Source organism: Furipterus horrens, unplaced genomic scaffold (genome assembly GCF_987537825.1).
Source record: "Furipterus horrens unplaced genomic scaffold, mFurHor1.1.pri manual_scaffold_2, whole genome shotgun sequence".
Classification (NCBI taxonomy): domain Eukaryota; kingdom Metazoa; phylum Chordata; class Mammalia; order Chiroptera; family Furipteridae; genus Furipterus; species Furipterus horrens.
The window spans coordinates 71,117,429-71,173,592 of NW_028327172.1; the positions used below are offsets into that span (position 1 = coordinate 71,117,429).

Genomic DNA, 56,164 nt, shown 5'->3' on the forward strand with positions numbered 1-56,164 from the left:
TCTAGTGAAATGAGCATGTCAGCATGTGTGTGTTGGAGAAGGGAAAGTAGAGAAAATATTCAGTGTTTTTTTCCAGTTTCATATCTTCTCCTTTCAATAATTTGAGCACCAGCTGTTAAGAAAGATGCCTCTGCTAACAATTATGTTCCCAGACTTTATTCCACCTCTTTAAAATATGGCATTTTTTCAGGTAGTGGAAAGGAGCAGAGACAGTATGGAGAGGGTATCAGAGCACTTAGTAAATAAACTGGAACTAGAGAAAGGAGTATACAATTTATGCCCTTGGGGATGAGTCACCAACAAGAAAGACAAGAGGATGAGCCAAACAGGACCTGGGGCAACTCAGAAGAGGCAAAGCCACCACATTTCAGTTACCATCCTAGAACCAATGAACTTACAAAAACCCTTTGACCAAGAAAATCCCATGTGCCATGGTTAAACACATTAGTGCCTAGGTAAACACATTATAAACAAGGAGTCGTTTTCTATCTCATTACTTTATTTTGTCAAAATAACCTGAACATGTATACATAAATTATTGATTTGTTATAAGAATGTGTCGCATAAAAGTCCCTGAGATATAATCAAGAATGACTTGAAATGTATTCAGTACAAACATTCACTGCACTAATTACCAAGGACTTGGCTCCTTTCCCTGATATCTAAAGCATGTGACACTAAATCAGAATTCCCCCTCTCTGGTGCCTGGTTTTCTGCCAGTTTCCTGCTGCTGTGCAGTAAGTCACTTACAGACTGTAAGGAAGACACATCGGGAAGTGAATTAGTTCTAAGAGCCCTAGGGTGCCAGTTAGTAGAATGATAGCAAGGGGAACTGGAGGTCCCAAGAGAAGATCTCCTATAACCCACTCATTTTGCAGTTCAAGTGACAGAGGCTCAAAGCAGTTGTGACTTGCACAAGCATGGATGGTTCTGCCACTACTACTGTAACCTTAGGCAAGTCCTACAGTGGGTCTGGACCTTAGCTCCTTCCTCTGTAAAATAGGGACATCACAACTAACAAATTCTAGGTGCTTCCTATGTGCCAGACATGTACAGAATAAGTGTCTTATCTGATTCTCCCAACACCTCCATAAATTACATATGGTTACATTAAATTAGAGATGAATATCAAAACACAGAAAGCTTAAATAATTTGCCCAATATAAGACAATTAGGAGATCTTACAGAGCTGGTCTAGGAATCCAGGGGTATCTATCTGCCACTAAAATTTTAAAATTACAATTCTTAAATCCCTTCTAAGAAACCCCCATTGCATAGGTTCTCAAATTCCTTTTATCTCTAAAAGTCTAGAACAGAGTTGACAAACTATGACTCAGGCCAAATCCAGGCAGTGTATTTGCTTATATATTCTCAATGGCTGATTTTACACTACAACAGTTGAGGTGAGTAGTGGCAGCAGAGACTGCATGACCTGCAAAGCCTAAAATATTTACTCTCTGGCCCTTTACCAACCCCTGCTCCAGAGCCTTGAAAATATAGTGGATCCTGTAACTGTATAGCACTTTACAATGTACAAAGCACCCTGGTGTACATCATCACATTTAATTCTTGTTTTGTAGGGGCATTCATGCATTATAAAGGAAGAAGCTAAAATTCAGAGTTGAATTAGGCCCTGCCTAATAAGACCACAGGGGCAGAAAGTGGCAAAATCCCATATCCAGGTTCAGACTCCAAACTGCAAGCTCATTCCATGAAGACATCCTGTCTCCTCTAAGTTACTGCTGGGGATGGGCTTAGAAACTGGAAGGACCTGTGAATACTAAAAGTGAGTCAGACTGTCTTCCCAATGCAAATATCATTCTAGGGGCAAATAATTCCAGAGGCACTCATGTAATTAGTCATCAAGTGCTAAAAATATTAAATTTGTAATAAGTTGTAAAGAAAAGCTTATGTGTTAAAGGAAGGACATGACAATCCTAGGGAAGACATTTTGAAAGCTGTATGATGCACTTATATGCATTTTATATCAAAGTTGTGAAATTTTAACCTGCTCAATTTAGAATATGAAAAATAAAATAACATAAAATGAAAAACCGCCACATTTCTCTTGCCCTTTGATATTACCCTTAAAAAATAGTTTGTTCCATACCCACAATTTTCAAATAAATAAAAATACAATTATACCTTTATCTATTTTATTTCCTGAAAAGCCCACAATGAGCTGTTAAGTATTTTCCTCCCATTTCACAGATAGGGGAGCTGGAGTTCAGGGTTATTACTAATTTCCCTAACATCACACTGCTGGAATTCAAATCTAAGCCTTGATTACTTTCAAAACCCAAACTCTTTCCCACTGCGCCATGTAGATTCTCAATAAAACCAAGATCACTGGCCAGTATCTCATGAATACTCATTTTAGGAATAAAATTTTTCTTTTCTTTTTTCTTTGTTGGATGGCTAATACTCTATAATTGTAATTCTGCCCATGCTTTCATATTTTAATAAGGACACTTTATCCATGGATGTTAGTTCCTCCTTTTAAGGATAAAGACAATTAAAGCATTTTTTAGGTTTTAATGAGCTTTTGGTGAGTCTACAACAAATGCAGAAATAAAACTATGATTCAGCTGTAGTAGTCAAATGCAAAATTATTATTTATAGCAAAATCCTGTGTACACCTAATTAATCTTGGACTGTTCCCGCAAAAATCAGTCACAAAGGGTCTTTATTATAATAAATTAAAGAGAAATATCAACTATTATTTCAGGCTGTAAATCAACTGGCTTTCTAATAATTCATTTATGGCCTGTATCACTAAGAATGTTACTTTAAACAAATAGGTTCTGCCAGTTGATTTATCTAAGTTCACAGATTACTTGTTGGCAGTGGTAGATTTTATACGGGGGCCCTTGCCTTACATATTTTTGTCTTTTTTGTGGCACCCCGAGTCCAGCTGTTTGGCACAAAGTAGGCATGCGGTAACACCTACTGAATAGGCTGCTCAAAGAACTTTTAAAGTCAATGCATATATTTTCAAACATGGTCCCATGCAGTCTCAAGGACATTAGAAACGTGAGGATATATGTACTACTATGCGGACTAGGAGGGAAACCTTCTGGCCCTAGGGAGAATTGCAGGTTTACCCTTTAACAGAAGACAAAGTTCATCACAGACACTAATTTAGTTCCATTCCCCAGCAACTAAACATTTAACAAAAATCCTGACGGATAGAAACAAACACTGCCATTAACAGACACCATGTAACTTTTTCCCTTTTGCATGATCCCGTAATACAGTACAATCTCTTTTATTGCTCTGCAGACAGGTAATGCCAGCATACCTGGAGGACTGATATTCCAGTTTAAGTTTCAGGTCCAGTATAGACACAAAATAAGCAATTTTGTAGAAAGTGACACTGTGGCTTCCTTTTCTGTCTGTAAACTAAGTCTGGTTTTCTGGGAAGAGGGGAGAAGGTTGCTTCTGCTTTATTTTTACATCTGTAATTTTAATACGTGTTTTAAAAATCCAAGTTATAGAAAAAAGACACAGAAGAAATTAGTTAGGGTATGATTATTCACATTGTAAAGGGACTCTCCATAAGGTTTTGTTAAATACTAAACTACCCCCTGGGCAATGGATTTGGGATGTGATTGAAAAGCAGCTTCTCAGGAATACATTTGTGTAAAGAGGTACACATATATTCACCTTAATTCTTCTCCAAGGACAATTCAAGATCTTGTTTCCATTCATGGGGTATGAGAACAAACATTACTTGTTAAGGAACAGTTGAGGGATTCTTGGGTGACCCTCCTCACTTTTCTTAGGAGCTGAGGCTTTGAGGAATTCAACCAACAAGGAGAAAGACCCCCTGTGGCCACAGCCCTTCCACTACCCCACAAGAAGACTCTTTCTAAAACCTGGGGTTTGCTGCACATTGGCCCAGTGAAATGTGAAACGAGGAACAGTGTGTATGAAATTTGTACTCAGCACAGGCCACAAATATGACCTGTGGCAGATGAGGACACTCATAGCGGCCGACTCAACGGCTTCTTGTAGTCAAGCTATTTCTTCACCTCTGCATTGGTTAGTTACAAGGTGAGGAACGGGCTCCCTTCACTCCTGAACACTGATGCCCATCAACAGCAGAGGGAACCCAACTACTACTTGCCCCCAAAACATTAAGAACCGAACCGGGATCCTACCCACCCAGTCTTTGTGCTGAATAACATTGGCAAATCACCTTTTTTCCGTTAGTAAAACTGTAGTCCCATGATTCGGCATTCAAGGAGGTGCACAGCAGAGGATCAAAAAGCTGAGGACTTGACTTCCCTGGGTTACGCCCAGGGGAGGATGGCTTCAACGCTCAAACCAGCGAGCTAAGTTGCGTATACTCTGGGGCCTGTCCCCAGCCCTCTGCACAGCCTGGCAGGCCCGGCACCAAGGCTCGTCCCAGAAAGAGGTGATGTGCACGGCATAGCTTCGGCGCCAATTGAAGTAACGGCGGTAGACGGCTGGATTTCGGTCGAGGAAGAGCAGGTAGGCGGCCAGGGAGGAGGCATTAGGGAAGTCGTCCACGTGGATGAAGGCACCTCGGGGCACAAAGCGCTCATAATTGGCACGGTCAGGGCCCAGCACCACTGGTACGGTGCCAGCTAGCAACGCGTTGCGCCAGAGCTTCTCGGTGATATAATCCAGATGCTGCGAGTTCTCGAAAGCCAGGTAAAACTTGTAGCGGGCCACCGTGTGCAGAAGCCCAACGTCAGGCACCGGTCGCCGCGACCCGCCCTTGCCAAACACGTCCACGGACACGTGCTGCCTCAGCTCGTGGTAGTAGCGGACCCGCGCCTGGCGCTCATCCCAGTTGCTCACCACCCAAGCCACCAGACCACGTTTCCGAGCCAGCGAGGGGACCAGACCTTGTGGCTGGTCGCTGGGATGCGTCCTGGGGTAGAGGTAGCCATAAGGCACAAAGATGTCTGAGTCAGCCCGGTAGGAGAGCGTCCAGTTGAAGAGGTTACCTGCTAGGCTTCGCAGCCCCGGGGAGTGGGAGGGCGACTCAAAGTTCATCCACACCCAGCGCTGGCCCGGGGGCCTGGGGCCCAAGGCAGCCACAGCTTCGGCGGCATCGTGGTCCAACAGCCGCAGCTCCAGCTCCTCTGCCGAGCGCATCCGGGCGCCCCAGGGCGGGGGCCAGTCCAGGGGTCCCTTCACGAGGTCTCGGTGGTGGAAAAGCACAGCCCGAGCTTCCCCGTAGGCGTTACGGTCGGTGAGCAGGCGGCAGCCGCTGATGTTGAAACGCAGCCAGCAGTCAGGGGGCGGTCTTGTGGCGCTCCCGCGCCCAGCAAAGGGCTCCCACCACAGCAGGACGCCCACGGGCTGCAGTGGGCCGTCAGAGGTCCAGGGCAGCGGCGGGAGCTGCTGCCAGCAGGCGTAGGCGGCCAGGGCTGTGCACACCAGGCCAGCGGCCGTCAGTGCCGAAGCGGTCCGTGGCAGATCCCGCGCTCCGCGCCGCCGGCCAGCCGCGGGTCCGCACACTGCCCCCATGGCGCACACAGACAGAGCAGCCGGCGTCGGCCGCGCGTCCGCAAGCGTGGAGCAGCAGCGGCCGCTCTCATACTGCCACTGCGCTTCTAGCCGTCGTTGCCGCTCGCCGCCAACCCTGGACCCGGAGAGGGCGGTCCCGGAATCCCAGGGCTCGCGGATTCTGCTCCCCTCCCCGCAACTCCCCGCGGGGCACGCCGCCAGGGCTAGGTGAGCAAGCCCGGCATGGCAGCTGGGCGCCGCCCCGTCCCTCCCCTCCACTGCGCCCCCGGCCCAACCGGCCAGGCCAGGCCCCTGGCGTTTCCTGCTGCACCGCCGCCCACTCCCGTCCCCCTCCATTGCTCCCGGGCTGCCGGCTGCACCCCACAGGCTCATCACCCGTTACTCCGGATCTCGTCTCAGGGGATCCCAGGCCTTTTTGCGCGAGCCCACCGCTCTAGCCTAGCGCCCGGGCCCACCCCGACCTCCTTCCCAGATCCGCCCCGGTGCTCAATCGCTGTGGCCCGAACCTGCACCTTTGAATGAGGGCCAGGCTCACTTCCGGGTGTGCGCAGGGTACCCGAGACCCTCCAAAAGCCAGGGCGGCGCAAGAGCCAGCGCAGGCACCGAGGAAGGTGAGCCGGGGGCGTGGGGGGTGGGGGGCGGTGGCGAGCTTCCTGGCTGAACGGAAGATCAGAGTCCACTTCCTTCCTCACTGCCCTGCAATGGCCAGCGACGCCTGCAGGAGAGGGCGATCCTGAGAGTCGTCGTTGCCCTTGACCTTGTGACCCACCGAGACAGGCCAGCTGTGTAGCCAGCTTCCCTGGGTGCGGACCACAGAGGTTTTGCAATTTGTGGAACCAAGTTTTAAGGTGCATAGTTAAACCCTGCTGTCATCAGAACATTCCCTTTGCCTACTGTCCCAGCAGAGAAGAGTAAAAAGTTTTCTGAGCAACCGAAACGCGTTCTTTCTTTTGCTCCCCTACAGAACCCTTGTGATGATCTCAACTGACAGCATTCTTTGTACCGGGGCTAGGAGGACTCACTAAAGCAAAGATAAAGATAAGGCTCTTGAGACCTTTGTCCTCAGGGAGGTTCCTGCCTATTCAGTGAGGTGAGTGAATGAACATCACCATCAATTTTACTAAGCATTTAAGAAACAATTTCCGCATTTAAGATTATGCAAAATACCCTGGATTATAAACTGATGGGCCAAAAGAAATATAGCACCCAAATTTACAAATATAAAGGATAGGTATCACACTAGCCCCTCCAGGTTTACCAATGAGGAAACAATCCAGACATCTACTTCCACAGTCACTTGAGGAATTTTTCCCTCTATGGCTTGAATTTGAATTTCTGGGTTTTGGCCTTCATTTCTGTTATTAAACGTTTATTCAGTGAAATTCTAAATAGGCTGTGGATGGGCTGCTGACCTGAGGAGTCAGCTTTGAGAAAACTTTTAGTAGATCACAGCTGTGAATTGGTGGTTCCCCGGCCCAGTGCCATATAAGTTACAGTGTTAGGGGAGAAATAGACTTTCTGGGAATGGGGCCAACCTGTCAGATGTTTTTGATGCTGTGCATACAGAAAATATACTTGGGTTTGCCATTTGGATTTCTGTGAATTTTTCATTAAAAATCAAGTCCAGATTGTAAATGCTTCTACAAAAATGGTTTCAGGTGGCACTGTCTGCTGGCCCGCAGTAACAGTTTGGGAGCTGGATGGACAGACAGTGTGAGGTGCTCTGGCTATAGCTATCAGCCTAGTAGCACTTTCTCCTACACACTAACATCTTTTTGAATGTTTCTATTTCTTTAAATGTCATAGAATCATTTTCAAGCTAGTTAAGCAAATTGTTGTTGAAATCAGGAATTTCAGTGATTCTCTACTGTTATTTTTAATTAAAAAGAAAAACAATAAATGCCCAAGTAGCTTTCTTCAGCCAAATGAAGGAAAGGACATATTGGCTTTTCTTTTTATGCAACTCAAAAAAATCTACATTTATGCACATTTTACCCCCACTTTAGTTAAGTAAGACATTATAAATAGAGCCTAACATTGCATCCAGTGCATGGTAGGTAGGCATTTGATAAATGTGAACCTGCTTGTTTGCTTCCTCCCCCTCCTTCCAGTTTTCCCTTAAGTCCTCCAGGATATTCCAATGAAACCAACTTCTTACTGGTAGAATGACTCAAATCTTGTGAATATCAATTTTCATGTGTCCACTTACCTTGGTTGAGTGCAAGACCACAAACTGTCTTTACTTTGGTGTTACCTTAGTGTGTGTGTGTGGTGGTGGTGGTGGTGGGGGGGAGGGTTATACCTAGCAGGAAGGTATGACTGGATCAATGGGAACCAGTCATGACTTCTCTACAAACTATAGTCATGCACCACATAAGGACATTTCAGTCAATGACAGATTGCGTATACATATAGCGAATACAATTATGTACAGTACATAATGATAACAAACGACTATTACTGGTGTATGTATTTCCCAGATAATACTTTTTTTTCACTTCATAAGCATTTTATCGATCAGACAGCCATCAGCTCACTCAGCCCAGAGAAATAATTGCTGACAAGACCTTTCTGGAAGCCAGGGGCCTGCTTCCTGTGTCCCTTTCAGGAATCTAGGTCTTCAGGGCATTGGTTGAGTCCCTTCTGCATGAAGTACACATGAGAGGCAGACATAATCACAGCCACAAACATTACAAATTCATTGAAGTCCACCGTGGCATCTCCATTGGCATCCAGGTCCTTGAGCAGTTTGTCCAAGGCATCCTTGTCCCTTCTATTCCACAGGAAGCCCAGGAGCTCCTTCTCCAAGAGCACCTTTAGCTCCCTCTTGCTCAGGCTCTGCTTGTTGCTGTCTGTACCCAAGTACCAGGCAAAGACCTCAGTGGTCATGGCCATGGCCAACTCCAGTTGTGGGCCAGTGCTGGATGCAGGCCCACGTTCTTCCTGGCTGCTGGTGTGGCTGAGGGAATGCCGTATAGTACTTTTTATCATTATTTTATAGTGTACTATATGAATTTGCCCTGGCTGGTTTGGCTCAGTGGATTGAGCGTCGGCCTGCGAGCTAAGTGTCGCTGGTTCGATCTTCCAGTCAGGGCACATCAGAGAAGGAAAACTCTGACTCCAAAAAACCTCCGCTGCCTTGAGGCATACCTCTTCAGGGGAAAGGCTAAGGGAGTAAACCCCGACAGAAAATCCGGAGCCGGAGTCCCTAAGGCGGTTTGACGTTGTAGTCAACACCGGCAACTCCTGCGGCGCACCTGAAGCCAAGCTGTATTGACTCCGTCTTTCCCTTGGATCCTTCAGCTGCGAAGAGAGGGGGGTTCTGCTGCATGGGCAACAGCAGACCCTCCATATCACCCTGCCCAGGCTCTGTAGCTTCATCGAGGCTCTGTGGCTTCAGCTTCACTGGAGAGTGCAGATAGACTCTTAAGAAGCTACACCATCGTCTCTCGAGACGGATGGCTGCCGACGATATATGAATTTATTTTTTTTTAAGTTTATTGTAAAATAGCATGTCATGTCACACTGGCAGCAGTCTCATTCATCTTGTCTTTACCCTGTTTCTCGCGTGCATTTTTTCTCTCCTGGTTGATTTAATCTCGTGCTGTTCTGTACAGTAACATGTTGTACAGGCTTATAGGCTAGAACAATAGGCTATAGTGGCTAGGTTTGTGTAAATACATTCTTATTTAAAATTTTGTTTCATTGATTATGCTATTATAGTTGTCCTGATTTTTTCCCCCTTTGCCACCCTCCACCCAGCACCCCCCACTTCTTCAGGCAATCGCCACACCATTGTTCACGTCCATGGGTCATGTGTATAAGTTCTTTGGCTACTCCATTTCCTATCTGTACTTTAGTTCCCCATGACTATTCTGTAACTGCCTATTGTGCTTCTTAATCTGCTCACCTCTTTACCCATTCTGCCCCACCTCCTCCCATCTGGAAACCCTCAAAGCACTCCGTATCCATGGCTCTGTCTCTGTTCTTCTTGTTTGCTTAGTTTGTTTTTTAGATTCAGTTGTTGATAGATATGTATTTTTGTCACTCTATTGTTCATAGTTTTGATCTTCTTTTTCTTAAGTAAGTCCCTTTAACATTTCATATAATAATAGTTAGGTGATGATGAACTCCTTTAGTTTCTTGTCTGTGAAGCTCTTTATCTGCCCTTCAATTCTAAATGAAGCTTTGCTGGGTAAAGCAATCCGGTTGTAGGTTCCTGCTTTTCATGACTTCGAATATTTCTTTCTAGCCAGTTCTTGCCTGGAAAGTTTCTTTTGAGAAATCAGCTGACAGTCTTATTCGAACTCCCCTGTAGTTAACTAACTTCTTTTCTTTTGCTGCTTTTAAGATTCTCTCTTTCTCTTTAACCTTTGGCATTTTAATTATGACGTGTCTTGGAGTGGGTCACTTTGCATCCATCTTGTTCGGGACTCTCTGTGCTTCCTAAACTTGCATGTCTATTTCCTTCATCAAATTAGGGAAGTTTTCTTTCGTTATTTTTTCAAATAGATTTCCAATTTTTTGTTCTTTCTCTTCTCCTTCTGGAACCCCTATGATGCAAATGTTGGACCTCTTGAAGTTGTTCCACAGGCTGCTTATACTATATTTATTTTTTTGGATTATTTTTCTTTCTTTTTTTTTTAACTATATTTTATTGATTATGTTGTTACAGTAGTCCCAATTTTTTTCCCTTTGCTTCTCTCTGCCCAGTACCCGCCTCCCCTCCAGCAATACCACCCTCCTTAGTTCATGTCCATGGCTCATGCATATAAGTTCTTTGGCTTCACCCTTTCCTATATTATTCTTAACTTCCCCCTGTGTCTATTGTACCAGCCAATATGCTTCTTAATTCCTGCACCATTGCCCCATTTTTCGCCTTCCCCCTCCCAGCTGATAACCCTCCAAATGATCCCCATACCTATGATTCTATTCCTCTTCTAGTTTGCTTAGTTGGATTTTTTTTTTTTTAGATTCAGTTGTTGATAGGTGTGAGTTTGTTGTCATTTAAGTGTTCACAGTTTTGACCTTTTTCTTAAAAAAGTCCCTTTGACATTTCATATAATAATGGCTTGGTAATGATGAACTCTTTTAGCTTTACCTTGTCTGGGAAGCACTTGATCTGCCCTTCCATTCTAAATGATACCTTCATTGGATAGAGTAATATTGGTTGTAGGTTCTTGCTTTTCATCACTTTGAATACTTCTTGCCAGTGCCTTCTTGCCTACAAAGTTTTTTTGAGAAATCACCTGATAGTCTTGTAGGCACCCCTTTGTAGGTAACTCTCTGCTTTTCTCTTGCTACTTTTAAGATTCTCTCTTTCACCTTTGGCATTTTAATTATGATGTGTCTTGGTGTGGTCTTCTTTAGGTCTAGCTTGTTTGGGACTCCCTGTGCTTCCTGGACTTATATGTCTACTTCCTTCACCAAATTTGGGGAGTTTCCCTTCATTATTTTTTTACATAAGCTTTCAATTTCTTGCTCTTCCTCTTCTCCTTCTGGCACCCCTATTATTCAGATGTTGGCACGTTTAAAGTTGTCCCAGAGGTTCCTAAGCCTCTCCTCAATTTTTTGAATTCTTGTTTCCTTATTCTGTACTGGTTGACTGTTTTTTTCTTCCATATGTTCCAAATCTTTTATTTGAACCCCAGTTTCCTTCCCTTCACCATTGGTTTTGTGTGGATTTTCCTTTGTTTCATTTAGCATAGCTTTCCCTTCTTCCTTTATGCGTTTGCCATACTCAAGCTTATCTGTCAAGCCTGTGAACCTCTTTATCACCAGTGTTTTGAATTCCGTGTTTGTTAGTTTGGGTTATCTCCTCATTGCTTAGTTCTCCCACTGAAACCTTGATCTGTTCCCTCTTTTGAGTTATACTTCTCTCTCTCCTCATCTTAACAGGTCCTGTGTTTGTTTGCCTCTGTGTCTTAGGTAGAGCTGTCACTCCTATTATGTTATAAGGGGTGGAGCCTTAGGTATTCATCAGTATGAGTGACCGGTTTCACCACGTTGAGGTACTATATGTGGGGAAGGGGTCTGAGAGGGAACAATATGGCTTGCTCAACACTGCGAGGTTCCCCATTCCACAGCTCCCTCAGTGTGGATGAAAGAACTCACTGAGAAATGAATTGTCTGAGGAGAGAGAAGGGTGAGTGTCTCTTATAGGAGATCATCAGTCACTCTTTTCTCAGTCAGGATTTTTATTGAGTTTGCTACGTGCAGAAATACACGGGGTAAGCATGCAGACTTCCACCAAATGGTTGGGAGTAACAACAAAGGGAAGCATAAATCAGCATAGGGAGATAGGTAGCAAGACTGTGAGACATCAAGGCATATCATAGAAGTCCAAATGCCTCTTTTTACTTAGACATTTTGTTTTTACATTCTACTGATAAGATGTGGGGGCTACACAGAGCAAGAAGGCTTCAATCACCTTCAAAGAGTACATTGCATTTCTATTCTACTTCTAAAACCCCCCGGAGTGTGGAACCAGCAGTATGGTATGTAGGCACAGCAGCTACAGCCCTCTGTACCATACATACTGGTTTCCCACATAGCACTTGTCCCTTTTCCAGGCACTTCTCCCACTTCTGTGTGGGACTGGTGCCTCTCTAGCTGTTGCCCTGGCCGTCGTTCCCAGAGTGAGTGGGTCTGCAAATGTCCTAGGACTGTGGAACCCCTTTAAACAAGAAAACTCTGATGTTTAAGACTGGCAGTTTCTTCCTCTGCCCCCAACTCCCACTGGTTTGCACAGTCAAAAGCAACGAGGCTTTATTTTCCCTGGCGCTGGGACCGTGAGCTGCATGGTCTAGTCTGGGGCTGGGAATGCTCCCCAGGTGTCCCTCCCTACTTTTTAAAACATGTGGCTGTGCTTTCCGCTGGCCTGCCACTGCTGCCACTGCTACCACCACACCACCCCAGCTCCACCCCTCCTACCTGTGTGGAAGAACGTTTCTTCTTTATATCTTTATTTGTTGGACTTCCATGCAGCTCGATTTTCTGGAACTTCTGATTGTCTCTAGTTTTGAGGTAGTTTTATTCCTTCTTAGTTGTGGAGGGAAATGCAGCTTCTCTGTCTAGGCCTCCACCTCGGCCAGAAGTCATGGATTCTTTTTTCTTCTTCTTGTTCTGATTAGTTGTTTTTTGCTTCCTTATGTTCCATATCATTGATTTGATTCTCAGCTCCATCTACTCTACTGTTGTTTCCCTGTGAATTATTCTTTATTTCAATTAGTATATCTTTTGTTTCTGACTGGATTGTTTTTATGCTGTTGAGGTCCTCACAAAATTCCTTGAGCATCCTTATAACCAGTATTTTGAACTCCGCATCTGATAGATTGCTTATGTCCATTTCACTTAGCTCTTTTTCTGGAGTTCTGATCTATTCTTTCATTTGGGCCATATTTCTTTGTCTCCTTACTTTGGCAGCCTCCCGTGTTTGTTTCTATGTACTAGGTAGAGCTGCTTTGACTACGTGTCTTGGTAGCCTAATGTAGTAGGTATCCTATAAGGTCCAGTGGCACACCCTCCCCTATCACCCAAGCTGGGTCCTCGAGTTATACCCTTCATGTGGACTGTGTATACCTTCCTCTTGTAGTTGAGCTTTGGTTGCTATTGGCAGATCAAAGGGAAGGATTTACCCAGGCCAGTCAGCTGCAAGGATTGACTGTGACTACTTACCACCAATCTCCACCTTCCATAGAGGATCAGCTCTGCAGGGGCGGGGTGGTGGTACTCCAACGTGGTTTGTAGCTGTCCAGTGGGTGTGCTGGCCCAAGCGATGTAGGCCAAGGTCAGTCCCCACCTTTGTTTTGCCAGGGGCCACTGTGCCTGAGCTATAGAGCAATCTGAGATGGCTGCTACTTGTGCTGGGGTTGGAGGTTCCCAGGCGTAGTTAAGCTGTGAATCTAGGCTGGCTGCTGCTGGTGCCAGGTCTGGGGCTCCCTGAGGTCAGCTGTTGCTTGTTTGAGAAGATTTAGAAAGTTGTGCAGTATGAGCCAGAGACCAGCCATATATATGGAGAAGCAGCGAGGGTGGAATCTCTGGGGATCTTCAAGGTGGGTCAAAGAGTGTTAGCTAGATTGATGGAGTCTCGGATATGGCACCTGCTTGCCAGCTCTGTGGGTGGAAGGTTTAGAAAAGGTCCAATGGCCTCTGCTGGCCTTGATGCCAGACACTTCAGTTTTTCCCAGAGTGCTACTGGTGCTTTTCAAGCTGCTACCTCTGTGTTGGAGCTCAGAGGGAGTGAATCTGAGTGGGTAAGTTTGTGTATGAGTTCTTTAAGAGGAACTACTTGGGGCTCCAGCAATTTATTTCACTGACTCAATCCCCACTGGTTTTTGCACCCATAAGTTGTGGAAGCTTAGCTTTCTGGCACTGAAACCCTGGGCTGGGGAGACTGGTATGGGGCTGGGACTCCTCGCTCCCAAAATACCGCTCCCGAAATTTTATCTACCACATGTGGGTGTGGGACCAGCATATTCTGTGCCTGTGCCCCTGGTATCAGTCTGAAATTATGTGGTTTCTTTAGATCTGTAGGTGTTAGACTTCCATTCAACTCAATTTCTGAGTGATGGTTATTCTGTATTTTAGTTGTAATTTTGATGTGGTTGTGCAAAGAGGTGAGCCATGTCTGCCTGTACTTCCATCATGATCAGAAGTTCCTCAGTGTGCACTCTTATGATGCTTGCACAAGGATGGAATTGCTTAAGAACACGTTACTCGGAACACATCCTTATTGTCAAGCAGCACACATGACTGCACCAATTAAAGGTCGTAGGCATTGATTGAGTCACAGGGCAATGGTTTGTTCTTCCTAAAAAAGAATGAAGAGGAGGAGGATAAAGGAGGAAAGGCATTAAGGGAAAGTGATAATACCAGGTGTTCTCATGTATTCATTTAACCACCTGGGAAACAGAATGAAAAACACATTTCTACCTTTAAGAATCTATAAGAGGAACAGACAGGGAAGAGGGAAGGGATCATTGAAGGCTTTGAGAAGGTGGCTACTGGAATAATTAAAAACAATTGAAATGGGGGAGGAGAACAGCTAAGATGTGTTAGTCTTAACAAAAGGAGCAGCATACACAAAGGCCAGGCAGAGGACTGAGACAGTAGGTTAGGAATTACTAGGGTTTAGTTTGGTTATGGAGATGGAGTTTTATCCTGAAGGCTGTGGAGAATCCTTGAAAGGTTTTCATAAAGCAAGGGAGCAAGATAGAGATTTGAATTTTTAAAAATTTAATTGTCAGGGGAGCTGAGTATGTGGAAGGGGGCATGAGGTGGACTTCTGGTGTGCTGGCCATGTGTATTGATATAGGCCCTGGTTAATGGGTGTGTTTGCTTGGGGAAATACATCAAGCTGCATGCTTACGTATGCACGTTACTTCAGTAAAATGTTTTTAATAAAAATCATTCTGTCACTAATAAAGGATGAATTGGGTGTTAGGGACCAGGATAAGAGTAGAAATAAGTCCAGTTGGAAATCTATTGCTGTTACTCAGATGTGAAATAAAAAGGGCCTAAATTAAGATAGTAGCTGTGAGGATGAGAAAGAATAAAGGAGAATAGAATCACAGATATTAGGAAGCCAGTCCCTTCCTCTAGGAAGCCTTCCTGGACACCCATATCCATGTGCCCCTCCTGTATGGTCCCACATACATATATTTCTGTTTCATTCATAATTCCATCCCATGCACAAATGTAGGCATCTAGTAGTACTATTCATTATCTCAATGAATACTTGTTTAATTAATGAATAGTTTTTTAAAAAAATCTTCACTGGAGGGTATGTTTATTGATTTTAGAGAGAGAGGAAGGGAAAGAAACATCAACGTGAGAGAAAAATAATTGATTGCCTCTCATAAGTGCCCTGACCAGGCATCAAACCCGAAAGCTAGGCATGTGCCTTGCCCAGGGATTGAATTAGCAACTTTTTGGTGTATGGGATGATGCTCCAACCAACTAAGCCACCCGGCCAGCACATGAATGTATTACTTAAATGACCTGTCAGAATCTGTGTTCCCCACTAGAATGTGGGTAGGTATCAGGAGAAGTTGGCTATGTGAATGACCTGCTGGGACCTTAAAAAGCCCCTTAAGCCTTCAGTGTAAAATGGTATACATGTATTAATCCAAACCCTGGTGACAGGCATCACAAACTTGATCAAATTAAGCTGGCTCTCACTGGCCCAACCTGGAACAAGTACTCATTTGTGGTCAAGGGAAGTCTCTTTAGGCCTTCTTTTGGGGCTATGGGATAGAATCACCCCGATTTAAACCTCAAGGACTAACAGTGGGGGGAGGGTAGTTCTCCAGAGGAAAGGATGCTGTTACCTGTAGAAGAGATGGGCAGGCAAAAGCAATATAGCCAAATGTAAAGAATTGTTATTGTAAATGAACACTAAATACCTTAGAACTTTATAAACATTCTGTGATTCTTTTTAACTTAATAAGAGTAAACACATGATTCTTTGTGTGTTTAAGGCTTCTTCACTTGTACAAAATATTAAGACAGGATTGTAAGTAGGCAGGGAAATTCCTGAGCAAGTAAAATGGGGAAACTGAGACAAGAAAATTAAACAAAGCCAAACAGTATGAACCACTAACAACCAGCTGGTGAAAACTGGCTGGTGAATTGCCAAGACCTTATCTTCCCTAACCAAGGACACTTAAAAGCAAATGGTTTATACCTCTCCTCCTTAACCTTAGAGTACATAACCTCCTTGGCCATAAACCACAGGTGTCCCGCGAAGAGAGGAATACTAATGCTAATACTAATACTAATGCTAACAGGAGAGAAAACACCAGAACAAAGGGATCCAGCTTGGAAAGAAGCAGTGGGACTCCCATTTCAGTTCTGCCTCCCAAAAGAGACAGCAAGGTCTGTGCTCCCCCTAGAAATTCCCCCCTCCCAAATTTCCATATTTCCCCTATATAAACTTGCTTCTGAAAGTTCCAGGTAAGGTGGGTGTTAGGTTTTTAACCCTTCACCTTCTCAGATTGTTGGCCTCTGATATTAATAAAAATGCCTCTGACTTAATATTGGCCTACTGTGAGAAACGCTCACAATAAAAACGGGGGCACAGGACTTGAGCAGCAAAGCGAGGCATTTATTCACGAGTCTGCAGAGTCGGGCGCACCCTCAGCCAGGAGAATATGCACACAAAGTAGACAAAGAAAACTGGTTTTATAGTAATGCGTTTAGCTCCCCCTCCCTAACACAATTAGCTCCCCCACCCCTTTCCTTCTCCCCCATTTCTCCATTACTGGTTACTCCGGAGTTACAATCTAAGGAGATTATCTAAATGCCCCTATTGTGATTTGTAAATATGCTAGTGCTGTCAACTCCCTTCTCAGAGATCCTCTAATTACATTGGCCTTTGGGACCCTCTAATTACATTTGCCCTTAAACCCTTTAATTACATTTGCCCTTTGTTACTACTGATTTTCTACTGGTTTGGGAGTCACTTATTTCCTTGTTTCCTACACTACTAAGTATATTTTCAATTTTTTCTTTCTTCAAGGAAGAAAAGAGCAATTCAGAGTCCCTCCCAGTATTATCTACTTAACCAGGAAGTGGGGAGCGACCAGTGAACAGGTGTGGTCAGAAAGGTTAATCTGTACACAAATAGGTAGAGATTGTTTCCTTAGGCAAATGAGTATGAAAATGATTGCTAAAAATTAATAAGACTTGTATAAGATCAACAACAATCTACAATTTATTGTTATTGCCATATTAAATATTTGATAGAAAAATAAACTTAACACTAACTTATAAGGTCTATCTATCCAATTGCAAAAACTTATTGCCTGTGAAAGACATTGTTATGAATAGTCAATATGAGAACTTACTATGTTTATTTTAGGGTTTTACTCTTTTGTACATTCAAGTTTTTCCAAGAATTTTGGATGTTCAGAAAAATATACATAGTGAAATTTTGACTAAAGTCAGAAATATTTGTATGATATTTTAAATATTTAGAGGATTTACCTCTATATTCCTCTTGTTTATCTACTCTTTTTAAAAACAGATTATTTTCAGTCACACGTAAAAATTATGGAATACAAGACTCATGCAAAAGAAAATTATTTTGACAGTGAAATGAACATGTTAATATCACACAGTGCAATGCCTGGTACATATGAGATGTTTAATAAATATTAAATGAATACACAAATGAGTGAATGAATGAATGAATACCACTATTAATTATACATTTCATGAGGTACTTATGATATAATTCAATTTCTGCTCATGAAGATTTTGCAAAAGACTTGGGACTATAAAATGATGACTATGATGAATAAAACGGCACCTAAGTGTAGGGATTAAAATAGTAAGTATCATGCTGGCCTTCCCAAATCCTCCTCAGGTTCACCAGTACTAACCACTTACCCCCAGCCCAAGTCTACTTTACTTGGGTCCTCAGTCATGTGAGCTAGCACAAATCCTGTGAAGTTTCAGGAACTCCAGTTTATCTTATCTGGGTTTACTATGGCACCTGCCCTGTATCAGTACCTATGTGTGGCCACAACCAAGGCAGCCACACCCTAACTCCAGGAACAGCCCAACTCTCTGTAGATGGAGAAAGGCATCTTGATTTCACTGGTCTTGACCCATTTCTCACACAGATCCAGAGCCCAGTTCCCCAAAGAAAATGGAAGGAGGATGCATTTTCCCCAGAAGTCAGGTAATTCTACCTTGACTGGTAAATTCTCTCGAGCAGCCAATCAGACCACAATAGTGGTCAAACTTCATTCTGTCACACTCATTCCTGTGATTCTTCTTCTAAGGGAGGTTCTGAGGCACTTGAAATATTAGCAAAATACTTGTTGGGTAAAGTAAACAAAATTAGTGACCTATAAATAATTTTGGAAAAGTGTGAAAACAGAAAGGTAAATGCATGTTGCTCATATAGCAAGGGAAAAAAAGTTCCTGACGAAGTAGGACAGCCAGATTTTATAGGTCCAGGTTAAGCTTATGGTAGCCAAATATACCACAGTCCAGAAATCTTTCATGATGCATGAAAATGAAACCACATTGGAAATGTTGGTTATAATAGGATTATTTTCAAATGCTCCAAAAAGAGCCTTTGGTCTGTAATGTTTAGTGCAATTCAACAAACATTTGGTCTAGGGAGGAAGAGAAAGACAGGTGAATAAACACTGCCCCAGTCTAATTGCATAGTAGAAGCTCCTTCTGTCCTGGCAACACCACTGGGCTCAGTGTAAGAAGGAAAGTTCTCTCTTGAGTGAGCTCACTGTTCAAAGACTTCATTTCCTGGCTCATTCAAGACAGCAGGGAAACGGCAGCAACTCTTTAAGTCAGAGAAGTTAGGCGTCAGTGATAGAGGGAGATACTGTCTGACTACCCATTTACAGAGCACTCACACATCGCGTCTACCGCTGGTCAGTTCTTGGCTCTTCTGGCTCCCATGAAGCTCCCCTGGGCATATTTCCCAGTTCCCAGTTTAAGAAAGAAGCAATGAATATTGTTAGATTTTGATATGATGACCCCAGGATTTGCTATGTTCCTCTGAAAAATAAAATACTACAGTTTTGTCTTTACTTTGATATCTACGGCATGACTCTCTTGTCCTTATCAGCTGGTAGAGCTGTTTCTAAAGTGTTTACCAAGAAACACAGGACTGAGAATTGTTCTGTAATGACATTAGAGTCAGACCTTGCTTAAACTTATCCATCTGCACAAGTATAACTTCATGCAATAACATTTATTGAATGCCAGTTATGTGCCAGGCACATGAGGTACAGCTGAACAAACAGACTAACATTTCTGCCCTTGTGGGACAGCTAGCTATCATACTCAACCTACCCATTTAAATTACAGCTTTAGAGCAATTCCAGATCAAAAGAATCCAAAGGTTGACATGAGCAGCTGTGATGTGTTCGGCCTGTACACTCGTTTCCTGAAACACCATTTCCTTGATTGCCTTGTCACTTTGTCCTTTGTCACTTCTGTAACACTCCAGTGTCACTGTCAGAATAGAAAGTTCTTTCAGGCCTCTATATTTGTACCTTTCTCATCTCCACTTACAATTAATGGTAGTTTAAGCAAGGTTTGTCAGATTGTCAACGAAGTTTTTCAAGGTAAAGGGAAGCAAATTTCCATTGGGGGTGGAGGTATACATGAGTCTCTTCACCCTCTAGTTCCCGCTGTCTCCTTTAGCTAGAGAAATCTGGAATTATAAACCAGAACCAGTTAGCCTGCACATGGGCTCCAAGCAAGCACTATAATTAAGTTAGATGAAACTAAAGGCAGTTGTATTAGTAAGAATTCTTTTGGTTGCAATTACAGTGACTTACTGGAGGCAGTTTTAAACAAAGAAGTGGCAGGGGGAGGCAAAATTTGCTCCCTTTTTAAGTAGCATCATCTATTGTATAGGCACCAGGAAAAAATAAGGGTTTGTTACTTAACAGATGTCATTACTATTTACCGTGCAAAAGGCATCTGAAAGATAAGAAAATAAAGACCAAAAGTAACTGAGACATGGTAAGAGATAAAAAATATAAAAGTTCCTTGGTGTAGTCAGGGAAGATTTTTTCATAGCATTTATTGTGTTTATCTCATATTTATTATATGAAATTTTTAAATACAGAAAAATATGAAGAAGAAAATAAAATAGTGCCCCTCCTCCATCTCCACCTCAAGATAACCACTGTTTATATTTTGGTATTTGATGAATACACAGTATATATAAACTAGGGTCATATTATAATACTATTAGTATTCAACTTTCCTCCTTTAATATAAGATTTTCCCCATTGTTACAGAAACAGGGGTGTCCAAAAACAAACCCGAGTTTGCGGCTGGGGGATGGGGAAAAGGAAGCAGCTTTTAAGATGCCTTTGCATGCCTGGGGCTAGTTGCTAGTGTCTTTGCTATGCAAAATGGCTTTGATACTTCCAAGGCCCAAGAAGATGGGAGAAGTCTTGAACTGTGGGATGGTATGGAAGGAGCCTACAGAGCCTGCGTAGGGTTCTGTGAATGGTCAGAACTGGTTACAACACCCACTGCGTCAGAGGACGCAGTCAGGGATATATAAACAGCTGCGGACATTTTAGCTGGGTCTCGGGTCTCGCACTCTCCCTCTCTCTCTTGCACCCCCTCCATGCGGCTTGGTGAAGGAGCCTTCTCCATGCGGATTAAAGAAGCTGAGTTCTCCATGCGGTTTTGAGAAGGAGAGGAGATCCATGCAGTTTGCAGGAAGAAGGCAGTTTACAAGGAGACTGAGAATCCAGGTGGTCCTGCATTGAGAGCTGGAGGGCACCACGGCACAGAAAGGACCTCCCCAATCAGAACTGAGTGATTGGCAGCTACTGGTAAAGCTGAACTGTGCCTAGGAAGTAGGGAAACGGTGTTTCTGACTTTTCTAAGGCTGGCCTGGTTTGGTAGGGGGAGGCAGAACTATGTGCTTGTGGGTATTTTAAAGAACATAAGACTCAACAGCAGAAATCCACAAATAATCTATTTAACTGCTAAATAAACAGTTCTTTTTCTTTTCACCGAACTCTAGTACTGAGAGTTGTAATTCTGGCGGCGGGCAATCGGGCCCCTAACTAAACGGCCTGTGGGTTCTGTTTCAGTCGGAGCAGCCAGAGGTTCTGTCACACCATGCCTTTAAATGCATATCAAAAACATGACTTTATCACGATTTCATCACAACATACACACAAATCTGTAGTTAACTGGTGGCTGGAATTCTCTCTAAAAATATAGTCACATCCTGGACCTTTCCCTGTATAAGGAGTACCATGTCAACAAGCTTTGCTCATGCACACAGTTTTAGTGAGCATTTTAGCCCATTATTTATTTTTTTAAATTTTATACCTATTTATTAGCAACTCCCCCATTCTCCCTTACCCCAGCCCGTGGCAACCACCACCTCATTCTTTGCTTCTATGAATTTGACTATTTTAGATACCTCATATAGGTGGAATCATGCAGTATTTGTCCTCCTGTGACTGGCTTATTTCACTTAGCATAATGCCCAGGTCCAACCATGTTAACCTCTAATTTTCTGTCTTGTTTGTGTGTGTGTGTGTGTGTGTGTGTGTGTGTGTTGAGAGAGACTCTGGGTCCCTCGGAATAGATGAATAAACTAGTCAGACACTCTCCATCTGAGGAAAGAAGGGAGGGGGTTTTCTCTAGTGGAAAATCGCCCTCATTTCTTTATTAGCCAGGGTTTTTATCCACTTTCCACATGTGGAAGTACTTAAGGAAAGTATGCAACCCTTCCCCAAATGGTAGGGAGTGAAAGGGAAATGCAGATCAATACAGGGTTGAAACATCCAAGTATTTTACACAAGGTCAAAAGCATTTCCTCTTACTTAATCGTTCTGTTCTTCACATTTTACTGACAAGGATTTGAGGCTTTACAGAGAAAAACAGAGCAGGTTCCCTTTTCCTTAAAAGCCACTTTGTATTTCTATTCTATCTTTAAAATCCCCAGGAAGGTGGGATTCAGAGCAGGCCTGGAAGACAACCTGCTAAGGGCCCAGTCCTAGGTGGCTCCGCACAGTGGGCAGTCTTTTAAACCAAGCCTGTCTGCTTCCCACATCTCCCCATGCCTGTCTGTCCCCCACAGTGTGTGTGTGTGTGTATGTGTGGGAACTCAGGGGATTGGTGCTCTTGAAATGGATAATGCCAGCTCCCAACTTGATTGCCCTATTGTTATTCAAAGTTTTTCTGGCTTATTCCTTCTGGAGTATAAACCTCTGCAGATTTCTATCAGGATTAAGGAGAAAACCATCTGGGTTATGAGAAAAATCTAAGGGGTTTCCTATTTGTTGTTTGGGTAGGAGGTGGAAATATTTCTTAAAGTAGCAAGTTTAGAAAAATTGAATGCAAAACAAATGCCCATAAATAGGGACAAAGTTAAGAAAATTTTGGTACTGCCATACCATGATTTAGACAAAGATATATTACATAGGAAAATGGTCAGAATGTATGACTAAGTGAAAAAATGCAAACTATGCAGTATGAGTAATGTGATAGTATTTTTATTTTTAAAAACCTCCTCACATTGCCTTGACTGTTGTGGCTCAGTGGGCTGGGCACCATCCTGCGAACCAAAATGTCACCAGTTGAATTCCTGGTCAGGGCACATCCCTGAGTGGTGGGCCTGGTCCCCAGTTTGGGGCATGTGAGAGGCAACCAATCGACGTCTCTCTCTCTCTCTTTCTCTCTCCATTCCCCTCTTTCTAAAAGTAAATAAATAAAATCTTTAAAAAATGAAAATAAAATAAAAACATCCTGATTGTTTAATCTCTATTTCTATAAACATTTTAATTGTAAGATAACTAAAATTTCTTTAAAAGACTAAAAAGTTGTCTTTGCAGAAAAATTGTGTCCCACTTCATGCAGCTAAATAGTCTTCCCAATCATTTTGGCTTTTTATTTTCTACTTCTAATCTTTTAATCTGCATGACTCACAGATATTTTCCCATGACTACTTGGACAAATTAAGAAGTGGGGTGCAAGCCCTGACACCAAGTTATCCAGCACGCAGTAGCTGCTGTCTCTGGCACTAACTGAGGAAAGTCAAGGACTACTGGGGCCAGGAGCATATACAATAAAGATTGAAAGTGACCAAGTTGCAAACATCTTTAGGGGGAAAAAAAGCATTTTTCTTTTTATTCCTAACTCAGAAGGAATGTTCCTATTGCATATTATCAAGTATGAAAATGGCTGTTGGTTTAAGATCGCTGTAGATTTTTATCATTTTCAGAAAGTGTCCTTGTAATCCTGGTTTTCAAGGAGTTTTTATTTAAAAAATTTTTATTAAATTTAAAACACTTATTAAATTAAAAACTTTTAAAAATATGCATCATATGATATAGTAATTTTAAAAATAATTTTCTACATTTGGTGTTTAGGTGATTTTAGTTATTCATTGTTATAAATAATCCTGGCATGAAAAACCATGTACATGACTCCAGTTAGGAAGGTGGGCAATGGGGCAAGGAAGAACAGAATTTAACCCCAAAAGGAACCAGGGTCACAGAGTGGAATAAGGACAGATACCCTAGCAAGGAAACAGAGCATAAAATCAGTCCTCAGTGGAGTACCCAGCCCAGGCAGCAAGCCTGAGAACGAAAGGAAGTGAGGTGTGGGTGGATGTGGGGGGAACTTGTTTATTGGGCAGGAGAAAAGTTGAAGTGAAGAAGGAAATCCCTGAGCACATTCGTAAAGTCACACTGGGAGCTCAAGTGCAAACAGGATGCCATTTCTAAGGGATGAATAATACTTCCCACCCCCTGCACTTTTTCTTTTTTTAATTAATTTATTGTTCTATCACAATTGTCCCATTTTCCCCCCATTGCTCTCCCTCACCCCTTCCACCCCATCTCCTCCTCCATAGTCAATCCCCACCCTTTTGTCTCTGCCATGGGTCATTCATACTAGTTCCTGGACTAATCCTTTCCCTTCTTTCTCCCCTTCTCCCCCTCGGCCCTCTGCTCTGGTCACTGTCAGTCTGTTTTCTGTGTCATCTTAACATAAAAGCAAAAAAATTGATGGTAAGAATTCTTACAAGGTTAATATTTTAGATTAGTAATTAAATGTTTTACCCCAACTCCAGGTAGTTTTTGGTGTTATAGTCTCTGACTAATTTAAGATGTAATCTCTCCAATTTTAGCCACTGGCCCAAATTAGTGTTATTGAAATAGCCAGTGGTGAGAGAGTACCATAAACACAGTAGTGGCTGGAAATGGCTTACAGCCAGGATCTCTTCTAATGTGTGTTAACTAAATGGAAATTTTTATATTAAATCTGGAAAAGTTTGGACCTTGACTCAAGAGATTATTGACTGTTTCACAGTGTAAATATTTTTAAGTAGAGAAGGGACATAACCAGTCAACAAATCTTTGTTTACCTGACTTGATTTATTACATTAAAACTGAGAAGTAAACTGGAAGAAGTTTTAAGATGATCTTAGTCCACGGAGGAAGGGGAATGAAAGATGTGTTGTAACCAGAATAGTAGGGAAAAAAAATCTTTTAAAGGGGGCTGTGTGTGGTGATAAGTAAATGACAACAGTTTTATAAAAAATGAAAAGTCAAAATGTCCAAAAACAGATTAAAAAATGCAAAAATTTAGTACAAACATGTAAAGATTTTTAATGTAAAATTTTAATGAATAGGAGATTATATGGTGTTATGTTAAAAGGGATTATAAATATAGATATTATACATATGATTTCAAACATGTAAACTAAAACATGCATAGGAAAAAAGAATGAAAATATATCAACAAGTTATCAGTGGTTGTTTCTGGGAAGTGAATTACAGATGGTTTTTTTCCTTTATTTTCCATTTTTTGCATACTACATAGATATTATTTTTGACAACTGGGCAAGGGAAGAGGAAGAGGTTGGATCTTTCACTTCCTTTCACCATTTTTTAAAACCCAGTAGTATTAATAAAATTATTTTTTTTCCTGTTCTTTTACATCTCTCCATTAAATTCCTGGATGCTTACTATTTAGTGGACAAATTCTAGAAAAATGATGAGCTCTAACAAGGATGGCATTGAAATGGTTGTCTCTGAGTCAGAGACTTTTCATCCCTGTCATGCATTCACTCACCTGTACCTGTACCTGGATTGATGTCTGTCTTATTTTGTTTTTTTAATGGATGAACATAATGATACCCCAATGAAATGTTAAGGTTTATAGTGTTTACCCTGAAGTAAAGACAATAAATATGCCTTTGTTTTATCATGTTTTACATATTTAACAAAATAGTCTGAATTAGAAGTGCAATGTATTCCAACTGTGACAACTAAAAATAAGTATATTTTCCTTCATTGTTTTCAGGTGCTTAGAAAACTTTACCAATAGTCTGTCATTACTTTGGATTAATTGATAGATATGAATTAATACCGATAATAGAAGTCATAGACTAATGAACATTTCTTTTTAGACATCTTAAACTGTGAAACAAGCTTGGGTTTCTTCTCTGTTTTTCAGACATTAGGAGAAAGAGGTTTCTTCTCAATGGAAAAATGTATTCTTCTTACCCTAGAGTAAAGAAATATGTGAATTAAGTAAGTAAGTTTTACTCTGGGGAAATGCTCTTTAATTCCAATGCCATTTTAATTTAAATTTGATTTAACATTCCCACCAGTACTTCATTTGGTAGAGCAGAATGTAAAAGCCACAACCATGTGATCCAAGTAACTGAAAAACCACTTCTCAGCCTCCTAGACCCTCATTACTCAGAGTACAGTGTCCCTCAAGCAGCACTGGCGTCCCCCGGGACCTCCTTAGAAATGGAGAACCTCAGACCCCAAGCCAGACCTACTGCATCAGAATCTGAATTTTAATGAGAGACCGACGTGATCTGGAGAAACATTAAATCTTGAGAAGCACTGGGCTAGACAGCTTTTTGTTGTTTTTACATGCCACAGAAAAGGAGGAAATTGAAAAAAGTAAATGAACAAAACTTGTTAGGATGATGAAAGTGAAACTTCTGTTTGCAGTCTTCAATAGAAATGTGTTTTAGACCTACAATTGGGTGATCATAATTCTAAATTTTAAATGATGTGCATTCAATGTTGGAAAAGTCACAGAGATTGTGTTGTTTATGAGCAAGAGGAAAGAAGTACAAGTGAATAAAAAAAGATGACAAGTAAGGATTGACTGAACTAAATGAAGTACACTTTATAGGAGAAGTTTCTGGAAATATTGTAATCCATGAAAAATCTCTCTTTGGAAGTATCAGTTCCAAGGTATATATAAGAAACGTGAAACTTTTCATGATTCACAAACTAAAATCAATAGATTTCCTTGCTCTTCCCTCTGTTATCTGCATTCTGTTTAAGTTAGCAGTATCAAGTGGCAGAAAACCATGGACTTTTGTGGACGGGGAGACATATGTGAGTTAGCATGAGTATTCTGAACATGTAGTATGCATTCATTATACACATGCTGGTTCATCATTCATTGGTCAATCTCGTGACAAAAAGTGATTGAGCGTGTACTCTGCCAGGCCCAGGACTAAGTTCTAGATACAGAGTGGTGAGTAAAGAAACACAGTTCCTGCCTTCATGGTGCTTCTGACAGTGTATGAATTACTACTGATCAATTTTTGAAAACTATGTGTGAATTTTCTTCATCCATGATATTTCTGTGCCTTGCATCTACCTTTTTTCACTAATAATGAGAAATGTCTAATTTTTAGTTATCAGTTTGATTCATATAGACCAGTCATTTGTAGTTTGTACAGCAGAGTAGAAGTTCATAAGGTAAAGTGCGGCTGGCAACTTACTGATATGAAGCTAAGATATGTAACAATAAGTTACATAGGGTAACATGATCGCTGTAAGCGCTTGACATGGACTGGAGATAGAGGGCTGGGGACTGCTCGGAAGGCAGTGTGGATGAGTAATAATGAGCAAGAGTCATGAACAAGTCTCTCCTAAATTGTATGGATGGAAGTAATGCAATGATGGTCAAAATGAAACACACATTTTTAAATCATATGTCCCTAATTGAGGAATTGGGTAATATATTGGACTTTAATGTCTTCAAATGAAGGTAATTTGTTCTTCAAACCAGTCTTATAACATGGCATTTAGAAAGTTATTCACCTTCAAAATAAATTGCTTTATGAGTTTTCATGGAATGATGGATTTACCCACTGTAAGCAGGACCTGACAAATTGGGTGGAAAGTTGAAATAAACAGTTTGCAATGGGCAAGTGTCCCAGACATGGGTTGAATCAACCATTACTTCAGGACATTGATATCTTTGTAGATTTTGAGTGTAATTGCCTTCTAAATTCCTAACCCTGTAATCCCATAGTCCTGGCATTTGTGCCCGTTTAATCACCATGACTGGTTCCACCCTGGTTTTCCAGTGACTAGATTCTCTGCCATGATGGCCCGTGGTTAAGAGTATAGTCTCGGGAGTCAGACAGAGAAAAGTTTGTAGTTCTGACCTCACTGCCTCCTAGACATGGGATCTTGAGTAATGCACTGTCTGACTCCGTTTTCTCACCTAGACAATGGAGATTAAGCATTTCATCTCATGTGATCATGTGGGTTACAGAACTATACGAGACACTCTTTGCCATGCCTGGCACATGGTAAATGGTGACTACTCCTACTTACTAGTAAACCCAGGTCTCCATACGGGTTCCCTTCTGCTGCATGAATCTCCTTTATTAACAAGTGTTTCTGTGTATTTGTATTACCTTGTGTCTCAGCCTCTTTGTGACTGTATTTTCTCCCTACCAAATTCACATTCCAGAGGCTGTCTCCCAAAGGATCCTTCTCCTTTGTGGCACTTTTGCTGAGCTCTCACTGTCCTCCAGATTCAACAGACACCCAGAACTTGGGCACTGTTTGTCTCAGAGCCAATAGTGCCTCATGGTTAAAAGCCACTGGAGACTGACTGCCTGGGTTCAAATCTCAGTACTTCCTTACTTGTTGAGTGACTCTGAGTAAATTATTCAACCTTTCTGTGCCTCAGTTTCCTCATCTGTGAAATGAATTGTAACTGTTTCATGTGATTGTTATACAGATTAAATAGGTTTATATGTGAAGAATCTAGAATAACAAGTGCTACATAACATTTGCTATTATGAGTCAGACCTTGAGTAACCCCAAGTTTGCCAGTTAGCCACTCCTCTCTGCTCACCCTGGAGTAATATCTCAATTGTAGAGCTATATTTAGGACTTTTATACCCAATTTCATGTCCCTGGACTATCTGAACACTGCTTGTGCTTCCATGTCAAGATCGCTGCCTTCTCCACATCCTGCCACAAATGCTCCTGGCAGACATTGGCTGTGACAGTGAGGGATGACTTATATTCTATTCCAAACTCTGTGTCTATGAGGAACAGTACACTGTGCCCAGCGTGATGGCCTCTTACATAAAATGGGCTGAAACCAAGAGAACCAAGCAAAGCAGTTGCCTTATTCTTCCTTCTCTCATCGCCCTTTCCCCATTTCCAAAGGTTATTCATCCAGAATAAGGACCATGCAAGATTGCTCCCCACTGAGGCCGACTGTGTGCTAAAAAGTCTTACATGGATATACAAAGCAAAGGAAAGAGTCAGGGTATGAACTTCTATTGCATATATAGAGTAAAAAAATGGCTAGCTGAACTGTTAACTGTTTAAATTAGAAAATGAGGCAATGTTGCTAAACTAAAAGTAAACTTGAGAGAAGTGAGGCAAAAGAAGATTGAATTTTGACTGAGAACTTTGAATAAAGTATATACCGCTGCTTTGTAAACTGTTCAGCACCCTCAGGGTTTTGTTGGAAGTTGGGAGTGTCGGGGTCTTACTTTGCAGCCCTCCGTGCCTGGAATAGAACTTGGCTTGCGGCAGTGAGGTGTTTCTACTGGCCAGTCCTGGCTTCAAGCCTCCCACGGGGAGATTCCTTTTAATGCTCCAAATCCCTTCCAAGGCCACTGTTAATATTTTCAAAAGCAAGGTGATGATTATTAGCTTATTCTCTTTTTAGTATAAAGTATTTTTAAAGTATTTACTTGGTGATTATTTTTTCAGTTATTTGGGTGGTGGTTTATTTGATTTGATTAAACAAACCACCCAAGCTCTTTATTATTTGTTTAATTTTTTGTTCCAGTTCATTCATTCATTTAACCCTGATGTAATTAAACCTCTACAGTGCTTAATTAGATAATTTCATTTGCTACTTAAGAAGTAAATGAAAAGCCATTATAGAAATATAAATAACAAAACACAGAAAGACTAAGAATAAATAACAGTTAATATATAGACTTCATTCAGTCAACCTTGTCTGTTTCTGATTTAATTCTTAGAAGTGCAAAAATTTCCAAAATAATATAACCCAAAGTTACCACATTAATTCACCCAATAAATTCAACAATCTTCTAAAAGCCATAGACTAGATGCTGTTTAATCTCCTCCTCAAAGAAACATAAAACAGTATAGCAAAATAATTAGAATGTGATGTCTCTACATTGGTGCAAGGAAAATTATAGGCTTAAATCCTGATACCATTCAATAAGTATTGGTTTAGTAATAAATTGCACTGTGCTTTCCTCCACATCCTAAGGTCAATTATTTAGTTTTTTCAAAGTCAGTCATCACAAACTTGGTGAAAATCTACTCTGTAGAAATCTATGGCCCAAGTTAAGTAAGGTAGTGAATTCAGATTAGTGCCATAAGTTGTTTTTCCCATTTTGGAAGCTGCAACTTTCTATGACAAATATTTTCCACAGATCCTAGGTTGTCCACTGGCACCCACACTGACATCTGATCCCTTCCTAAAGGATTTTGTACCATGTAATGATTAGGGGTATGGCCTTTAAGTTCAGAGGAGATCTGGGTTTCAGTCTCTGTTCCACCACCCACCAGTTGTATGACTTTGGGCAAGTTATTCAGCCCAGTATGTCTTGGTTTCCTCATCTGTGAAATGGGAATTAATAATATCTACCTCGAAGGATGAAATGGATAAAAGTGCTCTGCACTTAATAAATAGCAGTTATTATTTGTAAAGGGACAATGATTTTCCTGTCAAAGCATGGACGTGGACTGCATTTCTAGAGACATGGTCACAGAGCTGATTCACTGAGCTGAACTTCAATACCTGCTTTTCCTTCCCTCTCCTGAATGGAGCAACTGAAGCTATCTGTCAAGATTAGTTTCTTCCTTCTTCTTCAAAAACCTTCAAGGAAAACTCCACAATCTCCTTCTGTCAAGACTTACAAGGTTTAAGCTGTTCCTTATATCTAACCTAAATCTTCCCCCACCATTCAAAGCAGGTTCCTCTTCTTCTGTCCCATTTCAGCTAGAAAAGGGCTGCTCCCCAGCCTCTGGGTAATGACCTCTCAGATTTAGAGTTCATAAACCCTTACTAGATACCCCCTGGCAATACACCCTGTAAGATTTATATTTGTTCTGCATTGTGGAAAGGTCTGGTAAATGGGAAGCAGTTTAAAATCAGGAGGCAGAACTATGTAGTAAAACCACATCAAATTACATAGAAGAACTGTACTGGTTTAATTTAGTTGTGGTCTTTCAGATGCTATCACAGGCATAGCTTCAAGTTTACAACTTAATAGGAAAAATACCTGAAATGTAAATTCAGATGCTTGGAATGCATTAAAAAAAAACCCTCAAAGCATAACTATGCATAAGTATTTACTGTACTCAGGAGTAGAGGCCACTGGAAAAAAATAGAACTACTTTGATCTGATATGATGTTTGGGTGAAGAAGTTACGAAAGATGATATCTTCAACTGGAGAAAAGGAGGTCTGGAAAGAAGCACGAATCCTCTTCAAAGCAGCTGCTTTAAAGAGAAATCCAACTCCCTCAGCTCTGGCCACTTGCGTTCCAGGAGGAGGAAGGAAGACAAAGGGGGAGCAGCGCAAGAAAGACCTGTGTTGGCAGCTGAAGCTGAAAAGGAAAAGGGCTGCAGGCACAATAGAAAAGCTAAAGAAAGTAATTAAATTATTTCTCAAAACTTAGGATCTTCTAACGAGTCTTCTTCTTTCTTCTCCTCTCATGCCCTGGCCCTTTCTACCCAGAGACCTTTTTAGGTGTGTTTTTATTCTGAATTTTAAGGTTACTAAACCATGCCTTTGCAGAGCAAGTTTAGCCAGTGGGGCCTGACTGGTCTTTCAGGGAAGGTAAGCTCGCCCTTTAAAAATATTTTGTTCCCTTAAGCTGTCTCTGGACTGTGCATAATGAACATTAGAGCTTGAAAAGCCAGTTTAGAGGCATTTCATCTATGTCTTCTTTGGGTAAACATGGTAGGATTTGACCAGAGGAAGACAAATTTAAGTGATTTAAACTGATGTTTGCTGGCTTCTAGGCTCTGTAATTATCTTGACATGCCTTTGGTGTCTAGTAAATTCCTTGCATACCGTAGGTACACAAAATATTTTTGTTGAATGAATTAATGAGTAACAAACACATCCACTCTCACTGAGCAACATTTTACATCTTCTGAGTTGGTACTAAACATAATGAATAAACCAAACTCAAATTTAAGTTTCCATGCATTAAGGCACGTGTAGAGACACATGAATGTATTTGGCAGGACACTATTGAAATTCATTAGGAAAAAAATGTTGTGGAAGAGAAAACTAGTAAGCTCCATTCATCAAATTTATCATGACTACTAAAGTTCTGCAGGTTTCGCCAGAAAAATACAAAAACCTTTGCAATTTGAAAACATTAAGTTAATTTATTTCTACAAAGTCCTCTATAGAAGTTCTTAGAAACATAGAAATCATGTCTCACAAGTTAGCTCTTCTTTCAAAAATGGTTGTAATGAGGGGGAAATCTTCAGGGAATCACTAAGAATATGTGAATGATGATGTTCAATAAATTCTTATTTATCCAAAAAGTTTCATAAGTAGCCCCAAATTTCATTTTCATCTGACAGAATATCTGATCAGAAAATTGCATTTCTTTTTATTCAGGATAATGAGAACCTTTCATGCACATCCTGGGCCATTTTTATCTGACAAGAATGTGTGTAATGCCTCTGAAACCTCGATTTTACCTCAAGTTTAAACCTAAACTAAGGCTGAAACTGGAGAAAATTGTCAACTTTTTTTTTTTTTTTTTTTTTTTTTAACTGAGGAGAGTACTACTTGCTCCCAATGCAATTTCAAATCTTTTTCCTCTCAGGAAACACAGTCCTATGTTTCAAAGAAAAACAGTCTGACCCAATGGCTAAGAGTAAGGATATCAGCTATTTCAGTGGATGACAATGGGCAAGCCCCAGCTTCCAGCTCTGCAAAGTGGGAATAATAAGAGCATGGGGCTGTTGTGGGAATTAAGAGAAATGATCATTTGTTAACACTCTCGTGCCCCAGAAGACACACTGTGAATGATAGCCATTATAATAACTATTATTATTACCATGATCACCATCATCATTTTATATATAGAAACACCCTTTACCCACCCCATCCCTCACCCCAGCATCCAATGCTTCTTACTGAGCCCACATATCCCTGCATCAAGGGCCTGGAAAAAATCAAAAGCCCTGTGGTCACTGATGCCATTCCCTAAGCCAAAGTGTGGGGTGCACAGTAACAACCACCTAGGACATCTTGGCCATTTCAGTGTCTTCACAGCTCTTATTTACTGTTATCACAACCCAACTGAAGAACAGATGGGCTAGCTTGTTCAGCTGAGGGCCCCAGAAGACTGAACAGGTCTTTATTCTGAGTCCCTGTTGCTGCCCAAACAATCTTACAAAAGAAACGTGATGTTCACTTTGTTGGACATCATAAAACCTAACTTCTGGACATTTTTATTCTTTTTCTTTACTCATTTAATTCAACCCAAGGAGAAGAAAACTTTGGTCTTTTACCAGTTTCATTCATCCAAAGGAAAAGAGAAAAAGCACAGAAATAATTTGTCTATTGCTTCTAGACACTTTCATAATTGTCATCATTAACTCAGTCACAAATAAAACATACTATAATTTAAGTTACTTAACTTCAAGACAAATCCCCCTCTTAACAAATGGTACAAGCTCTTCAGCAAGTTTACCTATATGTACATTGTTATGTGGTCATTTTTGGTGCTTTATCAATAGCTGAAGGGAAGTCCAGTTGGATACTTTTTGAAATCTCACCTTCACCAATCATAGTTACAAAAGTAGGTGAAATTTATTGTTCAAAAATTCAAACAAACTCAACCAATGCATACATAACTACACAAACATGCTTGGAAGCATGCATATACCTTGGAGTCCCTAGAATTTAGATAGACTTGGGCCTATCTAAAAAATAATATATATTAAGACAGAGACCAGGCATGTAATATAAGCAAGTAAGGCCAGGGGTAAGAAATCATTGGCTCTTTCAGTTTTATATTTTATTCCTACTTTTGTTGAGGGCATGGATGCCAGAGAAATCCTTTTTCCTATTTCTACCATGAGAAGAGAAAGTCTGCAGTGAATGTGTGAACATTAAGTGGCTTGTGATATACCCCACTTGCCTAAGGAATTGGTGAGCAATGGTTACCAGCAGGATGGGAAGGCCAGCAGGGACAGTGTAACACAGCTCCAGCCACTGCTGCCAAGCGTGAATGTCGACTCTGCTGTCACATCTGCTTTTCTCTTCCCTCTTTTCTCTTCATCCCAGATAATCTAGAAATCTAGATATGTATACAAAAGGTCCTGATTTTTAAAATGCTGGCAACTGGTTGATATGTTTAAAAATACAAGGCAGAACAAGTAAATATGTCTCTATGTTTGCAAGAGGAAGCTGGCATATGAGTCAACAGTTTGGATCCTTAGCCCAACTAAAGCACCTCTGACAGCTACTGAGCATGATGTGGGATGAGGTGACTGGGAGCGGGAATGGAGCATGGCTCTCTGGTTTTAGATGTGGACATCAGATCATGTCATGCATTGGGACAGGTGACACATAGGAAGGAGCAAGTTGGGGAGAGGTATGAGTTTCGTTTTGGACATTGATCCTAAGCACTCATGGGACAACTAGGAAGAGAGATTTAGCCTGGAGACACAGATTTCAGAGGCATGGCAGTGACGTAGTAAGGAGACCACGGGAATGGCTGAGACCATCCAGGAAGAGCTAATGAAACAAGATTAGGAGACTGTGGGTAACATCCTGGTAAACATTTGGAAATGGGGGTTAATTAAAAATGTTCATAAGGAAAAGTAAGAGAAAAATGGGGACATTTTAGTATCAAAGAATTAGAGGATGGAAGAAGGTTTAAGGAGAGAGCTATCGACTATGTTAAATGTTGTAGAAATCTTAAGCCAGCCAAGGGTGGAACAGTATCCACCAGATTTAGCTATAATATGTCACTAAGGCACTATAGTGAATGGGAAGTCAGTGGCACCCTGGTTGGGTGCTCCACTGGTTAGAAGCTCATCCTGATACTGACTGAGGTTGCAGGTTCAGTCCCTGGTCAGAGCACATACAAGAATCAACCAGTGTATGCATAAATAAGTGGGACAACAAATCAATGGTTCTCTCTCTCTCCAATCAATTTTTAAAAAGGATGTCAATGGCATTTGGGGTCAGACCTGAATTTGGAATTCAGTTTTGCCACTTAATGCATAACCTCAGACAGTAAAAAAAAAACAACTCTCAAAATCTCAGTTTACTCATCCATAAAATGGGAATCATAATACCTATATTACATGACTTTTGTGAAAATCTGTGGTAAGCAAAATAAAGCCTTTATCCTCAGGTAGTTTATGTTCTGGTGGGAAAGATAGCCAATAAAGAAGTATACAAATTAATGTATCACTTCAGGAAGTGATAGAAAAAAAGCAGAAAGAAGAAAGCAATGTAAAGGATTACAGAGTAACTTGGGTGGGTGGGTACTTTCTATTTTAACATGGTAGAGAGGATACCTCTGAGAAAATAACATTTGAACTGAAATTTGAATGGGGAAAGGAAGACTTTTGATGGTCTAGGTTTGTGGATTGTATCTAACCTTCAAGATCATTGGATTTGATCTTTAAGAGGAAAGCCAATTTCAAACTAGAAAAGAACAGCTTCCCTGGATTCATGGAAGCAAAAACCTAAATGGAATGGGTGAAGGAGCAAAGGATAGGTAAAGAAGTGGAGACCACGAGTCAAGTGTACTAACTTTTAACATCTATAGGAATCATCTAAAAGTTTTATGCATAATTCTGGAGGTATGTAACAAGCTGTGGTTCCCAGGAAGAGAAGCCATTATCTTTCATCATATATTTAAAGGACTGTGTCACTGACACCCAGCATTACAAGGTCAAGGGGCTGGCCCAGAGCTGCCAACACTCTCAGACTAAAGTGAAAGAGTGACATCTTCTCCAGGTTCTAGTTCCCTGCTGTGGCCAAGGACATGGGGCTTCCAGACATTTAAAATAGAAGGAAAAACCCTGGCTGGTGTGGCTCAGTGGGTTGGATGTCATCCTGCAAACCAAAAGGTCACAGGTTTGGTTCCCAGTCAGGACACATGCCTGTGTTGCGGGCGAAGTCCCTTGCTGAGAGTGCGCAAGAGGGAAATGATCGATGTTTCTCTCCCTCTCTTTCTCCTTCCCTTCTCCTCTCTCTAAAAATAAATTTTAAAAATCTTTTTAAAAAGAAGGGGGGAAAAATAGCAGTTTCTGTTTTCCTTAAGTAGGGTCCCTTTAAAACTTAACCTTAAACCCTGGCCAGGTGACTTAGCTAGTTGGAGCACTGCCCTGCATGCCAAAAGATTGTGGGTTTGATTCCCAGTCAGGGAACAAACCTAGGTTGTGGTTACACCCCTGGTCAGAGTGCCTATGGGAGGGAGGTAACCAGTTGATGTTTCTCTCTCACATCAATGTTTCACTCTGTCTCTCTCCCGTCCTCTCTTCTTCAAAATCAATAAACATATCCTTGGGTGAGGATAAATATATAAATGTCTGTTAAAAACAAAAACCAAAAGACTTAACCTTAAAAAATCTAGTCTTGCCCTGGCTGGTGTGGCTCAGTGAACTGAGTGCCAAGCCTGGGAACCAAAGGGTTGCCGGTTTGATTCTCAGTCAGGGCACGTGCCTGCGTTGTGGGCCAGGTCCCTGGTTGGTGGTGCGCACGCAAGGGCCAACCACACATTGATGTTTCTCTCCCTTTCTCCTTCCCTTTCCCTCTCTCTCTAAAAAAACAAAACGAAACAAAACAAAAAAAGCAAACTACTCTCAGCTTTGAAAGATTTTTCTAGACTAAAATAGTACCTCTGTGTGACCTCTAGTGGATATTATAAAAATGCAGCCCAAGCATTTTATTTTATATGAACATATGTGAAAACATTACTTAGAAAAATAAATTATTACAGACCAAATGATATTTCCTATTCACTTAGCCTGTCTTATAATCAAATGTACACAATAAGGATAATACAATATCTAAATTGTATATAAATTATAAATTTATAGTGTAGAAATAAATGAAGGTAAAACCCAAATATAATAGTATAGACTTAAAAAAAATGTTTTCTAACCACCAGGGAAATGGTACATGTAGGCTGGGTTTCAGAGGAACAGTTAAGTGATCATTCTCCATCCATTAATGGTGCTCAAACTAGACTTTAAACTGTCTTTCAAGAGAGGAGGGGGCGGGTGGAGGTGGAAGATGGTATGGGGGGGATAAACAGTAATGGAAAAATACAATTAAAATGTAAAATATGTTTTATTGGTTTCAAAATACAAAAAATGTAAAATATATGTATGTATAATTAAATGTTTATAAAACATAAAAAATATTTCAAGATACCATATGAACAAAATTGGCCCCATTGCTGGTTCTCTTTTTGTAAGAATTAGTGACACAGAAGACCTAAAATGCTGTTTCTATGGCTGCATTTGAAATATAAAGAGGGCAGATATGTCATGGAGTCTGAAATCATATCCCTCAGGGCCTGCAGCATCTGCTCTCAGGAATTTTTAGAGAATTTGGGCCTTACCTGTTGGGTGTTCAACAGTTCTTCTCAGAAAATGTCAAGTTCTCTGAGTATAGGAGTCATGTTTTACAACTCTTTTATTTCTTCTAGCAATGCTGCCACCCAAGAGAGTTGCAATAAAAACCTGATGATTTGAAGAGCATGAAGTACGCTCCTAGTCAACATTGAGAAAGAACTGTGAAAATGAGGGGCTCCAGCAGTTTCGAAATAACATCTGTGAGAAATTCTGAGGATTCTAGAGCATATCTTTTTCCAAGTAAGCCATCAGTGAAAGCTATCAATACCGTGCAACTCAGAGATTACCTGTATGTGCAATAAAATCCTTGGATGAGTTGATCTATTTAAATGAGTTACATTCTTCTGGGCCATGCATTTGCAAAGTGAGGTCCCTGGACTTGCAGGATCATCACCGTGGAACTAGATAGAAATGAAAATTCTTGAACCCCACCCCAGAACTACTGAGTCAATTCCAAGCAATCTGCTTTTAATAGGCTCCTCAGTAATTCTGATGAAATCTAAACTTTGGGAACTGCTATTATTGGTCATACCTATACTGTTAGACTGAAGATGCTGTTGTGTTTTTCAGGCACTTGGAGAAAAACTGTTTGTCATTAAACAGAAATAACTTCAAAAAATGTGGGACAGCAATGCAGATACTGATACCTAGTTCATTTTGTTTTTCTAAGTATAACAGCTTATTTGGATAAAGGCAAACAATTATAAAGTTAAGTCAACAATTTCCCAAAAGGCCCGTTTTTCCTTTGCTGGTCATGGTTTTGCAATAAATAATCATTCTGCCATCAAATAGGCAATTTCATATCCATTTCACAAGTACACTTCTTTTGTCACTGAGATTACCTGCAGGTGGAGTTTTAATGTGGCATTCATCTCTCTTAATATAAAATTCTTCTTCCAGTACTTCCTTAATTCTCTTATGTGGCTCACAATATAAAAATGTCTTCCCTATAGAGACAGTAACAAAATTGGTTATGTATCATAAATTCTTCCCAATCTTTTAGCCATTACACTTCCTAAATAACTTAAAAAAAATAAATAAAAAGACATATCTGTCTATACAAATGCAGATGATATACCCTGCAGACTCTATCTGGGGGAGATTTAATTCTGGCTTCTGGTTCTTTGAGACTTCACACTTTCATATCATTCCTCTTTTAGGTATTATGAAGAACCTAATGCCTTCATTAGCTTCAAGAAAACTTTCATTTATTCAATAAATTCTTATTAAAGACCTACTCTGTACAAGGTACTTGGCTAGGTAGGGGCAAAGGACAGAGCCATGAATAAGTCAGATGTGTGTATGGAGCTTACAATCCAGATATATAATAGAACAGCCTCATCATTATTTGACAATCATTTTTTAAAGACTGAACCTGAATTGTAGTAGTGAACTGCTTATGGACACATGACTTTGTGCTGGCCTCTAAACCTGGCCCACAGGATATCACTGCCATAGTGGAGAACTGTATCATTTGTTCTAAGCACTTTAGCTCTATTTCTTCTGCTCTGTGCTATCTGGCCCCGTCTGTCTCTCCAATCTCTCCTGTCAGCCTTTCTCTTATTCTCTGAGCTCCAACATGGCTCTTCTGCCCACTCCCACATTCTATTTTCTCTGCCTAAATTTTCTCCCTCCATCTACTCAAATTTCAGGTGTAGCCTTAAATTTCAGTCCTTTAGGAAAATATTCCGTCTCCACAATCTTGAAGTGCTCCTGGTTTCTTCTTCCCATACTACTCTCCTTTCTTTCACTTCATTTATTGCAATTTATCTATGGTATCATTTACTTTATATACAATTACTTGTGTAACTATTAGTTTAATGTCTTCCTTACCAGACAATAAATACGCTAAGGGCAGGGATGTCTGTACAGTCAGCAGAGTCCTAGAAAAGAGGTTGGTATAGTAATAGATACTCAGCAAATGTGTGCTCAAATAGAACTAAGCATTGTTAAATTAGATAGAGCTCAAGACCATTCTGTGTGCATGTCTGCCAATGTAGCCTTGTGAATGTCAGGAAACCAATACTTCTAGTCTCAGTACTCAAAAGCTCAATGGGAAGAACCATGGAAAACCTAAACAATCAAATACTTCAGCTATTCAAGATTTGATTTAAACTCACAAAGATATGACAGGTGTCTTATCTTTTCTGGACTAATCAATAAAGAACAAAAGTGAATAAATTTGGCTTATGTGCAGACTGGCCTCAATGGGCAGGAGACCTGCTGCTTCAGCCATGGCCCTGAGTCATTCCTGGTCATGAAGACCCATACACACCCTTGGACACAGACAAGGTAGAGATATTTTGTCTGTCTCATTTTGTTTCCCCAAAGTTAGGAGCCATATGAATGAGAGATGGGATCAGCATTACTCTAGTTTAATTTTAGGTTAAACTTTTTTGGTTAAAGTTTAGGCAGAAAAGGTTTTAAGAAATGTGGCTAAGAAAGAAGAAAAGCCTAAAACAGGTCACTAGAGAGGATGAGATCACCTGCCCTAAGTTCAAGTCTTTTGACACATTTCAGCCCTGCTGCTACAGGAATTTACAGAGGAAATCACTAAAGATTTGGAGGAGCTGTAAAAAATGAGAGTAGAAAAGAGCCAGTATAGGCAAAAACTCCTTGCTCAAAAAAGACGAAGGAAGGAAGGAGGAAATGAAGGAAGGAAGGAAGGGAAAAAAACTAGCAGCACCGTAATGTTGATCTTCACCAGCATTTTGAATGAATTGGTCAACAGCTTGATTGTGAGTACAATGAGGAGCTGTGATTACTAAGTGTTAAGGACTGCTGAAAACAGTATTATTCCAGACTAAACTATTTTGGTTTGTTTGTTTGTTTTGGTTAGGAGCTAGTAACAATTGCTACAATTTATTGAATACTACCATGTCCTAAGCATCTTACATATGTTATCTCTTTTTCTCACAATTACCCTATGGGTAGGTATAATTATTCCTATTTTATAGGTGAAAAAGTAACTCCCAGAAGTCACAAAACTCATCAAAAATTTAAAGCCTTGCCTACCTGACTCTTCCAAACCCAAATTACTAAACAAGCTAAATTAGCGAGATGTAGCCACAATGTATTGCATTTCAGCAAGGCATTTGGTAAAGTGTATTTGTAGAGACAGAATGCCCATGCTAAAGATGCCGATTGACATGTTGGGGGCTTCTAGAGACTCCTCTTGGAATTGGTGAGATCATCTAATTTGCCAATTTGGATGTAGGAACTGCCAGCGAACTCACCAAATGTGAAAATGGCACAAACTTGGTGAACGGCAAACTCAAGACTGAAAGGGCTACTTCTATATCTGGAATGAAGTGCTAAAATCTGTAGGATGCTATTGATGGGGATAAATATAACAACATATATTTAGGATCAAACAAACTGCATAAGTATAGGATAGAAAAGGTTTGGCTCAAGTATTTTCAAATGAACAAAGGGGAGGGGGAGAAACTATGGATGTCATAAACTGCATTTATTAAACGTGTTAATAATATAGTGTCTGACAAAACAGCTAATGTAATTTTGGATCCATTTAATAGAAGTATAATGTTCAGATCGAAGGAGGTTATAGTCCCACCACACTATCCTAATCTGATCATATCTAGAATACTGGATTCACTGATATAATAAACTGGACAATATTGGAAGGGATCAGACATCATGATGAATGTGCTGTACATTATTTTAAAGGTTAATTATTTGAAGTCTATGAAAGATTGATGGGTACTCAAACTAACCATTTTTATAATTCGAGGATGGAATTATATAATTTCAATGGGAAGGACTGCACTTTATGTGTGTATATTTAACAGAAGATCAGTGATTAGGGAGTTGAAGCTGTAGAGCAACTGAAGATCTCGGAAAATAGGCTTAAGACTTAAAAAAAAAAATTTAAAAATCGAATGAGTACTTTGTGTGGGTGTGAACAGCCTGTCTCTACTTAGGGTGAGGCTCTAAAAGGAGGCTTTCAGGGAGGCTGAGGAAGGAACTCTGTATGCCCAGACCTGGACTTTCCGAGCTCCAAATAGCTTAGACTCCTTCTTTCCTCTTAGTTCATCAATAACTTCCCTGCAACTCACCAACTGCCTAGCGTGCAGTAAGGACTCAATATTTGTTGAGTCGATGACTGAATGATTAGTTCTACCTTTTACACCTACAGCCACAGGAATAAAGAACCCTTCAATTCTAGCATCTTTGATGAGAAAATTCCCAGTTAGAATTTTGTCAAAATAAGAAATTACTTAAACATACTAAATACTTTAATATACTGAATTTAGTTGCTCTAAGGCCTCTGCATGCTGTTGGTGATAAAAGAAATGATGTATCATAATCAGTTATATTAGGGCGGATGCTAATGGAAGAGGCCCTTTCACCAGGAGGCAGAAGTTCTGTGGCTTCTTGATGAGAGGTCTTGCGGGAGGATGGAGTGTGATCCCCTGGGGTGAGAGAGCTGAACCTCTTCAGCCCAACCCTTCCTCCTGGGGACAGCTGAGCACAGAGGGAGTTACTGAACCAGACAGCTTGCTAGAGGCAACTAGGAGACGCTGCGGAAGAGCTGGCAACCACTCTAGGGTTCCTCATTGGCCCATTATTTTCACTATCATCATTCCTTAGCACCTACTGAAAACCTGTTGGGGTCTAGGGACTGAAATACCTGTAAATTCATGAAACAATATGGATGGGTGCTGCGACCTGGCATGGACTCAGGTTACAACCATGTTGGTTGTAACTGTGGACAATAACTGCCTTTACTTATTTGAATATCGTCTGTGCGTTTGGCAGGGCAGAGAGGAGACAGCAGTGTGTTAAAAAGTGGCCTATGATTGTGAGATTCTAGAAGGATTAAATAATAATTTATGGACTGAAAGTCCAAGAGCTGAGAGTTTAAATGTTTGAAGTATTTCTCCAGCACTGAGTGATCATGGTCAAGTCATTTCCTTTTTTCTAGTCTAGACCTCAGTTTCCTGGTCTGTAAAAGGAAGGAACTGGCAAAAATTACCTACATGTTTCATGTATAAAATGTATGTATTTTATTATGTACTTCAAATTTATATATATTTTAATAATTTTATATTTTTATAAATTTTATATATACATTTTTTTCAATGCCTTCCAGGCCAATGACGCTACCAATTAAGTCGGAGACTACCTGGAGAAATGGACTGAACGCTTTCTGCCCCAGTGCCATCACCTCTCCCTTTGCCAAAACAGCAGCTCCACCCCCCTGCCTCCAAAATCCTCTGCCTCAGTCAGTCTCACCCCGGTTTCCCGTTTCCTTCTCACCAGTTCTCCACACCGCACCTCCCTCTGCGCAGGGTCCGCGGCTACTGAGGAATCCACAGTGTTTGCGGGACTCCTGGGGGCCGCCGAAGCTGGGCTCCCAGCCCGCTCCGCACCCCAGCCCGGCCGGCTGCCCGGGCTGCTCCCCGCTGCTGCTCGCCTCCGGCGCCTCCACGGTAGTCATTGCCATCACCTTCTCTACCGTCCTGCCGCTGGGGTCTTCACGACAGGCCTTCTCAGCTCCACCGCAGGCTGGAGAATGCGAGGCGTTCCCGGTTGCCATAGCAACTGCGGATCCTCCCCGCCCCCAGCCGCTCTGTGCAGGCTTCTCCCTGGCCCCAGGTGTCCTTCGCGCCAAGCTGGCGCTGAAGTTCGGGAGCTGAGATTAGTTACTGACCAGAGCAAAGGACGTGCCATTAATCTCTCCTTCATTCCTCACATCGTTTTCGCAAGAGAAACTTGACTATTCCTTGGTAAGGAAACAGATTCAGAAACAGCTGAGGAAATCGTCTAAGGCTAGGAAAGGCACAGCGGGAATCTGAATTCAGAAAAGCCTAGCACACAAACCCAAAGAAGAGATCAGTTTACGAAACAGGTAGGAGCGGGAGCAGGTCCAGGGCAGGTGACTTGAAGGTAGGGTCGCTGGTTTCACGCAGTGCTATGCTTACCGTATCTGCTCCCTACTACACACACAACGTGATCAAGTAAGTGAAAGCTGAGGATTCTAAGGGTTTTTTTTGTTTGTTTGTTTTTGTTTTTTTAAGATTTTTACTTATATATTTTTAGAGAGAGGGAAAGGAAGAGAGAAAGAGTGGGGAGGGAAATATTAGTGTGAGAGAGAAACACTGATTGGCTGCCTTTTGTACGCATCCACTGGGGGACCAAACCTGAAATCTAGTTACGTGCCCTGGCCGGAAATCAAACCTGAGACCTTTGGGTTTGTGGGGTGATGCCCAACCAACTGAGCCACACCAGTCAGGGGATTTCCTCAGAATTTTAAAGTCATTGCACCATTGTCTTTCTGGCACCCACCGTTGCCATAAAATTCTGTTGTCATTCTTCTATTTGTTTCCTTGTTCTAGGACCTGTTTGTTTTTTCTTTCTAGAAACTAGGAGGATTTCTCTTTGTTTTCAGTGTTCTGAAACATCATACACTTGGATATGGGTCAAATTTTCAACCATTTTGCTGGGCAATCAGTAGATCATTTCAACCTCAAAACTCATGTCCTTCATTTTAGAGGCTTTTTCTTGAATCATTTTATTGCAGTGATTGTTTGCTCTGTTCTCTCCGGAACCCTGTTATTTGTATGTTAGATCTCTTGATTTGTCATCTTATTTTCTATTTTTTAAATCCTCATCTGATGACATTTTTTCATTGCTTTTAGAAAGAGGAAGGGAGAGAGGTAGGGGGAAAGAGAGAAACATCAATGCGAGAGACAATAATCGATTGATTGCCTCCTGTTCGCACCTATACTGGGAATCACACTTGGACTGGGGATGGAATCCACAACCTAGGTATGTGCCCTGACTGGAAATCGAACCCACAACCTTTTGGTTAAGAGACAATGCTCCAACTAACTAACCGAGCCACACTGGCCAGGGCCTGACCTATTTTACATCTGTATTTCTGCACTATATTCTGGGAGATTTCCTCATTTTTTATTTTTATTTACTTTATTTTTAAGTATATTTTATTGATTATGTTGTTACAGTAGTCCCAATTTTTTTCCCCTTTGCTCCCTTCCGCTCAGTACCCCACTTCCCTCCAGCAATCCCACCCCCTTAGTTCATGTCCATGGGTCATGCATATAAGTTCTTTGGCTTCCCCCTTTCCTATATTATTCTTAACTCCCCCCCTGTCTATTCAGTACCAACCAATTATGCTTCTTAATCCCTGCACCATTTCCCCATTTCTCCCCCTACACCCTCCCAGCTGATAACCCTCCAAATGATCCCCACACCTATAATTCTGTTCCTATTCTGGTTTGTTAGTTGGATTTTGTTTTTATTTTTTAGATTCAGTTGTTGATAGGTGTGAGTTTGTTATAATTTTAATGTTCATAATTTTGATCTTCTTTTTCTTAAGTCCCTTTGACATTTCATATAACCGCAGCTTGGTGATGATGAGCTCCTTTAGCTTTACCTTGTCTGGGAAGCACTTTGTCTGTCCTTCCATTCTAAATGATAGCTTTGCTGGATAGAGTAATATTGGCTGTAAGTCCTTGAATACTTCTTGCCAGCCCCTTATAGCCTGCAAAGTTTCTTTTGAGAAATCAGATGACAGTCTTATAGGAACTCTTTTGTAGGTAACTCTCTGCTTTTCTCTTGCTGCTTTTAAGATTCTCTCTTTATTTTTAATCTTTGGCTTTTTAATTATGATGTGCTCGGTGTGGTCCTTTTTGGGTCTAGCTTGTTTGGGACTCCCTGTGCTTCCTGGACTTGTATGTCTACTTCCTTCACCAAATTTGGGGAGTTTTCCTTCATTATTTTCTCACATAAATTTTCAATTTCTTGCTCTTACTCTTCTCCTTCTAGCCCCCTCTGGTTCGGATGTTGGCACATTTAAAGTTGTCCCAGAGGTTCCTAAGCTTCTCCTCATTTTTTTCAATTCTTGTTTCCTCATTCTGTACTGGTTGACTGTTTTTTTCTTCCTTATGTTCTAAATAATTTATTTGATCCCCAGTTTCCTTTCCTTCACCATTGGTTTTGTGTGGATTTTCCTTTGTCTCATTCAGCATAGCCTTCATTTCTTCCCTTATGCATCTGCCGTACTCAAGCACATCTGTCAAGCCTGTGAGCATCTTCATCATCAGTGTTTTGAACTCTACACCTGTTAGGTTGGCTATCTCCTTGTCACTTAGTTCTCCCACTGGAACCTTGATCTGTTCCCCCTTTTGGGCCATACTTCTCTGTCTCCTCATCTTGACAGGCTCCTGTGTTTGTTTGCCTCTGTGTCTTAGCTCATTTTTTATTTTTCATTACTGCTATCATGTTGCTAGTTTCTCAGAACTCTCTCAGTATTCTTTTCTATATACCACCTTGTCTTTATACCTATGTGAATATTAATAATATACTTCATTTCCAACTTTTCCTCCTTATATAATTGCTGTTTCCTCTAAGTTACCTATTTCTGTTTGTTTTGGTTTCTGTTTCAGTAGCTTTCCTCTATCTTCAGGTGATCTTTTACTGTCTTGCCCTATTTAGTAGTGCAGAATATGAATCTGTGTACACAGGTAGGAACTTCCTGACTGAAAGTTTCACTGATGGATGATCTTCCTGGGCTGTTTAGTTGGGGAATCCCTGGTGTCAGTACTTCAAACTCTCCCTTGAACTGCTCTTATTCTCCAAGGGGTGACTCCTCCAGAATCCCTGTTAGAGGGTATCTTCATCCAGGTTCCAACACCCTGGGAAGTGAGTGGGAGAAGAGAACTGAAGATTCAACATGAAATTACCCTGTTTCAATATGGTGGTCCTGCCCCTGACTGTGCTTTGTATTTTCCAGTCTAGAAAGTCTGACTTCCTCCACAGAATTACCTCCAGTCATCATCTGGGGTGCGATCATCCATCTACTTGCTCAGACTGAGGTAACTGAATGTCTAGAATGCTTTATTTTTATTGTGATAATGTATAGATAACATAAAATTTACTATTTTAATTATTTTTTAAAATACTTTATTTATTTTTAGAGAGAGGGGAAGGGAAGGAGAAAGTGAGAGAGAAACATCACTGTGTTATTGCCTCTTGCACACCCCTAACCAGGGATATGGCCCACAACCCAGGCATGTGCCCTGATTGGGAATCGAACCAGCGACCCTTTGGTTTGCAGGCTGGTGCTCAATCCACTGAGCGACACCAGCCAGGGCCCTATTTTAATCATTTTTAAGTATAAATTCAACGGCATTAAGTACACCCACAATGTTCTAGAGCCATCATCACTATCCATTTCCAGAACTTTTCATTATTCCAACAGAAACTCTGTACCCATTAAACCCAAATTCCCAATTTCGCCTTCTTCAAGCCCTTAGTAACCTCTCTTCTTACTTTCTAACTCTATGAATTTGACTACTTTAGGTACCTCTTGTAAGTGGAATCATACAGTATTTTTCCTTTTGTGTTTAGCTTATTTCACTTAGCATGATGTTTTTAAAGTTCATCCATGTTTAGTATGTATGAAAATTATATTATTTTTAAAGAATAAGTAATAATCTATTGTATGTATGTATCACATGTTGTCTATTCATTTGTTGATGGACATTTGGATTGTTTCCTCCTTTTGCCAATTGCCAATAATGTTGCAATAAACATTAATGTACAAATTATGTTTGAGTTTCTGCTTTCAGTTCTTTTGAGTATATACATAGAAATGAAATTGCTGAATGATATGGCAATTCTATGTTTAACTTTTTGAAGAACTATCAAACTTTTTCAAGTGGCTGTACAATTTTACATTCCTACCAGCAATGTACGAGGATTTCAGTTTCTCTATATCCTTGCCAACATGTTACCTCTCTCTCTCTCTCTCTCTCTCTCTCTCTCTCTCTCCTTCATAATAGCTATCCTAATTAGTGTGAAGTGGTATCTCTTTGTGGCTTGGATTTGCATTCTTCAAATGGCTAGTGATGTTGAGCATCTTTTCATGTGCTTATAAGCTATTTTTATATTTTTCTTGAAGAAATGTCTATTCAAGTATTTTGCCCATTTTTAATTGTGCTGTTTGTGTTGTTGAGTTGTAGGAGTTCTTTATATATTTTGGATATTAACCTCTTATGATATATATCATTTGTAAATATTTTCTCCCATTTCCTGGGTTATCTTTTCACTTTATAGTGTCCTTCCTGGATTATAAAACATTTTAATTTTAATGTAGTCCCATTTATCTTTTTTTTTTTTTTTTTTTCATTTGATACCTATGCTTTTGGGTCATATCCAGGAAATCATTGCTAAGTTCAGTATCATGAAGATTTTTTCCGTATGCTTTCTTCTAAGATCTTTGTAGTTTTGACTCTTAAACAGGGTAGAGAAAAAGTAGGTTTATAGTTGTTAGTATGGAAAATAATACAACAATAAACAATAATACAATAATAAACTCTCTGTTTTTCATATTCATCACTGTAAACTTACTTTTGTCTCACCCTGTATTTAGATCTTTGACCATTTTGAGTTAATTTTTATATTAACATTATAGTGTGATGTAGGAGTCAGTTTCGTTCTTTTGCCTGTGGATATCCAGTTTTCCTAACACCATTTGTTGAAAAGGCTATTTGTTTTCTCTGTTGAATTATTTTGACAACCTTGTCAAAAGTCAATGAATGGTATATGCCCTGTTCAGTGTGACTCAGCTGGTTGGGCATTATCCCACAAACTGAAAGGTTGTGGGTTCGATTCCCAGTCAGGGCACACACCTGGGTTGTAGTTTCAGTCCCCAGTGGGGGCAGGTGCAAGAGGCAACCAATCGATGTTTCACTCTCTCTTTCTCTAAAAACAATAAACATATCCTTGGGGGAGGATTAAAAAAAAGTCAATCAATGGTCCATAAATGTGAAGGTTTATTTCTGGACTCTCAATTCTGTTCCATTGATCTATATGTCTATCCTTAATGCTACTACCAGACTATGGCTGGTTTGGCTCAGTGGATTGAGCGTCGGCCTGCGAGCTAAGTGTCGCTGGTTCGATCTTCCAGTCAGGGCACATCAGAGAAGGAAAACTCTGACTCCAAAAAACCTCCGCTGCCTTGCGGCATACCTCTTCAGGGGAAAGGCTAAGGGAGTAAACCCTGACAGAAAATCCGGAGCCGGAGTCCCTAAGGCGGTTTGACGTTGTAGTCAACACCGGCAACTCCTGCGGCGCACCTGAAGCCAAGCTGTATTGACTCTGTCTTTCCCTTGGATCCTTCAGCTGCGAAGAGAGGGGGGGTCTGCTGCATGGGCAACAGCAGACCCTCCATATCACCCTGCCCAGGCTCTGTAGCTTCATCGCAAGATGTCGATTTAACACGGGAGGAGACAGATACCATGTCACTCCCGAGTCGGACTGCACAGCCATTCTCTGCGGTGCAGATAGACTCTTAAGAAGCTACACCATCGTCTCTCGAGACGGACGGCTGCCGACGATGACGACTGTTTTGGTGATGATGTACTCCTTTAGCTTTTGCTTGTCTGGGAAGCTCTTTACCTGACCTTTGATTCTAAATGATAGCTTTGCTGGGTAGAGTAATATTGGTTGTATAGGTCCTTGCTTTTCATCACTTTGAATATTTCTTGCCAATCCATTCCAGCCTGCAAAGTCTCTTTTGAGAGGTCATCTGACAGTCTTATGGGAAGTCTCCTGTAGGTAACTATCTGCTTTTCCCTTGCTGCTTTTAAGATTGTCTCTTTATCTTTATCCTTTGGCATTTTAATTATGATGCATCTTGGAGTGGGTCTCTTTGCATCCATCTTGTTTGGGACTCTTTATGCTTCCTGGATTTGCATATCTATTCCTTCACCAAATTAGGGATGTTTTCTTTCATTATTTTTTCAAATAGATTTCCAATTTCTTGCTTTCTCTTTTCTCTTTCTGGCACCCCCATTATGTGCATCTTGGTATGCTTGAAGTTGTTCCGGAGGTTCGTTACGTTATCCTCATTTTGGGGGAGATTATTTTTTCTTTTCGCTGTTCTGGTGTTTTTTGCTTCCTTATATTCCAAATCATTGACTTGATTCTCAGCTTCATCCACTCTATTGTTGGTTCCCTGTAAATTGTTCTTTATTTCAATTAGTGTATCCTTCACTTCTGACTGAATCTTTTTTATGCTGTTGATGTTACTGGACAGCTTCAGGCTATTCCAGAATAGTCAGTGAAGTTCTATTGCTTGCCACCTAGAAGCATAACTCTGAAGACAGAGGTTTGGTGAAAAGGAAAGGGATTGTTTAGTTAAAGGTTATATAGTTTTGGAGTGGTGATAGGTTTCTGCCTCAGGGCCCCTCTCCCTTTAAAATACTCAAAGACAAACAGCCCTGCAATCCTCTACCAGTTCAGGAATACACCTGAAATCCCTTTTCCCACTCTTAAAAGTACCATCCTTTATGAAATGAAGATAACTGCAGCAGGTTCCTGGTTACAGTTCAGCTAGCACTGCCACTTTCTGTACAGGAGATTTGCAGGGGCCTGGAGCTTGACCATTTGGTCTCCAGGGACCCAGGCTCCCTGTGGCCCACCAGGCTGGCCAGAGGAGGGGAAAGAGCTGACAGACCTTGTGTTTACTGGTATACTCCATGTAAAAGTCCTCTCCCAGAATCCCATGCATGCTGGAAGCCAGTGGAAGTGTCCAGCTTTCTAACCAATGAGGGCCAGTGTCAGCCATGTTTACTTTTGCCTCTCTTCTGGCCACCATGATCCATAAGGGGGCAAAGTCTCCAGTTACACATGCTCTGTACAAGCTCCCTTCCACTGAGTCATGGGCTGCCCAGCTGCCTCAGGCAATTTCCGTCCTCTGGCCCCTCCCTTTGTAGGGAGGTCAAGCTGCTTCTAATTTCCAATTCTGCCTTGGGATTTTCTCCATGCCCCCTGCCTTCTCCAGCAATTTGGCCTGACCCCTCTGTTACATTGAGGTCCTCACTAAGTTTCTTTTCTTTCTTTTTTTTTTTAATGGATATTTTTCTTTTTTTTTCCCCTCTAAGTTTCTTGAGCATCCTAAACCAGCGTTTTGTACTTTGCATCTAGTAGATTGCTTGTCTCTGTTCTGTTTAGCCCTTTTTCTGGAGTTCTATTCTGTTCTTTCATTTGGGCCATGTTTCTTTGTCTCTTCGTTTTGGCAGCCTCCCCATGTTTGTTTCTAAGTATTAGGTAGAATTGCTACATCTCCCAAGCTTGGTAGAGTGGCCTGATGTAGTAGGTATCCTGTAGGGTCCATTGGCACAGCCTTCTCTATTACCCAAGCTGGGTATTCCAGGTGCACTTACTGTGTGAGCTGTGTAAACCCTCCCCTTGTAGTTGAGCCTTGATTACTCTTGGCACATCCAAGGTCAGCCACTACCTGTGTTCTGTCCAGGGTTACACAGCATGCACTACAAAGCAATCTGAGATGGCCTCTACTTGTGCTGGGCTTGGAGGTTCCCTGGCCAAAGCCAGCTGCTGCAAAGTGCTGGGTCTGGGGCAACTTAGCAAGAGGTACGGGGGCTTGCTGAAGCCAGATGCTGCTTGTTTGAGATAATTAAGGAAAATCTGAAGCATGGGCCAAAAAAAGTCATTCATGCTAGAAAAGCCACTGGAAACAATTTGGGTGGGCCTGAAAGTTGGGTGAGGTGGTGCCTCAGAATCACCAGGGTGGGGCAAACAGTGTGAGCCAGGTTGATGGAGTCAGATATGGTGCCCAACTGCCAGCTGTGATGGGGAACAGTTCAGAAAAGGAACAGTGGCCTCTGTCAGCACTTCTCTCTTAGAGAAAGCTGCCCCCAGCTCTCATCCTGGTGCCAGAGAAGTCAATTCCTCCCTGTATGTCTCTGATGCCTTTCACTCTGCTGCCACAGCACTGGAGCGCAGAGGAAATGAGTCTAAGTCTGTGAGTGGGCCTTTTAAGAGGACCTGCCAGGAACTCCAGAAATTCCTGTCTTTCACAACTTCAACCCCTGCTGATTTTTACAGCTAGAAGCTGTGGCGATGTTTTTCCTGGCACTGGAACCCTGGGCTGGAACCCCTCATTCCTGAGATATCCCTCCTCGTTTTTAGCTGCCATGTGTGAGTGTGGGTCCAGTTTGTTTCATGCCTTCACCCTTTTTACTAGCCATGTTGTAGTTTCTTCTTTAATTCCATAGTTATAGGACTTCCATTCAGCTTAATTTCTGATGGTTCTGAATGATGGTTGTTCTATAGTTTAGTTGTAATTTTGATGTGGTTGTGTGAGGAGGTGAGCAATGTTTACCTATGCCTCCATCTTGACTGGGAGTCACTGGTGATATCTTTTCTAGTAAGTTTTAAAATAAAAAAGGTGAGGTCTCCAAATTTGGTGCTCAGTAACAATATCTAGTACTTTTTAAATTGCTTTCATCATGTTTTGTAGTTATCAGAACAAAAATTTTGTATTTCTTTTGTTAAATTTATTCCAAAGTATTTTATTCTTTTCTATGATATTGTAAATAAAATTGTTTTCTTAATAATTTAATTTCCAGTTTGCTCACTGATAATGTTTAGAAATACAATTGATTTTTATACATTGATCTTGTACCTGGAGCACTGTTAAATGCATTTTTTAGTTCTAGTAGTTTTTTTTTAATGGATTCCTTATGATTTTCTATATACAAGATCATATTATCTGCAAATAGATGTGCTTTTACTTCTTTTCCAATCTGGATGCCTTTATATTTTTTTGCCTAATTGCCCTGGCTAGAATTTTCAGTATAATGTTTAATAGAAGTGGTGAGAATAGACATCCTTGTCTTGTCCTTGAACTCAAAGGAAAAACATTACCTACTAAGGATATTAATGTTGAGTTTTTATAGATGCCCTTTATTGGGCTGAGGAAGTTCCCCTCTATTCCTAGTCTGTAGAATGTTTTTATCATGAAGATTAGCTATAGCTCTTTGCTGTGTTATTTTGCTTGCTGCTTTAGTGTTTATAGTATACATCTTTAACTTTTCACAGGACCTTCAAGAAATATTATACAACCTCAGGTACAGTTTAAGAACCTTCCATTTCTCCCCTCCCAGCCATTATATAATTATTGTCATATATTTTATTTTTAGATATGTTATAAACTGTAGAAATTAATATTTTTGTTTAAACAGTCAACTATCCTTTTAAATACTTATCTTATAAACCTGTATTATAACATTTATTTGTAAAATTAATCTATGAGACCATTTAGGGTATTTTGAGAATCACAAACATTTGAAATGATCTTTGTTATATAACTAATAGTTCGTTGTTTTTTTACCACCTTTTCCATTTTTAAGTGTTAAGTATATTTACATTGTTGTGTAACAGAGCTCTAGAACTTTTTCATCTTGACACTTTAAACCCACTGGAGACCAATTCCCTATTTCCCCCAGCTCCTGGCAACAACCCATCCTACTTTGTTTCTATGAGTTTAAATACTTTAGATCTCATAGAGTAAAGTCATACAGTAGATATCTTATTGTAGCTGGCTTACTTCATTTAGCATAATGTCCTCAAGAATCATCCCTTTTCTAGCATGTGACAGAATTTTCTTCTTTTTTAAAGGTTTAATTATATTGTTTTATGCGTATACTACATTTTCTATATTCATTCATCTGTTGATGGACATTTGGGTTGCTTCCACCTCTTGGCTATTCTGAATAATGCTATAATAAATGTGAGTGAGCAAATATTTCTTTATTTTTTATATTAACCCCTTATCAGATATATGATTTGCAATTATTTATCCTATTCTGTATGTTTCCCTTCCCCTTGAAACTCCTCCAGATTCTATTATTTATCTTTTGTATATTGACTTTTCTTTGCTTATTCCTATACTGATTGTTTCATTTCTAGTAAAAAATACATAAAAATCCTTCCCCTTGCCATGCTAAATATCTGAAGCCTATTATTATTCTACTTCTTTTTCTTTATGGCTGATTTTCTTAACAAGATCATTCACATTTGGTCTCCAGTTGCTCACACCCAAATCACTTTAAAAAAAAAAAGATTTTATTTATTTTAGAGAGAGGGGTAGGGAAGGAGAAAGAGAGGGAGAGAAACATCGATGTGCAAGAAACATCAAATGGTTGCCTCTTGCATGCCCTCAGCTGACCCGCAACCCAAGCATGTTCCCTGACAGGAACTGAATCGGCAACCTTTCTGTTTGCAGGATGACACCGAACCCAGTGAGCCACACCAGTCAGGGCCCAATTCACTTTTTAACTTCCCACAGCCTGTTTCCACTTTCACCATTTTATTAAATTTAGTTCTTTGAAGGTCACCAGGTACCTACTAATCTCCAAATCAAGGCTATGTCTCTTGACCTCTCTAGCAGCATTTGACAATGATTTATATCCTAATTTTCTTGAAAATATCCTCTTGGTTTCAAAAACAGCATTTTCCTGACTTTCCAGCTGCCTCTTTAGTGGTAATGTCCCCCTTACTGCCATCAATTTTCAGAATTCTACATGCATCAATGTAGATATTCCTTCAAGTTCTCTCTTTGCGCTTTTTTCCTCCTTTTGCTATTTCATTCAATTCTAACACTTTTATTAATACCTTAAGGTGTTGTGTCTTTAAATAGCTCCAGACTCAATCCCGATCCTGACTCCAGTCCTACATTTCTAACTGCTGGCTGAACATCACAGTCTTAAAACTTGGGAGCAATGAGAAGCCTAGAGATCATCTAGTATGATAAACTTCAAATTGATCCTTAGTACCCAAGGGATTTCCTGGAGACAGAGCAGGTGCATCTTTATCTCAAGAAGCTCTACTTGTTTTCTGCATTGTTTGTTCATTTAATATGTATTTATTGAATGACTCCTTAATGTTTTATAGACAGTTAAAAGATAATAGCTATTATGAATAATTTGAGTCTAGTAAATTTGACAATGTAGATGAAGTGGACAAATCACTTAAAAAACACAACTTCCCAAAGTGGACACAAAAAGAAATATAACCTTAATAGAATTAGTTATATAAATGTAACTAGTAAAGATATTGAATTAAATATTAAAACCTATCCCACAAAGTAAGCCTTAAGCCTCACTATTGAATTCTTCCAAACATTTAAACACAATACAACAACCAATTCTATCTAAACTATTCCAGGAGTTAAAAAAAATGTTAACACTTCTTAATTTATCTTTATGTCAAAATCTGAAAGAATACTACAAAAAAGAAAAAGTGTAGGTCACACTCCCTCATGAAGACTGATTCAAATATTAAATAAAATATTACCAAATATAACCAGGCACGTTAAAAAAGGATAACACATCATAATAAAATGTGAATGTTCTAGAAATGCAGTTTAACATTTGAAAGTCAAGCAATGTAATTTACTGCATTAAGAAAAATTTTAAAGAAATTAAACTGCTTTTATTATCAGTCAACAGGGTTGTAAGAATTCAAATGGACATAAAAATTATTAGAATACATTTATTAAGGTCACTGGACATGTAGTCAATAAAGAAAAAGAATTTACAAATAAATAGAGAATCAAATGTAATGTGAAAAACAACATACTGCTCTGACTGGTGTGGCTCAATTGGCTGGGCATCATCCTGCAAACTGAAAGGCCGAGGGTTCAATTCCTGGTCAGGGCACATGCCTGAATTATGGGTTTGGTCTCCATTTGACGTGGGTTCAGTCTCTAGTTGGGGTACGTGCAAGAGGTAACCAACACATTAATGTTTCCCTCTCACATTGATGTTTCTCTCCCTCTCTTTCTCCCTTTTTTCCCCCTCTCCATAGAATCAACAAAAAAATAAAAACCAAAAAGACTGAAAAGGCAAGCCACAGACTGGGAGAACATTTTTGCAATCCACATATTTAACAAATGACTAGTATCCAGACTATATGAAGAAGTCCTACAACTCAATAAGAACTGGACACACAACAACTCAGTAAGAAAATGGATAAAGATTAAGTACTTCACAAAAGAGTAGATCCAGATGACCAATCAGCATCTAAAAACTTGCTTCACATCATTATTTATCATCGTCATCGGCAGCCGTCCGTCTCGAGAGACGATGGCGTAGCTTCTTGAGAGTCTATCTGCACCGCCGAGAATGGCTGTGCAGTCCGACTCGGGAGTGACAATCCCTGCCGCACTTGTTACAGGTGAAGGCAGATGGCCGTTGTTGCTGCTGTTGACGCTGCTTCCACCTCGATCTTTTCTGGACCGCCTCCTCGTTGCGCGCAGCCTCTGCGCGTGACGTACCTTGCCTGACCGTGAGCCTCCAGGCTAGGCGGTCGTCTGCTTGAACTTCCCATGTGTTGAGATTGATGGAGCATTGTGTCATGTCCTTTTTGCAGATGTCTTTGAACCGCAGTTTTGGGCGCCCTGTCATCCTCTGACCTTCTGCTAGCTCGCCGTAGAGGAGGTCTTTGGGAATACGGCCTGCATCCATTCTTTTGACATGGCCGAGCCACCTGAGGCGTCTCTCACTAAGAACTGCATGCAAACTGCTCATGCTGGCTCGCTTCAGCATCTCGGTGTTGGGGACCTTATCTTGCCAGGCGACATGCAGGACGCATCGCAGGCACCTCATGTGGAAGCTGTTGAGTTTCCTTTCGTGCCTTGTGTAGGTGGTCCACGTCTCGCTGCCATAGAGGAGAGTGCTGAGTACGCAGGCTTGGTAGATGCGCAGTCTGGTTTTCTCAGTGAGGCTGGAATTGTTCCACACTCGCCGGTTCAGTTTGGCCATAACTGTGGCTGCCCTGGCAATTCTCCGGTTGACCTCCAAGTCAACTGACAGAGAGCTCGAGATGGTGGACCCGAGGTAAGTGAAGTCATTGACAACCTCCAGGGTGTATCCGTCGATGGTGATGCAAGGGGGAGTCCCCGTGCCTTGAGCCATAACGTTCGTCTTCGTCAGGCTGATGGCTAGTCCGAACTCCTTGCATGCGTGGGAAAGGCAAGTGACTAGCTGCTGGAGTCCCTCTTCGGAGTGTGATGTCAAGGCTGCGTCGTCGGCGAAGAGCATCTCACGGATGAGCACCTCTTTGACTTTGGTCTTGGCTCGTAGACGGGCCAGGTGGTAGAGCTTGCCATTGGATCTGGTGTGAATGAAGACACCCTCGCTGCAGTCCTTAAAGGCGTATTGGAGGAGCATGGAGAAGAAGATTCCGAACAGCGTAGGCGCGAGGACGCAGCCCTGCTTTACTCCGCTGCTGACTGGGAAGGCCTCAGAGGTTGCGCCGTTGTAGGACACCGTGCTGTGCATGTTGTCGTGAAAGGACATGACCACAGCAAGCAGATGTGGTGGACAGCCAATCTTCCGTAGCAAGCTGAAGAGACCGCTTCGACTG

The 56,164-nt window shown here is 41.0% G+C and overlaps 2 protein-coding genes and 1 pseudogene across 2 annotated transcripts; all 3 read right to left on the reverse strand.

Annotated features, from left to right (window-relative positions):
• Positions 1-3,503: 3,503 nt before the first annotated feature.
• On the reverse strand, positions 3,504-6,091 carry FUT4 (fucosyltransferase 4). Its single transcript, XM_090265845.1, has one exon. It carries the CDS (start codon positions 5,875-5,877, stop codon positions 4,318-4,320), a length of 1,560 nt encoding a protein of 519 aa, XP_090121971.1. The 5' UTR covers positions 5,878-6,091; the 3' UTR covers positions 3,504-4,317.
• Positions 6,092-8,109: 2,018 nt separating this feature from the next.
• LOC150018774 (protein S100-P pseudogene) lies at positions 8,110-8,496 on the reverse strand (annotated as a pseudogene).
• A 17,260-nt stretch (positions 8,497-25,756) lies between these two features.
• Positions 25,757-42,471, reverse strand: CUNH11orf97 (chromosome unknown C11orf97 homolog). The gene is made up of 4 exons (XM_090267332.1): positions 42,221-42,471; positions 37,783-37,887; positions 28,751-28,942; positions 25,757-25,836 (listed from the first exon to the last, which is right to left on the reverse strand). The coding sequence occupies exons 1-4, from the start codon at positions 42,405-42,407 to the stop codon at positions 25,757-25,759; spliced, it is 564 nt and encodes a 187-aa protein (XP_090123458.1). The 5' UTR covers positions 42,408-42,471.
• Positions 42,472-56,164: the final 13,693 nt, after the last annotated feature.

Excerpts from the sequence above, each read along its gene's own strand:
- FUT4 (XM_090265845.1), bottom strand. The coding sequence starts at position 5,877 with ATGAGCCTGTGGGGTGCAGCCGGCAGCCCGGGAGCAATGGAGGGGGAC.
- CUNH11orf97 (XM_090267332.1), bottom strand. The coding sequence starts at position 42,407 with ATGGCAATGACTACCGTGGAGGCGCCGGAGGCGAGCAGCAGCGGGGAG. Across the intron at positions 37,888-42,220 it reads AGGTGCGGTGTGGAGAACTG|GGAAGACATTTTTATATTGT; the intron begins GTGAGAAGGAAA and ends CTGTCTCTATAG. Across the intron at positions 25,837-28,750 it reads GAACAGTTTACAAAGCAGCG|ATTCTGATGCAGTAGGTCTG; the intron begins GTATATACTTTA and ends ATTAAAATTCAG.